The following is a 72,089-nucleotide window of genomic DNA, read 5'->3' on the forward strand; positions in this document are numbered from 1 at the left end:
CCTCATTTTACAAAGGATGAAAGTTGAAACATAAAGATGTTAAGTTATTTGCATAAAGAAACTAAAAAGTGGCAGAGTTAGTTTTTTTTTATTTTATTTTATTTATGAGATGGTAGTCTTACTATGTTGCCCATATTGGCCTCAAACTCATCGGCTTAAGTGATCTTCCCACCTGAGCCTCCCAAGTAGTGGAGACTACAAGAGTGCACTGCCTAGCCAGGCTAGAACCAGAGTTTTTTGTTTTTGTTTTTGTGTGGGTTTTTTTTTTTTTTTTCAGACGGAGTCTCACTTTGTTGCCCAGGCTGGAGTGCAGTGGCGTGATCTCGGCTCACTATAAGCTCTGCCTCCCCAGCTCAAGTGATTCTCATGCCTCAGCCTTCCAAGTAGCTGGGACTACTGGCGTGCGCCACCACGCCTGGCTAATTTTTTGTATTTTTAGTAGAGACAGGTTTTGCCATTTTGGTGAGGCTGGTCTTGAACTCCTGGCCTCAAATGATCTGCCCACCTTGGTCTCCCAAAGTGCTGGGATTCCAGGCATGAGCCACCATGCCGGCCTTAGAACCAGGTTTTAAAATGGAGTCATCCTCCTCCAGGTCCAATGCTCTTTTTGATACACAGGTGGAAGTTGGCTTGAGATTGTGGGGTTGCTAAACAAAAGGTTGAGGAAAAAAGGCAAAATTTCCAAAAAGGCTTTTAAATGACCCCAAAAAGATACTCACCCTCTTTCCACTACTCATACATCACAATAACCAACATTAAGTTTACTGTGTAACTCTCTCATTCTTTTAAAAGAGCTAATACAAACATACGCATTTATATTCTTTTTAAATTTTCATTGTTCTAAAACACTAGAGATGCTACTTGCAATTAGATTTCCTTTCATCATTCCAGGTAAATCACAAGGATCTAATTAATTTTAAAGATACGAAAGAATTTACATATGGACATGATTAAGACCACAACCATAAGTCAATTCAACAACGATTTCTGGAGCACCTACTATGTGTCAGGCACTGTTTTGGCATGCTGGGGAAACAGCAACAAACAAAACAGACAAAATCCTCGCCCTCAGGCTTTGTTTCCCAGCCACCCCACTTTTATCATTAACAGTTTTTGCCTATGTGTTTGCCAATGCAACCTGTATTTCATTATTTTGATAGCTGTGTAACGTTCTACAGTATGGGTATATAAGAACTTATTCAGCCATTTATTTATTGGTTAACATTTCATTTAGGTTTTATTATTTTTGCAACCAATGTTGCAATAAACACCCATATTACATATATATTATATGTATAGCTTATTATTTCTTAAAAAAAAAAAAGCAGTCTAACTTGGGTTAAACAAAAACTGCCAAGCAAACGCATCCCTACCCATTTGTTCTCACTAGCCAGGTGTGCTCCCTGGTTCTGGTACTATCCACCTGGGTGGTGCTGAAGCAGGTGCTCTCTCTGCTCTGGGAAGCCATTCTCAGTACAGTCCTCACCCCGAGTCTCCCCTCGCTTCCAAAAGTCAGCTGTCAACCGACCTCTGCCGCGAAAACTGTCTAATCACGCTTAATATGCGAATCTAAACTCTGCGGTGTCGCATAGGGCGCCCTGCCAATAATCCTTTGACCCATCCCACCTCTTGGCCATTTTGCCACCAGAATGCCTTAGGCTCATGTCAGTTGCCTTTTACAGGGTTAACAGATCACCCTTCAAAATCTGTGTAAATATATGTGATTCATTACATATATTTATGTATGTGTCATTTTTGAGACGAGCATATGTATAATGGAAACGTACACCCACAAGAAGATGTAGCTCCTTGAATATGGTTATTTTCTTTCTCTTGCATCCATTCCTAATTCAGTGTGGCTCCATCACGTGGAATTGCGCCTTTCCTCGGCCATTTCCCCTAAGCTTTGGAAAGACTCATATTTCCTGAAATTTAAATCACCGGCTAGCGGTTTCCTGTCCCCCCCTTCCCGCCTCCCTTTCCCCCCACCCTCAGCCTCCTCCCGCCTGGCTGGCGCCGTATCCGCCAGCAGCAGTGTCCACCTCACGTAGTTGGCCGAGGCGGTATCCAGATTCTGGGGGTCTCGCTCCTTGGCATAGTGGTCGCTTAACTCCAGCGCCTTCCCAGTGCCTCCCAAGCCTCTCCTCCTCCTGCCCGGGGCTGTTCTAGGAGGAGCCTAAATGTCTGCTTCCCCAGCTGAAGGGGATTGTGGTGCGTAAACAGGATTAACTCCCCCGCCCCCAGCTGCGCGGATGTGCGCGGCGGCCTGCGGGCCAGAGCGAGCCTTCGGGTGCGCGGAGGGCGCCGCACTGGAGCGGGGGATGGGGAAGCGCGAGGCCTTGGAGCCGTTTCTTGGGCCCACTTCCTCGCCGAGTGGGGAGGGGGGCCACAGCCTAAGGAGCTGCTCCTCAAAAGCCCGGGCGGACGGCGGCGACAGCGCGGGTTCCTAGCGGCAGCCTCAGCTCCACCACCTCCCTCACCCTCCCCGCGCTTCCTCTCCGCCCCTCGCGCTCCAGCCACTCGGCCGCAGCACGCGCTGTCCTCCGCCCCCCGGAGCCGCCGCGCCAGACCCTCGCCCAGACATGGGGGACCTGCCGGGCCTCGTGCGCCTCTCCATCGCGCTGCGCATCCAGCCCAATGACGGCCCGGTCTTTTACAAGGTGGACGGGCAGCGCTTCGGCCAGAACCGCACCATCAAGCTGCTCACCGGCTCCTCCTACAAGGTTGAGGTGAAGATTAAGCCCAGCACGCTGCAGGTCGAGTGAGTGCGGGGCGCCTGGTGGCAGCAGGGTCCCCCATGGGGTACAGGCAGAGGACTGAGGCCCCCAGGACAGCCCGAGCCTCCCAGGGGCCTCTGGCCTCGCGCCGCTCCCAGCGGGCCCGGGGGTTGGAGGAAGAGGTCACTCCCTGTCCGCCTTCGTCCCCTTCCTTCCCTTTGGCTTGTATTCCTCCATTCTCGCTTCCCTCCACCCATCGCAGTGACCTCAGTGGGTACTTTAAAATCAGTGACAAGAAGCCAGGGTTTTTGCTTGTCTGTTTCTTATAAATTTCTCCTGCCTTCTGTCCAGCCTTGGGTGCGAAACCGCAGGCGGTCGGGGTGGAGCAGATGGGAGAGGTCCGCAGGGTTCACACACCGCAATCCCAGCCCTCCTGCGCGCGGTCCAGACGGCCCACCGGGTCTGCCCGCAAGGCTGAAGAAGGGAGAAAGGAGGAATGAGGTGGAAAGGCAGGGGAGGGGTGGTTACTGGGGCTCCCTGAGGGATGCTCCCCGCTCCCTTCGCCATTCCGTGTCTGGGACCCTGGGATGGAGCAGCAGACACTAGTAAGAGAATGGCCGCCCCTTCTCTGGCCTAGTTTCACGGTTTTCCATGCCGTATGCTTTTCTTTTTCTCCTGAGTTGTCTGTTCAGGCTGCTGATGGTGCCTGGGATTAGCAACATTCTCACAGCAAGAGGATGTTTTTTGGTTTATCCATGGCAGGGACGATTTCTTCCCAGCGACCGCTGGATGATGCACCCAGTAGACCTCTGGCGGGAAAGTTGTGTGGGAGCATGCAGTAGCCTACCGGGAAGAACTGCGGGTGGAGCTCTTTACCTCTCGCTTCTACCTAAGCTTCTACCTACCAAAGTCTAGTCTGCAGAGAGAAAATAAACCAGCATTTATTGTATCTACTACATGGTGGGCATTATTGCGGGGGTGGAAGGACTTTGAATTCATCAGATACTACTTATAGCTTACGTTTTAATTCAATAAACTTGTATTAGTTTTCCAAGGTGCAAGGACCTAAAACCAAATTTGGATGGTTTCTGGTACTCCTGGTTCATCTATTTGTCAGCATCCCCCACAGCTCCATGCATCCTTTATTCTCACATTTCCCAGTGTTCTGTGCACCTGGATATAATCCAGGCTTTTCCTTTCCTTTCTTTCCTGCCAACCTTATCCCCGGAGTTATCTGTTAATATATTCCTTTTTTTTTTTTTAGAGTATTCCTCTAGTGTTCAAACTAATCTAAAAGTTAATTTGTTAGGAATAAAACTATTTTTTCTGGTTACATTTTAATGCTATCAAGGATTTCTCAACTCTAACCCTGTGGTTCTCAAACCTGAGTATACATCAGAATCACCTGGAGGGCTTGTTAAAACACAGATGCTGGAGCTGTCCCTAGAGTTTCTAGTTTAGTCTATGGTAGGGCCTAAGAATTTGTTTTCTAAGGTCTGCAGGTGATGCTGATACTGCTGGTCCAGGGAGTTGGTTTTGAGAACCATTATCCTAACACAAAAGAATGATGCCAGTGAGATGATGGTGTAGAAGGCTTGAGGTACTCCACATCATAGGACCCCTGATTGTTGCAACAGGAGAAAAAAAATAATAGAGGACGAGATCAGTATTCTCAATCCTACCTGCATGTTAAGATCACCTAGATAACCTTAAAATAAACGTACCAGTGTCCAAACTACATCCCAGGCCAACTGAATCCTAACGTCTGGGGCTGGGGATAGGTAGGTTTTTAATCCATAAATAGGAGAAGCACTGCCTCCTGAACTTGCAGAACTTTCTCCCACACCACAGTGCCCCCCTTAGCGAAACCCTGTAAGTTTCCTGCCTAGAGTTTTGGTCCAAAACAGGACAGGGTGCCTAGGCTAATTTCAACCGTATGTGGTCAACTCAAGTCTATTGCAGGAATATTTCCATTGGCGGTGTTCTTGTCCCACTGGAACTGAAGTCTAAAGAGCCTGATGGGGACAGAGTTGTTTATACGGGTACATATGACACAGAAGGTGTGACCCCAACCAAGAGTGGAGAACGGCAACCCATCCAGATCACCATGCCGGTAAGGCCTGCTTGGGGGTATAGGAGTATGGTGCCATGGAAAATGGAAACCACAGAAAAGAAAACAATCACTAGCTCTCTCTAAGAAAAGGTGTGTTGGGAGCCAATTACTGTGGAAATTGAGTTGTGGATTTCCTTCAAGTATCTGCTGGAGAGAGAACTACTTAATTAATGCTCTTTTGCATGACAGACGACCCCGTAGATGCTGAAAAGACACCATAAGTAGAAGCAGATGGTTCTGGAAGAAACAGTACCTATATTGCCATTTTCCCAGTTTAGTCTGCATCAGAACTGGTTTAGATAATTGGCCGTGAAAAGTTTCTGATTCCAAGTAGGCCACAATTTTCTGGTTAAGAGAAAGCTGATTTGAATGACACTTTGCTACTTAAAGCTAAATGGAGGAGCCAAAAAACGTGTCATGGGAAATAATACACCTCTTATATATAATAGCCTATAATACACCTATTATATATAATATACACCTATTATATATACGCCTATATAATATATAATATATATACACCTATATTATATATAATATACCTATTATATATGATATCTGGTAATCCTATCAGATATCATATATAATAAAATGATATACTCTGGTAATATGGCCCCAAGTAAGAAAAAACAAATTGGTAGAAAGGATAGAGTCAAGACATAGATTTAACTGTATGTGCAAACCTAATAAATAGGTGATGAAGCAAGCTTGCTAAAGCACAGGAAAAGGAAAGTTCACCTAAACTGCTGCTTGCAAACTGGTCAGCCTTTTCCCTCTGCAAGAACAACCTTCAACTGTCTGCCCTCTAGCTTTATAGGAAGTATCACAGGGGTTTTCAAATGTCAGTATGCAGGAGAATCTCCTTGGGAGTTTGTTTAAAATTCCAGTCCTAGGTTCCCTCTCCAGTGATCTTAGCTCAGTAGAGCTAGGGTGGGGACAGAGAAACTCTTAGCAAGCATACCAGATCCTGAAGAGGATGGTGTGGGAATGCACTTTGAGAAATGCCTATCTAACCTTTAGAACCTTAAAGTGTTCCCAGTCCCCAATATACTTTTAAAAACCACAACAGTCACATAAGGAAATAATCTAGCAGTTCATCCCTTTGTCTCCGATGTTTGAACTATTTTTAGAAAGTGCCCTGTTGTTCTATCAACCTTCAACAGGGAAAAATACAAAAATGAGGGAAATGTATAATTCCCGCAAGAGAGAAGTGTTAACATGTCAATAAATGTTCTTAGAAAGTTGTTTCTATGTCTTTGAATATATATGTGTGAGTCTGGGCAACATAGTGGGACCCTATCTCTAAAAAAATTTTTTTAATTAACTGGGTGTGGTGATACCACATCTGTAATGCCAGCAACTTGGGAGGCTGAGGCAGGAGGATCACTTGAATCCAGGAGGTTGAGGCTGCAGTGAGCTATGATCACACCACTGCACTCCAGCCTGGGTGACAAGAGTAAGACCCTGTCACTAAATATATATATTTGAGTATCATTCCATATATGTACTTTTTTTCTACTTGTATACATCTTTCAATGTCAAATATATGCCCATATATATATGGAATGTCATTTTAAAGTCTGGGTATTGTATTTTATGAATGTATCAAATTATCCTCAGCCACTTATTGCTGATTATTTCTGGTTTTTGGTATTATAAAGAAAACCACATTACAAATCACTGAGCACTGTACAATTGTCTAATGTTTTCTTGATTCCTAGAAGAAATGTGCATGTTAAGGCATTTTATAAGACTGCCTCACTGACCTCCAGAAAAGCTAGGCAATTTACACTCCTATCATCTGTATTTTAGTATCCATTTCTCTCTGCACTAGGTATAGTTTGTCATGTTTACATATTTTTAATCTGATTGAAATACTTCAATTTTTACTTACTGTTAATTTGAAATCCTGACGTTCATTTACTATTTGTATTTCCTTCATGGATTATATGTTCATAGTTTTCACCCATTTTTCTGCTTAAGTGTATCTTATTGATTTTTTGAAAAATCTTTATAAATTTAAAATCGTCATTTTTATCAGATCTTGAGTGTTCATTTAATATTTGCATTTTTACTTTGTTTACGATATAAACTATAAATTTTGTAGTCAAACATGTTAGCCTTTTCCTTTATTATTTTGCAGTTAAGATCCAGTTTAGAAAGTCTTCCTTGACTCCCAGATTAATTAATTATATATAGACATACACACAGTGGCATTTGTGTATTTTCATGTGAACTCTTATGGTCTCATTTGTTAAATTTTAGATGAATTACAGATTTAGATATTATTTCAGTTCATACTTTTATATTGGAAAATATTTGCCCACAATATCCTAATACAATTATTTAAATCTATACTTCTCCAAAGGTCAGTTTCATAGAAATTTCTTATATTGCAAAAATTTGATCTCCTCCTATACTCCCTAATCTATTCCATTGATCTATTGTTATGCCAATACTGCATTGTTTTAAATACACTGTTTTCATAATATGTATTCATATACTTTGTAACTGACCACCTTACTGAACTTGCTTACTAAAATTTTTCAGCTAATCATCTTGGGTTTTTCATATAGATGGTCAGAATCTGAATATAATTGTCTCTTTTTTTTTTCCTGGTTGTATTGCATTGTCTAATGTTTCTAGAATAATGTTGACTGCTACTAGCAGTCAATTACAGCTAGTAGCAGTAGTTGGAGATAATTTATCTTATTTGATATATTTGATGAATTACATAAAGTAATACACTTCCAAATACTAAACCTTATTTCTTACAATAAGCCCTACTTAAACATGTGTTATTAATATGTTGCTAAATTCTATAGGTTCTTTTATTTAGAATTTTTAGATTTTTAAAATTTGCTTGCTTTATCAGCAAATATTTGAGGATTTCCTGTATATCAGGGACACGGGGAAGAGTGGTGAACAAAATAGATAATCCGGGTTTCATAAAACTTCTGATCTCAAGGGTGGAAACATACTTTATACATGATTATCAATAATCTAAATAATTGCTAATATGAAAAGTATAGCAAAAAAGTAATGCTGTTAGAGTATATACCAAGGGTCTTATCCTAGTCCGAGATTTGCGGGATGGTTTTCTTGAGGAAAAAATGAAGGATGAATAAGAGTTGGGGAAAGAAAGAGCATTTGAGAAACAAGTAGTTGCAAAAGTCAAGAGCTGGAGACAGCATATGTGTTCTAATGGATGAGAAGCCCAACATGGCGGGCATAGAGTGAGGCAAAGACGGTACAAGATAAAGCCAGAGAGGTAAGTAGGGATTAGATGATATAGAACCTTTTTGCCACTGGATTTATCCTAATGACTATAGGAATTCAATGAAGTTTTTGAAATCAACTTTGAGATATAATTAACATAAAATGCACCAACTTTACAGTTACGTAGGTTTTGACAAGTAGTTGCTACTATGTAATCACCACCCCAATAAAGATACAGAACACTTCTGTTACCCTGAAAATTATTTGCAGTTAATTCCTCCCAACCTAACCTATCCTGAGCTCGCCATCTCAATATGTTAGTTTTAACTATTTAAGAATTTCATGTAAACAGAACAGTGCTGTTTGACTTCTTTCACTTAGTATAATGTTGAGATTCACCTATGTTGCACATATCAGTAGTTGGTTCATTTTATTGCTGGGTAGTACATTACGTTGTGTGGATATACCATAATTTCTCTCTTTACCAATAAATGGACATCTGGGTTATTTTCAGCTTTTGCTATTATGAGTAAAGCTGCTGTGAACATTTGAGCATAAGTCTCAGTGTGAACACATTTTCATTTCTCTTGAGTAAATACCTAAGAGGACAATTGCTAAATCACATGGTAAGTATGTGTTTATCTATGTAAGAAATATCCAGACTGTTGTACCATTTTGTATATCCACTAGCAGTGTATGAGAATTCTAGTTGCTTTACATACTCAATGTATGTCTTTTTAATTTGGAAATGCCAAAGGCATAGAAGACCCAAAACACTCTTGTTTGATCTATATTGTAGTCCTTAAAACAGGTAGCATAAATCTTCCAGCTTTGTTTATTCAAAGTTATTTTGTTTATTCTAGGTCCTTTGTGTTTTATATAGATTTTAGAATGAGCTTGTCAGTTCCTCCAAAAATTGGGATATAGAGTTTCCATTAAATCTATAGGTCAACTTAAAGATATTTGACATCTTTAATATAGAGTTTTCTATACCATGAACATGAAATATCACTTAGGTCATCTTTAATTTTCTCCACAATATATTACAGTATTTCCTCTACAGACTTTATACATATTTTGTTAAATTTATTATTTCATATTTTTTAAATTCTATAAATGGAATCTTTGCTGATATATGGAAATAACATCGATTTTTTGTATATTGGTGTTGAATCCTGAGACTTAGCTAATCTCACTAATCTCACTAATCCTAATAGCTGTTTTTGGAGGATCCCTAGGATTTTCTAAATATGCTATCATGTCATCTGTAAATAGTTTCTCTTTTCTTTCCAATCTGTATTCCTTTTATTTATGGCCTAATTGCAGTGGCTAGGACCTTCGCAGTATGCTGCTAAATAGAAATGGTGAGAGTGGACATTCTTGTCCCTCAGTCTAAGGGAGAAAGCATTCTGTTTTTTAATACAAAATATAGTAGCTGTAAGGTTCTTTACTGTAAATCTTTTTATCAGGTTAAGGAAGTTCTATTCCTGGTTTACTGAGTGTTTTTTATCATGAACGTATTATAACATGTTTTCAAATAGTTTTTCTGTATCTTTTGAAATGATCATAAGGTATTTTATTCTGTTTATGGTAGATTACATTGCTTTTTCAATGTTAAAATAACCTGGAATTCCCAGGTAAAATAACACTGGTCATGGTTTATTCTCGGTATGTATAACTGGATTTGATTCATTAATATTTTGTTAAGGATTTTTGACATCTGTGTTCTGAGGGGATATTGGTCCATGGTTTTCTTTTCTTATAATGTCTTTGTCTAGTTTTGGGTATCAGAGTAATGGGGCTACATAAAATGATTTGGAAAGTGTTCATTTATTTTCTGGAAGAGTTTATATGGAAATGATATTTTTCTTAATGTCAGAATTCACCAATGAAGGCATAGATTATACTTTATTTGAAGATTTTTTATTACAAATTCAATTTCCTTAATAGATATTGGGCTATTCAGGTTTTATTTCCTGAGTTTTTGTAATTTATCTGTGAAGTCATTTATTTCAATTAAATTGTCAACTTCATTGCCATAAAGTTGTTTATAATCTCCACCATTCTTCAATGTCTTAGAATCTCTAATAATGTCTACTCTTTGATCCTTTTTCTTTTTTTTTTTTTTTTTTCCGGAGATGGAGTCTCACTCTGTCTCCCAGGCTGGAGTGCAGTGGCGCAATCTTGGCTTACTACAACCTCTGCCTCCCAGATTCAAGCGATTCTCCTGCCTCAGCCTTCCAAGTAGCTGGGATTACAGGTGTGCACCACCACACCCGGCTAATTTTTTGTATTTTTAGTAGAGACGGGCTTTTGCCACGTTGGCCAGGCTGGTCTCAAACTGCTGACCTCACGTGATCCACCCACCTTGCCCTCTCAAAGGGCTCAGATTACAGGCATGAGCCGCCATGCCCGACCTACTCTTTCACTCTTGATATTCAAAATTTGTATTTTTTTCCCCTCTGATTAGTCTAGCTAGAGATTTCAGTTTTACTGGCCTTTTCACAATCCTAGCTTTTTTTTTTTCACATGCTTCACTGTTTTTCTACTTCATTGTTGTCTAATCCTATACTTATTCCCTTTCCTTGTTTGCTTTGAAATATTTTAATTTAAGTATAATACATATACAGTAAAATGATCCCTTTATAGAGTTCTGCTTGTCTGTAGTTTCGTTATGATGCATCTTAACTGGTTTTTTTCCCCCTTGGGGATCACTGAATTTCTTGAATCTAGAGGTTAATGTTTTCACCAAAATTGGAGTATTATTAACCATTGTTTTGTTAAACACTTTTTTAATATTTCATTCTCTCCTTTCTTTGTAGGACCCCAACTAAACATATGTTGAAAAGCTTGGTATTATCCCATAAGTCTTTGAGGACATGTTCAATTTTCTTTCTTTTTTTAGTGTATCTTCAGATTAGATCATTTCTACTGATATATCCTTAAGTTCACTGATTCTATTTCTAGTCTTGTGCTTATCTTCTAAATTCTATAATATTTTTTAGCTCTAGAATTTTCATTTGTCTTTTTTATAGTTTCAGTTTCTCAAGATTCCTTATCTTGGCTAATTGAGACCATGTTTTCCTTAATTTATCTGAGCACATTTGTAATTGCTGGTTCGAAGTATTTAATCCAACACCTGGCTGTAGTTAAGAGTAAATTACTATAGCCTGACTTTTTTTCTTGAATATGGGTCACACTTTCATGTTTCATTACATGTCTAGTAATTTTTGGCTACAAACTTAACATTGTGGATAGTTTATTACCAACTCTAGTTTCTGCTTTATTCTCCTGGATATTACTGGTTTTTTGTATTCTAGCTGGCAGTGAACATTCCTGTACTCAAACTTCAAGTTCTGTCTTCCAGCAGTATGCAGCAGCTGATCTCTTTGCTCAGTTTTTATAACTTCCAGTTGCTGCTTTTCTAGCCTGGTCTGTTTTATGCCCATGGAGCTTAGCAATCAGCCAAGGAACTGGACAGCTTATACTGAGATTTTTGGATATAACCACCCTGAGGTGTTCCCCATTCCCCTATTTCTCCAGCTGCTCCGTCAATCCAAAACTGTTTTGTTTTATTTGAGATTGAGTTTCACTTTTGTCGCCCAGGCTAGAATGCAGTGGCGCGATCTCAGCTCACTGCAGCCTCCACCTCCCAGGTTCAAGCGATTCTCCTGCCTCAGCCACCAGAGTAGCTGGGACTACAGTCGCGTGCCACCACGCCTGGCTAATTTTTGTATTTTTAGTAGAGACGGGGTTTCACCATGTTGGCCACACTCGTCTCGAACTCCTGACCTCAAGTGATCCACCTGCCTCGGCCTCCCAAAGTGCCGGGATTACAGGAGTGAGCCACCATGCCTGGCCAATCCAAAACTCTTTACTCTGACACCTACTTCTGAGGTTAGGGAGTGTACTCAAAATACATACATACATACATACGTAAATATAAAGCAACTATTAATCTTAGCACAACTTTATCTTTCAAGGATTGACTTTTTGCTGGTTTGTCTGCTGTTTCAGTGGCCCCTGGAGGGTGTCCCTGTCCCACTATCCTTCATATGCAGTTAGCTAGGGATTACAGCAGAGTTTATAGTCAGATTTGGGGTTCTGTTCCTTCTGCAGATCTTTCTTCCGGGATTTTCTAGGTTATTTCCAGCTTCTCTGCCAGTCCTGATGCTGTCTTCTGCCGCTTCCAACAGATAGGGCTGTTATTTTCTCCTGTCAGGCTTTCAAGGGGTTGAGTAGTACCCCTTTCTGGTAATGTGAGAAGATAGGCACCTTAAAAGCACTCTAGTACCAGTGCTTAGATTAGAAGGGGAGACAGAAAAGCAAAGAACAATTAGAAGGCCTTTGCAGTCTTAAATTTTGGTATTAGGGTTAATAGCTTTGCGAAGTGAATTAGGAACATTTTTTATAGTTTATGCTGTGAAACAGTTTACACACCACAGGACTTAACTGTTACTTGAAAGTCTGACAGAAATTTCCCATAAAAGTCAGGACCAAAAATAAAGATATTTAGAAGGAATGTCTTGAACTCTCAATTTAGCCCATGACTTTTGCCTTTTGGGGGTTTTATTGAGTGACTATTAGTTTTTCTGAAGAAAACATCCATTTCTACGGAATTTTTAAATGTATTTTCAGACCTCTAGAAATATTAAATGCTACTGATAGACCAGTTAAGCCATCAAAAACAACACCCTTAAACAAGTTTAGAAGCACTTTAACTGAGTTGCACATTGACACTGGGCTTTCAAAAGTTATGAAAGTTTGCTCTAAGACCTGCACACTGTGCACATGTACCCTAAAACCTAAAGTATAATAATAAAATAAACAGCTGTGTGTAAAAACAGCTCACAGCTAAATGCCCTAAATGTTTCATGTAGAGTGTTTTCATTTTTTGTTTTGTTTTGTTTTGTTACAAATTAGAGCTTGAAAGGCTTTTTAACTTTTTTTTCTTCTGGGAAACTGAGAGTATTTCTCTCCCTTCTAATGATGAGATGATTTAACTCCTTCTTTTTCGGACTGTTTTCTGAAGTGTGGGTGCACCTGAGATATTTCAGTGCTCACTGAAAGGGGTGGGGAGAGGGCAGGCATCTCTCTTGTTCATCTAGTCATGTGCTGCCTTATTGGGTAGAAAAAAAAGGTTCTGCAAAAACTTTCAAATCACTGATAATTGACAATCTGTGTTTATTTTTGCACCAGCAAGCAGACAGCCCAGCATCAAATCTAAGCTCAAACCAAGCATTATGTTTAATATGCTTATATTTCAGACCATCATTATGTGTATTTTTTCATTTTCTATAAAATGCTTAACACTTTCTTAAATTCTTTGTAAGATGATATAGGTATAAATATATAAATTAAGGTTAAATAAGGTGGGAAAGTTAAATTATAAAATCTAAAATTATGGAAAAATCAAAATAGACTAGAAAAATTAACTTGATTTTTAAATAGAAATCATAAAAATAAGAAACTATGTCTCTATACAGTATAAAGTGAGAATAAAACAATAGAAATATGACACTTCTTTAAGAGTCTGTGATATTTTAAAAATACCAATCTTCAACAAAAATATTGACAAAACATTTTCCAGAAGAAGAAACTAAATTAAAATGTAGAAATGTGCATTCTTGTAAATGGTAGTGAAAAGTAAACTAGGAAATCTATTTTTTAAAAGTAATTCCCAATGACATCGGTTTTTTTTTTTTTTTTTTTTTTTTTTAAATAGAATCTCACTCTGTAACCCAGGCTAGAGTGCAGTGGCATGATCATAGCTCACTGTAACCTCAAACTCCTGGGCTCAAGAGACCTTCCTGCCTCAGACTCCTGAATAGCTGGGACTACAGCCACATGCCACCATGCCAAGCCAATTTTTAAATTTTTTGTGGAGATGGAGTCTCACTATGTTGCCCAGGCTCATCTCAAACTCCTCGGCTCAAGCAATCCTCTCACCTCGGCCTCCCAAAGTGCTGGGATTACAGGGGTGAGCCACCACACCTGGCCCAATGATAATCATTTTTCTAAACAATGCCTTCTTTGCTGTTAACATTGTAAAATGGTTTGTGTACTTTAAAAGGACCAAAATGGCCATATGTGGGAACAGCCATAAAGATTCATTTCTTTTGAGCAAATAGTTCCACCCCTATTAAAGTAGACATATATGCAAAATTATTTATTAAAGCACTTTTTGTTAGAGGGCAACTGACATAGCTAATATCGGGGGAGTAGTCTAATTGTCATGATACATCATGATAGAGTCCTATGTCATCATTAAAATTGGAACAATGAGGCCAGGCACGGTGGCTCACACCTATAATTCCAGCACTTTGGGAGGACAAGGCAAGAGGATCGCAGGTGGCCAGGAGTTCAAGACTAGCCTGAGCAATATAGCAAAATCCTATTTCTACAAAATAAAAAATAAGAAATGAGCCAGGCGTGGTGACATATGCCTGTAGTCTCAGCTACTCCAGAGACTGAGGTGGGAGGGTTACTCTAGCCCAGGCATTCAAGGCTGCAGTGAGCTATGATCAAACCACTATATTCCAGCCTGGGCCACAGAGTGATCCTGCCTCAACAAACAAGGACAAAATTGTAATGATATGTAGTTAGACAATATATGCAATCATATAACATTTTGACAAAATTGTAGCAGTGAATAGTTTGACAGTATATACAATTGTATAACATTTAATGTTAAATAATTGCAACTATAAAATATGTATATGTGAAGGGGATCTGAAAATCAACTGAATCAAAATGTGAGGATTACTACCACTTTAAAAATTCGCTCAAATTTATGAATCTTATTTCACTTTTTAAAATCACGCAAATCATCTTAAGATGCTGGGGCACATTCCTAGCCTTCCCCTCTGTGTCCAACCAAAAAAGAATTCTACAAGGACTTGAATGGCCTTCTATCCTGTTTGGTGTGATTGTAAATGACAGTATTGGAGAATCTGACTTTCTTCAAAAAATAACTAATGCAACACCCTTAAGGGTAAGTTCGTAATCTTTTTTTTTTTTTTTTTTGAGATGGAGTCTTGCTCTGTCACCCATGCTGTGGTGCAATGGTGCAATCTCGGCTCACTGCAACCTCCACTTCCCAGGTTCAAGTGATTCTCCTGCCTCAGCCTCCCGAGTAGCTGGGATTACAGGCACCCGCCACCACGCGCAGCTAAGTTTTGTATTTTCAGTAGAGACGGGGTTTCACCATGTTGGCCAAGCTGGTCTCAAACTCCTGACCTCAGGTGATCCTCCCACCTCGGCCTCCCAAATTGCTGGGATTACAGGCGTGAGCCACTGCGCCCGGCCTACTTCCAGTTTTAATTCTGACATTTCTGACTCTTCTTAGGCACCCACACTGATGACATTTCCCTTGACAAACTCTGAATAATCCAGGGATGTGCTACTTAATTGATTGGATTTACTTGGACATGTCAGGTTTTCACAATTGTCCATGAGAGTGTGGTGTCTATATATATTTAAATATATATTAAATATATATTATATATGTTATATATATATATACACACACACACATATATATACATATATATATATATTTTTTTTTTTTTTGAGATGGAGTTTCACTCGTTGCCCAGGCTGGAGTACAATGGCATGATCTCGGCTCACCGCAACCTCTGCCTCCTGGGTTCAAGCAATTCTCCTGCCTCAGCCTCCCAAGTAGCTGCGATTGCAGGCATGCGCCACCATGCCCGGCTGATTTTGTATTTTTAATAGAAACAGGATTTCTCCGTGTTTGTCAGGCTGGTCTCAAACTCTGAACCTCAGGTGATCCACACCCCTCGGCTTCCCAAAGTGGTGGGATTATAGGCGTGAGCCGCCACACCCGGCCCAGTATCTATATTTTTTAATACATAAGTTTGAAATGTTTGTGACTTTAAAACGTCATTGGATTGTGTTGGCTATCTGAAAGCTTCAAGACTAGAATAAAAATTTGAACTTAATATAGGAGCTGGTGACTTGATCAGAAAACCTATATTTTCAATCATTTTCTTTATTATCAGCCTATTAGAAATAAGACACAAACACGCCTGTAGTCCCAGCTACTCGGGAGGCTGAGGCAGGAGAACGGCATGAACCCAGGAGGCAGAGCTTGCAGTGAGCCGAGATCACGCCACTGCTCCAACCTGGGCAACAGAGCGAGACTCTTGTCTCAAAAAAAAAAAAAAAAGATACAAACAGATGACCAGTGCTCAAACCAAAACCTGTGTGATCATGGTGGGGAACAATCAACTGTCCATCAGCTGCTGCTTCTAGATGTGAAAATTCACATATAGAAACCTAGCCTTTACTGCTGGATTCACGAGTTACAGTTAGGGACCACAGACCTTTTTCTTAAAACATACCCTCAAATCATCTAGTAATTAAGCTAAGACTCTCCAACTTTTTTTTTTTTTTGAGATGGAGTCTCACTCTGTCACCCAGACCAGAGTGCAGTGGCATGATCCTGGCTCACTGCAAACCCCGCCTCCCAGGTTCAAGCAATTCTCCCTGCCTCAGCCTCCTGAGTAGCTGGCATTACAGGCACCCACCACCACACCCATCTAATTTTTGTATTTTTTTTTTTTTTTTTAGTAGAGACGGGGTTTTCACCATGTTGGCCAGGCTGGTCTTGAACTCCTGACCTCAGGTTATCTGCCTGCCTCAGCCTCCCAAAGTGCTGGGATTACAGGCATGCACCCCCTGCACCCGGCTGGCTTTTTTGTTTTGAGACAGTCTCGCTCTGTTGCCCGGTCTGGAGTGCAGTGGTGCGATCTTGGCTCACTGCAGTCTCTGCCTCCCAGGTTCAAGCAATTATCATGCCTCAGCCTCCAAGTAGCTGGAATTACAGGCATGCACCACCATACCCAGCTAATTTTTTGTATTTTTAGTAGAGACAGGGTTTCACCATGTTTGCCAAGCTGGTCTCGAACTCCTGACCTCAGGTGATCTGCCTGCCTTGGCTTCCCAAAATCCTGGGATTACAGGCGTGAGCAACTGCGTCTGGACTCTGCAACCTTTTAATGGATGCCTGGACAGGCAAATAAGACTTATGGTAAGTAATAATATCTTTGTTTTAACGACTAAGTCTGAATCATTTTCACATTAAAACAAAAGAAGACCCTGTGCTTCAGCTATTCAAAAAGATATAGAAATTCTCGCTTTACAGATCCAAATAGGAAGAAGTTTTGAATCGAGTGCTTTTGAAACTGTTTGAATTAATCTTCTTTCCTAGTGTTCTGTTTACATCTAGAGCAAAAGAAGTGTGAATCCAACCTGCTAAGACCAGAGGCCCAGAGGGAGCAGTAGTAGCATGAGGAGGTGAACAGGAAATTACAGCTCAGGTCTCCCCAAGCCAGGTCAGCTCCAGAGAGGAGTTGGGGAGGTCTCCTCTCTGCCCTCTGAGTACTTGGAAGAGAGGGAAGAGTCTCATTTATGATGACCTTCTCCACACTTACCCAGTGCTCAGGACATTTTAAGTGAAAGGTAGCTTAATTGGCCCTCTAAGACCTCATTAAGATTCTGGCAATTTTAGTATTTGCAGTTCTGCTTTAAGTTAATATTTCCTTTCAACTCTGACGACATATCCTAGCTATTATTGTCTTTTGAGTCTTGCTTAAGAGTCCAGAGTTGATACCAAGTAGTTTAAAGTGTTTTTCAAATCATTGAATACATGATTCTGGGATAACTGGCTATTTGGGGGAAATGTTACTGTTCTTTTCTGATATCACACTTCAAAGTGAACTGGTGAAAAAATCATTGGTAACATGTATAGTCTCCTAAGCTGTGTTGCCTTGATTTGCCACTGCCCATAGTGACACTGCAGCTACTGTCAATGACATTTCACAGCCTTTTACTGCCTGCTGAAGCTGTGAGTGGCCACTGAAGTCAGGAAATAGTCAAATGCCATCTGACTTAGATTAATGGCAGTGATCTTCAGATAATTCTAGAGGCCCTGGTACTGGGAGCTAATAAAGTGATACCCAACTTTATGCCTCTCAAACTCCATCTCACAGAGCAGTGTGACTAATTCCCAATCAGTCCCTCCAAGGAGAAAGGCCAGGTAGAGAGTCTATCTGCACGAATCACCATCATAATCCCTTTTGTTGGCCCTCTTCACTGGGAGACTGGTGAGAGTTTGGAGGAAGAAGGCAGGGAGGTATATGAGGTGGTAATGAGGCTGAGTATATGTGAGTGGAGGGAAATAGCCTTCCAAATATAGAAGTTGGTCCTCGTGACAGCTGTCTGGTCTAGTACTTGGTGAAAGCTATGACTTTATACAACAAATTATTAGAAATGAGTAAGAGATAATCATAAGATGTAGGAAATTAAGAATAAGCAAAAGATATAAATAGGCAATTAAAGAAATACAAGTGGCCAATAAATATATGAAAAATGGTTTTATCTCACTATTGGTAAGTAATACAATGTCAACTTGCATGTAAAATTGGTGAAATAATATAATTGTTCAGGGCTGGCATATTTCTCTATGCAATATGAATTTTATAAGTTAATATTGTATCCTGAAGCCTTGCGAAATTCACTTATTCTACTGGCTGTTTGTTAAGATTGCTTAGTATTTTTAGTGGACACAGTTGTTCACTAGATAGACCATTTTACTCTCCCCACCGCCCTCTTCTTCCTCTTGCCTTAAGGTACTGGCTAAGACCTGGAATGCAATGCTGAATAGGGGCAGTAAGAACACATATTCTTGCCTTGTTTCCCATCTGACAGGGAAACCACTTGGTCTCTTGCCATTAAGGATCAAGTTAGCTATAGGTTTTTTGTCAATGCCCCTTAATGAAGTTGAAAAACTTTCCTTTGCTGAGAATAGAATCAATGATGCACTGTCAGGTGCTCTTTCTCCATCTATGGATATGATTATATGGTTTTTCTCCTTTATTCTGTTAATATGGTAGATTTTCAAATGTTGAACCACCCATGAATTCAGAAGATAAATCCCTGTTGGTTTTGATGTATTATTCTCAGTATATATTGCTAGATTTGATTTACCAATACTTCAAGCAAATAAAAACTATAAACAAATTTTACATATATGCCCATGAGGAATCTGTCTGTAATTTCTCTTGTAATATTTTTGTCAGGAATTAGGGCAATATTGGCTTCATAAAATTATTTGGGAACTGTTCTGTCTGCTGTCTGAAAGAATTTATGTGGAATTGGTGGCTTTTTCCCCTTATATGTCTGAATTTATCAATGCAGCCATTTGGGCCTGAGAGATTTTTAACTACAAATTCAGTTTCCTCATTAGGTAGATGTCAACTCATAGTTTGTGTCTTTCAAGGAAGAACTTGTCCATTTTGTTGAAATCATTAGTATAAGGTTTTCCTAATTTAAGGTCTATAGGATCCATGGTGATGTCCTCTTTTTCATTCCTAATATTCGTATTTTTTTCTTGCTCAGTTTTGTTAGGGGTTTATCAATTTTAAAGATATTTTCAAAAAAGCTAGATTTTAGTTTCATTGTTTTCCCTATAGTCTTTCTTAATTCATTGATTTCTGCTACTTCTTTTTTCTTTCTTTTTTTTTTTTTTTTTTTTTTTGAGGCAGAGTCTTGCTCTGATGCCCAGGCTGGAGTGCAGTGGTGTGATCTCAGCTCACTGCAACCTCCGTCTTCCAGGTTCAAGCAATTCTCCTGCCTCAGCCTCCAGAGTAGCTGGGATTACAGGCAACTACCACCACGCCTGGCTAATTTTTGTATTTTTAGTAGAGATGGGGTTTCACCATCTCGGCCAGGCTGGTCTTGAACTCCTGACCTTGTGATCCACCTGCCTTGGCCTCCCAAAATGCTGGGATTGCCGGCATGAGCCACTGCACCCGGCCTCTTTATTTTCTTTCTTTGTCTTATCACTATATAGTCACCAGACTGGCTAAAATTGAAAGGACTGGCAATGCCAAGTGTTGGAGAGGATATAGAGCAATTGAAATTCTCATTGCTGGTGAGAATATAAAGTGGGCACAATCACTTAGGAAAAGTTTAACAGTTTCTTATAAAGACAAATGTACTTTATAAGGCCTAGAACTTTTAATCCTATTTAGTGAAGAGAAATGGGAAATATTTACTAATAAAACCTCAAACAATTCAGGAATAGAAAGGCTTGAAATTCAGTGGAAATTGATAGGTCACACCACACTAAAAGTCACAGATGCATATTTATACTGAATTTGTTTACTAATAAAGTAACGTCATGTTTCTATGAATAAGATTGTTCTGTCCTCCCAAGTCAATGGATTTCTAAGTGATCTTGATTAATTTCATGTCTGCAGTAGAAGTAGGTGGCATGGTGAATAGAAAGAAGTACACTGGAGATTCTATGCCAATGGGTTGTAAGACCACCAAAATTGTTTAAAACAAGCTCTTCAGATTCCTCATTTGTTATTGAGGACAAGAGATGAGTCTCCTTTCCTTGGAATCAGATGTGTTCTCTTCCACATTACTTGTGAAGTAAAAAGTGGACCAGGCTTGCAACTCGTAAGAAGACTACAGCAAATAAAATGTCCAGGTAGAGTGTCTGCCTCTGCTGGGGCTGCTAAAACAAAATACCACAGATTGGATGGCTGAAACAACAAACATCTATTTCTCAGAACTCTGGAAGGTGGGAAGTCCAAAAATCAAGGCATTAGTCTGGTGAGGACCCTCTTTTTGGTCCATAGACACTTTCTTGATGTATCCTCATATAGCAGAGAAAGAGATCATCTTTCTCATGTCCCTTATGACGGCACTGAACCCATTCATGTGGGCTCTACCCTCATACTTCCCAAAGGCCCTACCTCCAAATACCATTACAGTTAGGATTTAGCCTTCACCATGTGAATTGGGGTTGAAGGAGGGCATAAACATTCAGTCCATAGCAATGCCCTAAAGCATTGCTTTGTGACAATTCATGTAATTTCTCATTCAGGGAGAAAAAAAAAACTGTCCACTATAACCATTTATATCAGCAGTTTTGTACAGTGATAAATAGCTCCTAGCTAGGAATTAGGAGACCTAGGTTCTTGTCCTGCTCCTATCATTGGCTGGCTTTGGAGTCTAGACTGAGGGCAAATCATCTAACCTCTCTGAATCTTAGGTTTTTTGTCCATAAAATGGAGATAAAACCAGGCACAAGATTAAAGTGGAATGATGTATGTGAAAGTATCACATAAAATAGAGTGTTACGCAAATATACAGAATTATACCTGTGCATAAATTGTACTACCCAGGAGCCTGCCTGGGTAGATTCTCCTTAGAAGGGACAGATGGGCGGGGAGGGAGTGAAGAACCTGTATAGTTGTTCCTGTTCTTTAAGAAGAATGTCAGCTTTCAAGACCCCATCTGTTCCTAGCCAGACAAGAAGAAATTCTAGCTAGGTAGTTAGAGGCCCAAGAAATAGAGCTCCAAAAGAAAGAATAGGAAGACGGCTAATGAGAAGTATAAACAGCTAGGGCATGGGGGAGAGGAAGACATATGCATAGTTAGCAGCAGTTACATTTACTTCAATGTGACCTTAGGTCCAACATTAATAAACCAAATTTGAAATATTAATACTAACACTTAAATATATCTTTAGCTGTGACTGTTGCTGTCAGCAGATTTTAACTTTGGTCTCCTTTGTTACTGAGAATTCTTAGATTGAGACTTTTTTTAAATTTTTTTAGACATAAGCTTTATGTTTTTCTTGTCTGTGGTTGTAATCAGCTTGGTGAGCTTTTTATTTTTATAACCAACTTTTATTTCAAAAAATAAAAATCTCAGTATTGTTTCTCTCACCTAGCATGATTTTAAGCTGCTTCCTTCAAACTATTAGCTGGTATTTGAAAAGTATTATAAAATATTTTTAGTATAAAGTTTATATTTCAGTGTATATTTTATTACAAAATATTTTTATAATTTGGAATTCAAATGTTAATTGTAAAATTCAGTTGCACTTAAAGTTGCAATGCCTTGTGCTGGTCAAAAATAATACTAAATCCTCTTTAAAAGTCTTGGTGAATTATAAAATGAGATTTTGATTTATACATACCACCACTAACCTATTGTGAACAAAGTCATAATTTCATTAGAATGTACATATTTTTAATAGAATTTATAAAATCCCTTGGGCTTGCAGGCTGTATATATTATTGTAAGATGATAAATCCATTTCACCATTTAAAAAATTTCTGATTTTAAAAGTAACACTTATTGTAGAAAAAAATCTGAGTAAAGATAGAAAAATTCAATTTCTTTACTTGGAAGGTAATATTTTTCATTTTTTCTATACATCTTATTTTACATATTTGAGCTCATAATGTATATAAACCATTCCAGTTCATCTTCCTTTTAACATTGTTCTAAGCATTTCCTTGAATCATCGACAACCCTAAATTCCTAATGGCTGTGTAAGTTTATCATATGGATATGCCACCATTTTCATATTTTCCTAATGTTGAATGCTTAGATTGTTTCTGGTATTCAGAAATTGTCACTAAGTTGTTAGAGGAATAGTATCTCTTTTAAAGTTTATATTTCTTTAATTACTAATTACATTTGAATGTTTTTGCAGGTGTTAGTCATTTTTTCCTTTTTTTTTTTTTTTGAGACAGGGTCTTGCCCTGTTGCCCAGACTAAAATGCAGTAGCAAGATCTCAGCTCACTGCAACCTCTGCCTCCTGAGCTCAAGCGATCCTTTCACCTCAGCCTCCTGAGTATCTGGGACTACAGACACACACTCCCATGCCCAGCTAATGTTTTTAATTTTTTATAGCGACAGAGTTTCACCATGTTGTCTAAGCTGGTTTTAAACTCCTGGGTTCAAGTGGTACTCCCATGTTGGCCTCCCAAAGTGCTGGCATTACAGGCATGAGCCACTGCGCCCAGCCTATGGTTTTTGTTTTGTTTTGTTTTGTTTTTAATGAACCATTCCAATTTTTTATTCCAATGTTCCTAGTAGTACTTACTAATAATGCATATAGTCCTTTAGATTAAGGATAATGACTATTTGGTAATATTTTTGGGAAATACAGTTTTGGTTTAATGTTTTTTTTCTGGTAAAGTAATCATTAAATTTTGAAAATACAAATAAGAATATAGAAGAAAATCAGCTGGGTGCAGTGGTTCATGCCTGTAATCCCAGCACTTTGAGAGGCCGAGGCTGGTGGATCACTTGAGGTCAGGAGTTCGAGACTAGCCTGGGCAACATGGTTAAACCCCGTCTCTGCTAAAAAAAAATATATATATAAAAATCGGGCCGGGTGTGGTGGCTCACACCTGTAATCCCAGCACTTTGGGAGGCCGAGGTGGATGGATCACGAGGTCGGGAGTTCAAGACCAGCCTGGCCAATATGGTGAAACCCCATCTCTACTAAAAATACAAAAAAAAATTAGCCAGGTGTGGTGGCAGGTGCCTGTAATCCCAGCTACTCGGGAGGCTGAGGCAGGAGAATCACTTGAAACTGAAAGGCAGAGGTTGCAGTGAGCTGAGATCGTGCCACTGCACTCCAGCCTGGGCAACAAGAGCAAAACTCCATCTCAAAATAAAATAAAAAATACAGAAATTAGCCGGGCGTAGTGGCACACGCCTGTAATCCCAGCTACTCGGGAGGCTGAGGCAGAAGAATTGCTTGAACCCGGGCAGCAGAGGTTGCAGTGAGCCGAGATCGTGCCGCTGCACTCCAACCCTGGGCAACAGAGCTAGACTCCATCTCAAAAATATAATAAAAATTAAAAAAAGAACATAGGAGAAAATAAAACAGTCCATCAGGATTTCTAACATTAAATACACACACACACACACACACACACACACACACACACACACACACACAACACACACACACACACACACACACACACACACACACACACACACACACACACATATATACTTTTTTTTTTTTTGAGACAGGGTCTTTCTTTATTGCCCAGGCTGGAATGCAGTAGCATGATTATAGCTCACTGCAGCCTCAAACTCCTGGGCTCAAGCAATCCTCCCATCTCAGTCTCACAGGATGTGCCACCACACCCAGCTAATTTTCAAACATTTTTTGTAGAGGCAGGGTCTCACTATGTTGCCCAGGCTATTCTCAAACTCCTGGTCTCAAGCGATCCTCTCATCTTGGCCTTCCAAAGTGCTGGAATTACAGGTGTGAGCTGCTGCACCCAGCCAAGTATAATTTTAACTGAATTAATACTTCATGTTCTTCATGGTATTCTGCTTAGTTCATGTAACAATATAAAATAAAAACTGTATTAAATACTTTACATTTAAAAATACTACATAGTATTCCATTATATAGATATGCCACAAATAGTGCCTTAAAGATGGACCTTTAGTGTTGCATTGTTTACTACTATAAACTTTGTGATGTTCTTAAGATAAATTATAAATGGAATTGCTGGGCCTGAATGTACTCACACCTTTAACTTCATACAAAGGATCCTTCCAAAAGGCGAATTCAAATCCCATTAGTAGCATTTAGAATGCCTGTTTTCTTATAGCTCACTAAAAATGGATATTTCTATTTTTCTTAACTTTGAGGTATAGTTTACATGTAATAAATGGACTCATTTTAAGCATACAGTTCAATTAGTTTTGACCAACATATATGTACAGCCGTGTAACCACCATCCCAATCAAGATAGAGAATGCTTCCATCACCCCTAAAAAGTTCCCTCTTGCACATTTGCATCAGTTCCCCTTCTCACCCCAGGCCCTAGATAACTACAGATGTTTCCTGTCAGTGTAGGTTACATTCTGTCACTATGTAGATGGATTCATACAGTATGTATTTTGGAGGCCTAGATTCTTTTGCTTAGCATGTCTTTGAGATCCATCCCTGTTGCTGCTTGAATCAGCATGTCTTCCTTTATTGTTCAGCAAAAGGCCATTTTATAAATATACCAAAATTTGCCTATCAACAGGTGAATAAACATTTGGGTCAATTCCAACCTGGGGCTATTGTGAATAAAGCTGCTGTATGCTTATATAGGTCTTTAAGCCATGACTCTCTAAAAAGAGTTAATTCACTTTCATACCTGGGAGGTCTGTGGACTCCACGTATGTCATCCACTATTTCAAATCAAGCGAATTTCCCAAAGGAAAGCCTAGATCTTGTTTTGGGATCAAATTAGCAGGATGAGGCAATGGTGCAAGATATAATTTTGAGAGCATCTTGGAAAGCTATCTGGGAAGCACCTGATCACCCTCCTCCTGTATCAGCAAGAAGCATAAGACTCCTAATGCTCACTGCCTTCCTCTGTCCACGTCTTCTGGCTCCAGACAAGTCTAAGAATCCTGCCAAGTCAGTTCCTGTCCCCTCCCATGACAGGGGAGGGTCAGAGGAGAAAATAACGACAGGCATCATGTGGTTTAATGCCAGATCCCCTAAATAGCTCCAGAAGGCAGTAGCAGGGTCAGGCTACCCCGCAGGCCACTTGAGCATCTGCCCAGTGGCCTCCAGGGTATTCCATGTACTCTTCTCAGCTGCAAGAGAAATGTGTACTTTATACCTCAGGAGAGTTCTGTGCAGTGATTTACAGGGCCTACCTTCTGGAAGTAGAATGCAAACTTCTTAAGAACAACAATCCTGCCTCATACAAATTTTTATACATGCAAGGTACATAGTAGATACTCAAATATGGTTCTGGATAACGTATAATCTAAGCCCAAGATGTAGGCATGGACTCCTGACTTATAAGTATTCAATGTTTAATAGTCAAAGGATTATAAATCATGCTGCTATAAAGACACATGCACATGTATGTTTATTGCGGCACTGTTCACAATAGCAAAGACTTGGAACCAACCCAAATGTCCAACAACGATAGACTGGATTAAGAAAATGTGGCACATATACACCATGGAATACTATGCAGCCATAAAAAATGATGAGTTCATGTCCTTTATAGGGACATGGATGAAACTGGAAACCATCATTCTCAGCAAACTATCTCAAGGACAAAAAACCAAACACTGCATGTTCTCACTCATAGGTGGGAATTGAACAATGAGAACTCATGGACACAGGAAGGGGAACATCACACTCCGGGGACTGTTGTGGGGAGGGGGGATGGGGGAGGGATAGCATTTGGAGATACACCTAATGCTAAATGACGAGTTAATGGGTGCAGCACACCAACATGGCATATGTATACATATGTAACAAACCTGCACATTGTGCACATGTACCCTAAAACTTAAAGTATAATAATAAAATAAAATTTAAAAATAGTTAAAATAGGGCCTTTAACAAACACTTCCAATGAAATATTTTTGGTTATCACTTTGGAATATTTTTCTTTGGAATTGAAACTAATGATGGAAATTATATCTCATGTAGATGTATTGTAGATAGGTTGTTTTGTACCATTGTATTTTGAGAAAAGCCAGTAAGCTTTATTCCTTCTCTTCCCTTGGCCATTCCCCTTCTGTAGCAGGGACCATTTCGGGGGTGAACATGGGGGTTTGTTTTAGAGACAGAATCTTGCTTTGTTGTTCAGGCTATTCTGGAACCCCTGGCTTCAAGCTAGCATCCTGCCTCAGCCTGGGATTACAGGCGTGAACCACTGCACCTGGCCAGCAGGGGCCATTTTAGAGTAAGCTTTAAAATTCTAAGTTTTCAAAAAATTAAACTTGAAAAACAAGATAAACTTTGGAGTTATTTTTATTAAAAGCAGTATGATAGCGAGTGGCACGTTTGCAAAGGGAATCAGATTTTATAGACAAGAATGGTTTGCAGACAGCTTTTTAGGAAAATATCTCCCATCATAAAGGAGGGAGCTAGACCTCTAAAGGAAAGGCTTCCGAGCCTTGCAGACCAAGAGAAACTGGACCGGGTCTGCTTGATTATCCAGGAGCTACGTCACTAATGTTAGCTCTCATCTATTCCTCGTGGCAGAATGAGGTTTTTTATCAGGCATCTTTCTCTTCCCTCAGTTCACAGACATTGGGACCTTCGAGACGGTGTGGCAAGTCAAGTTCTACAATTACCACAAGCGGGATCACTGCCAGTGGGGAAGCCCCTTCTCCGTCATTGAGTATGAATGCAAGCCCAACGAGACACGCAGTCTGATGTGGGTGAACAAGGAGTCCTTCCTCTGAAAGTGGCTCTTTCTGATGCTGCTGGACAATCTTTTCAGAAATCTACTTTTAGATAAACCAGCGCAGGCCTTAAACAAGGCATGCCACACCTTTGCTTTTCCCCATCTGGTACTAATGACCTACTAGCCCTGGTTATTTTGAAAGTGTAATTCCCCTCTGACACAATATCCCTCACATACAAGATGGTGATGTACCACCCCCGAGAATATTCCCATCTGTATTTTGTGCTGATGTTCCTGCATCCAGTTGTTCTCAGTCATACTTTTGACCACTCGTGACTGGAGTTCAGTGGCACCTGGCAGGCTTGTCCTGCTCTTGACCATTCCACTGACTATGGTGTTTTGTTTCCAAGTTAAGTGATTCCTCCTTTTTTTTTGTTCAATGTTAAATTTAAAAATAACAATGTGTATGGGTCCTCCCATGTGTAATATGGTAACATGTAACTTGCAGTGTTTGCCAGCTTTCAAAGCAGGCTTTGTGAAAATGTACAAACAGCAGTGAATGGGACTCAAATGTTGTGCTTTCTATAAACACCTCCGCTCTTTCAGGGAAGGATGATAACAAACTAGAAGGACAAATATGTACGTATTTATAACGTATTAAAACTCAAAATTTTAAGTAGCTTAAGGTATTGTGCAATGGCCTAGCCTAGTAGAAATGGGGGAAAAGCATTGCTGTGGACCATTGTTAAAGTGACAGGAGTTGTAGGGTTACCCCTTTGACAAGCTTCCATAGTCTTCAGACATGCACATTGATGGCATCCCTACAGTCTTCTTGAACTTTGTAAAACTCCATATGGACCTGTAATCAACTTTTGATATTTCTTAATAAAGGCATTGAAAATCATGCCCTGACTTGCATTATTAATTTGGGCAATAAATATCTAGCAGGTGAATCCCTGCTCTAGGCCAGCTTCACTCAGGCCTCTATGCTACAGGATGAGGGGGATGTATCCGGAGAATTAACACACCTATTCATGAATCAAGCCTGACCTTTTAGCAGGATTGCTCCAGCCAAGTTTAACGGGGCTAGCACAGGCCCAGGTGCTTGGTGGGCAATCAAAAAATGCTTGTTCCTATCTCGCTCCATTACTCTTTCTGTGGTGACCCCTCCCCAGTTGGTGAGCTATGTGGCTCAGTAGCAGGAGAGCAATGGTGCTATTAATAGTGTGTGTACATCACAGTTGAGGCCTCCTTGCCTACTTCCAGCACCTTGCACAAAGCCCATATACCATACAGTTTAAGGATAAATTCCGTAAGAAGGAAATAAACTTCCTCATGAAAAGTAACATGCTATTTTCCAATAATGTAATATTTACTTGGGCAGCACAAATCCTATTGTGTCGGAAAAAGTTGGTTGGGGATTGTTTGTTTTTGCTACCTGTAAACCCTTCTTATAAGAAAATGCAAGCTACTGGGAGTATTTTAAAAAGTTGATTCATTGTAGAACAATTTGAAAGGCTGGCACTCAACACCTTTTCTACCTCCAAATAGCTTACCTGCAGTGATGCTGTACAGCCACCAGGGAACAGCAATGCCTTGCCTTTGGGGATCATAAATGATGTTAAAGGAGTGTAACATGTTTCTCGATAAGCTTGTTTTTTTTTTTTGAAGTCTTCATTACAATTGCTAAAACATAAGTACTAACCCATTCCTAATCACCATTTTTTAAAACCAACACTCAATTATTTGAACAGACATTGAGATATTTAAAACAATGGATTTACTACAGAGGCTTTTCTTCCAGAATATCCAATAGAAATGCAGAGTGAATAAAAGGTTTAAAATAAAAAGTGGGAACTACACATTTTAACTTAATATTTACTAATTTGATTAGTAAATATTTTCACTGGTGAAACAGGTTTTCAGGCCAGTGACTAGAGCTTGAGTATTTGTGTCGAGGGTGGAGACATTATCATGACTTTTGCAATAATCCACACTTTGTTTTTTTTCTTTTTTTTGAGACGGAGTCTCACTCAGTCACCCAGACTGGAGTGCAGTGGCATGATCTCATCTCCCTGCAACCTCCACTTCCTAGATTCAAGCAATTCTCCTGCCTCAGCCTCCTGAGTAGCTGGGATTACAGGCGTGCACCACCACGCTCGGCTAATTTTTATATTTTTAGAAGAGATGGGGTTTCACCATGTTGGTCAAGCTGTTCTCGAACTCCTGACCTCGTGATCTACCTGCCTTGGCCTCCCAAAGGGCTGGGATTACAGGCGTGAGCCACTGAGCTGGGCCCATGCTTTTTCTTTTTAACTAAAGCCTTTATTTAGAGTTTGAAATGAGTCAAGGCAGACTCGGAGGAAACATGTCCTGGGATAGCTGAGCTGTTATCACTGTCCCACAAACGAGCCAGAAGATGAGCCCTGGCAGAGCACCTGGAGTGTGGGAGTCCTGCTCACATCCTGGATGGTCACCACACCTTTCTCTGCCTCAGTTTGCTTATCTCTAAAACAAAGGGTTAGACTAGTAGAATTCTGAAGCCTTTTAAGAGTTATGGTTTGTTCCTCTTTTATACTCCTTTAAAAAAAGGGGGCGGGGGGGAGTGTGTGTGCATATCTGTGTATGTTGTATGTGTATGTGTTCCCTTAGGGCCAGAAGTAAGGTTGAATCAAGGGAGGTGGGGAGGAGATGGAGATGAAGTAACAGAAAAACTTAACAGCTAATCTGCACGTTAAGTGATCTCTCCTGGCATATACTGTTCTACTTATGATTGGGCTCCAGCCCAGTCTCTCTGGCTACTTCTCACATAGCTCTCCTCCTACTCCAAAATTTGAGTGCTCAGCTATATCGAGCTGCTGAGTTGTAACTTTGCCCCTCAGCCATCTGGAAGGGCTATTTTTATACAAGTTGTAGCCATGTCTCTCTACCTCCAAGCATCAGATGGCTACCCAGAAGCTTGAGGAACTAGGCCATCCTTCCAATTATGATGATGACTAAAACACTTTTGAACAGGTGGAAGAATAGAAATGCCTTGAGTTTATATTTTGTGACACCTCACTTACTGAGAAGTCACTTATCCAGCCATCTAAACTATCTGGATCACAGTTAAGAACAGAAAACATGCCAAAAAATAAAGATCCCTGTCACAGATGTCACAAAGTCCATTCACTAAAGGCTTGGGTCTTCTCTCAAGGCCTCTTGACTCCTATTTTAGACACAATTCTAACATGTGGAGTGATCTGGCTTCTGACTCTTATGAAATTGGAAGTAGAACATTAGAGGGAAGAAGACAATTTGTAGAGGTAGATATACTGAAAATATTATTTTTTTCAGAGAGGACAGAGAAAACTATAAAAAGCAGACAAAGTAAGTCAAAAGAATAGTAGATGGGGACATCTCTATCCTGTAGGTACATAATCCTGTATTAAACCACAGTAGTTTCTGTATATATCAAATAAAAATTGATAAGCATAATGATATTCCTGATTCATTTAGAAAGAGGGCCCATTATCATCAGTAATGTATCATGGTTCAGTGTTTAAAAGCTCAGATTCTCCGCCAAGCACAGTGGCTCACGCCTGTAATCCCAGCACTTTGGGAAGCTGAGGCGGGTAGATCACTTGAGGTCAGGAGTTCAAGACCAGCCTGGCCAACATGGCAAAACCCCATCTCTACTAAAAATGTAAAATTTACCCAGCATGGTGGTGCACGCCGTAATCCCAGCTACTTAGGAGGCTGAGGAAGGAGAATCACTTGAACCCAGGAGGAGGAGGTTGCCGTGAGCCGGGATCACGCCACTGCACTCCAGCCTGGGCTTCAGAGGAGACTCCTTCTCAAAAAAAAAAAAAAAAGTTCAGATTCCGGGCGAAAATACTTCAATTTAAATCCTGGCTCAGCTGTTTATTAGCTGTGTGGTCTTAGGCAAGTCACTTAATACCTCTGTGCCTCAATTTTCTCATTTGGAAAATGGAGATAATAGTATTTACCTTGCAGAATGGTTATGAGGATTGAATAAATTAACGTACATTAAACCTTTAGAACAGTTCCTGGCACATAACATCATTATTTTGGTATATTTCATTAAAAAAGAAAGGGAGCCCGGACACGGTGGCTCATGCCTGTAATCCCAGCACTTTGGGGGGCCAATGCAGGTGGCTCGCTTAAGCCCAGGAGTTTGAGACCAGCCTAGGCAACATGGCCGAATCATGTCTCTATGAAAAACACAAAAATTAGCTGGGCGTGGTGGTGTGCAACTGTGATCCCAGCTACTCAGGAGACTGAGGTGGAAGGATCTCTTGAGCCCTGGAAGTGGAGGTTGCAGTCAGCTGAGATCCTGCCACTACACTCCAGCCTGGGTGACACAGCAAGACTCTGTCTCAAAAAAAAAAAAAAGAAAAAGAAAAGGAGCGATACGTTTTCAAACAAAATTATTTAAAATGCCAAGAAAAAAACTAAAGGAGTTTAAAAAATAAACCTTATTTTCCTAAAATATTCCATGAATGGATTTCAGATAATGGCCAAAGTTTATACTCCATTTTGATGCTTGGAAAGGTAACATTTTCAACTATTTAAAAATAGTTTAAAATAGTATATTTTAAGATATGCTAGAAAGACTTTTTCCACAAACAGGCATCTTAAGTCTCCTATATAAACACATAGTTTTGAAGAATATACAAACATCAAGACAGAATCAGAAAACTTAAGATTTTCTGATTAAAAAGGTCAAGGTCAAGAATGATGTCAATTTCTTTTGTTATTTCTTTTAATCCTCTTAACAGCCCTGTGAGGTAGGCAAGATGTGTCATGTCTCCATTTTACAGAGGAAAAATGTCTCAAAGAGTCAAAAATAAGGCTCAAATTTAAACAGCTCATTTTATAAGAAGCTACTTTACTTGATCTTTAGTTTTCGCATTTATGAAATGGTGGTAATAACATTCACTTCACAACATGTGTTAGGATTAAATGATATATCACACGTAAAGCTCCTTTTCTTCTCCCCATCACTGTTCTCTTGACGAATGTATTTCATTTAAAATCACCTCATTACCTGCCCACTCTCCTGCAGTGTTTGTTTTTATAACCTTGTAGTTTTGCCTTAATTTATTTGCAGCCTAGTAGGTAACTTGTTTTCCCAAAGAAAGTTACTGTGGATATATTAATTGTTGCCAACAATTGTTGCCAACAAACAGAAGTATTCAGTTGCTAGAAACGCATTTGCCTATAGTTCTCTTTATAGCAAATTACTTGCATATAATCTTTTCTCTTTGAAGCCATGTTAACTACTGTTAGAGCACTAGGTAAGACTAAAATTTTTCCTTAACAAGTAGGGTATTTCATTTCCCACTTGCTAACAAATGAAAAATACAGTATTTTTGGCCCTACACTAGTACTTTAACAGTAATCCTGACAGGCATTCTAGTCTCTGGTCACATTGAATTTCTTATTCTCCTGCAGATCTACCAAGTCCAAAGTAGTTTCCTTGCCACTGCATGGCCTGTTCCCTCTGCTTGGAACGCCCTACTCCATTTCCTACCTTGCAAACGCCTTCGAGTGCCAGCTTAAATGTCACTATGAAGTCTTTCCTGACTCCTCTAAAACGTTGAGTCAAGAAAAATATTGAAATATTGTTTACTCAGATATTTTATTATCCTATTTCTGAAAAGCTTTACCACCCTCAACCTAACTTCTGCTTTTCTTAAGATCTCTGGACGGCTTCCACATCTTCTTACTGACTCAGGGAAAATGAGCTGACTCAACAAAAAGGTGATGAGATTCTAGAAAGAGCTGGCTGGCTGGCTGGCTGGCTGGCCGGCCGGCTGCAAACCAACCAGCAAGAAGTTTGCAATCTGTTAGCCTTTATGGGGTTAGTTCTCCCGCTCCCTTTAAAGGAGACTAAAAGAAGGAAAGTGGATAAGAAAGAAAAAAGTTTCTGAATTCTTTTACTGACGTTGCTTCCCGTGAATTTGCCTTGTCACGTTTGTATTATTAATGATAGTCCTAAAGTATGTTATTCTTTGAAGTTTATGAAGTTGTTTATTTTCATCAGGGTAATCACTTGTGCTGCTTACCAAATGTTTCCAGCCCTCCCCCATTGAAGCACATGATAGCATCTGACCTCCATGGCCTGGGCTAAGGCCATGTGCTGGTAGCTCTGGCCAATGAGTTGTAAGCAGAAGTGACACATGTCATTTCAGGATGAAATTATCCAACAGTCTGTGCAATGCCAACAGAACTTTCTTACCCTTTGCCATAGCAAATAGCCACTTTCAAGATGATTGATCACCTTAGGCCCTGGAGTGAGAAGATACGGCATGGAACCCTAGCCACCTTTTGTTGGACCCATAGCATAAGTGAGAAATAAACTTTTCTCCCAATATTTTATTGTGAAAAATGTTGAAATGTATAGAAAAGTTGAAAGACTTGCATAACACACATTCCCATATCTATCACCTGGATTTCACAGTTAACATTTTGCTATATTTGCTTTATCCCTTATCTGTCCTTTATGTTGTATCAATCTGCTTTTTTAGGGTGGAGAGATGAACAAGAAACTATTCTATAAACCATCACTGAGATTCTGGGGTTGTTCATAACTTCAGCGTAACCTTGCCTTTCCTGATCCACATCTGGGGAATCCAGATCACCTACTCTCCTTTTCTGCTGAAGACAGTAAAGTAAAACTTCTCCAAAAAGAAAAAAAGTAATGGTTTGAAGTTGGTTCTAAGAAATCATTTCCTGCCAGGGAAAGTTAGAAGTCACAAAGTGGATTAGGAGAAGGATTAAACCATCTTTTTTTCCTTCCATGGTCTTAAAAAATAAGATAAATTATGACTGACCTAGTTTCGATGAGGCTGTATTTGGAGGTAGAGAGATGAATTAAATGGGGAAAGGAAAGACAAAATTAGCATTCATTGACTATCTTTTGTATGGCAGACATTTTATATATATGATCTCATTTAATTTTCAAAATCACCCTGAAAAGTACATATGATTTCCGTTTTTTAAAATGAGGCTATTAAGCTCAGAGAGGTTAGGCTACCTGCTCAAGGTCACAAAGCTAGTGTGAGTAGAGGAGACAGAATGAAAATCCAAATCGGTATGACTTCAACACACTTACCCTCATCTAGAAGTTTACAGACCTTTGGCCTCTGACAGCCAAGGGTATTTCCTCCCACTGAAATGACCATCCCAAGGGGGACCATGGCCCAAAAGGTAACAATGGTGTTAGCGGCAACCTCCCTCCGTGCTTGAAGCAGAATTTGAAATGTTGAAATTATTTGACAAAAATATTTTTTGAATGTTCAGAAAAGTTCAACAAGCCCACTAAACATAGGAGCATTGTGAATTTCCCAAAACTGAAACAGCTGATTTTTCCTTTACCTTTATCAGATAGTCACTTTCTTTGACAAAACATATATTTTAAAATACTAATGTTGTTTTTTCCAACTCAAAACCCAGTTGGAATCTTTATCTTTTCCAAGTTGATTTTTTATGCTTGTGTTTGGTGTGAAGTAGATCTAGATAATGTGTATATGAGTGTGTGTGTGTGTGTGTGTGTGTGTGTGTAAGGTCCTTAATTTCCCCAAATCTAGATGGTTACATTTTGAAATATAATTCATATGGCCACATTGAGAGTCTATTTTCAGAATTTTCATGGCTACAAGCTAATGATTTTGGATTCCTATTGTTAGTCTAAAAATAATGGGTATGGTAGACATAACTTTAAATCATCAGGCTTCCACTCAGGGAGTCTATCCTGGGCTAGATAGCTCCTGCTTGACAGGGTTGGAGGGGATAGCTAACCAAATTTGCCTGAAAAGACAACCTAAGTACCTATATAGGTAATGGGAATTTGTCCTCACCCTATAGAAATAATCTAACCCTGAATGACAAGTTTCTTCAAATAATGAACACAGACTATCTTTAATTTTCTATAGCATTTCACCTTTCCCTGGAGATTTTTATAAGATTAAAGCCTTAAAATAAAGCTTGGATACACTCAAAAAGGTAGCAGGAGGGAGCTTTCTGGGGTGATGGAACTGTTCTGTATCCTGATAGCGGCAGTGGTTGAATGAATCTATACATGTATTAAAATTCATATGGCTGTACACACACGTGCACACATACCTCTGGTGGACATCTGCTGCTAAAGGTTCTGCCTTTCTTTCTTTCTTTTCTTTTCTTTTCTTTTTTCTTTTTCTTTTTTTTTTTTTTTTTGAGACAGGGTCTTGCTCTGTAGCAGCCCAGGCTGAAGTGCAGTGGTGCAATGTTGGCTCACTGCAGCCTTGACCTCCCAGTCTCAAGTGATCCTCTCACCTCAGCCTCCCAAGTAGTTGGGACCACAGGCGACCACCACCACGTCCAGCTAATTTTTGTAGAGATGGGTTTCACCATGTTGCCCAGGCTCGTCATGAATATTCTGCCTTCTGATCAAAAGCCTAATCCACGTTTACCATTGTCTCTGCAAAATCCCTGAAGATTGATTGTATGAAGGCATTGCTTTGGCCAATGTGGTCCTTGGCAGTTCTGCATTGTGTAGAACCTGTGAATCTTTTTGGAGCTTATCTATCTTGGGAGGGAGATTTTCTGAGCAGACTTGAAAGCAGGGGTGGAAGCCACCTGCTGAAGACAATAATGAGCATTTGGGAGGGTGGGTGGGGAAAATGAGACAGCGCAGAGGGGAGGGGGCTGGAAGGGATCCCACTCCCTCGCTCCTGCCTGTATCTGGTGCCCCAGGAGCTGCTCTTGAGCAATGCCTCTCTAATGAGTTGGCGTGAACTTGTGCTTGTTCCTCCCTCAGGGAACAAGGGAAGACAGGCTTAAAGCTGCTAAAATGCTGGGAGAACATCCAAAGAGAAGCTTGACACAAATGCAATGTATTAGTGAAAACAGCTTGGGCCTGGCTAAATAGTGGCTATTTTAACAAAACAAACATATGGGAGTTGACGACAATTGTCCTTACAAAGAAACAACCTAACCCTCTACACAGAGCTTGATGCTTCTCTATAGTCTTCATGGAATTCGCTTCACTGTGGTTTTCTTTTTTTTTTTTTTTTTTTTTTTTTTTGAGACAGAGTCTCGCTCTGTCACTCAGGCTGGAGTGCAGTGGCACAATCTTGGCTCACTGCAACCTCCACCTCCCAGCTTCAAGTGATTCTCCCGCCTCAGCCTCCCAAGTAGCTGGGACTACAGGTGCACCACTACCACAGCCGGCTAATTTTTGTATTTTTAGTAGAGATGGGGCTTCACATGTTGGTCAGCTGGTCTCGAACTCCTGACCTCAAGAGATCTGCCTGCCTTGGCCTCCCAAAGTGCTGGGATTACAGGTGTGAGTCACTGCACCCAGGCAACTATGGTTTTCTCAAACTTATTCTGGTATCTATTTATTTTCAGGAGTGCCTGGAACAACAACCCCAAGAGATCTCTCTTACATGTGAATGTGAAGAATAAGCACATTCTTCAATGTGTGCCATCATGAGGAACAAATGTTCTTTTTTTTTTTTTTCCAAATTATTTGCTTTGGATTCTAGGGGAGGGCTTCTCAAAGGCCATCAGAATTATTGGGGATGCTTGTTAAAATGTAGATTCCTAAACTCTACCTTTTTAGACCTGTTAAATTGAGCAGACTCTCTGAGAGTAAATCCAAAGCATCTCCATTTTATTAAGCACTTTAGGTGATTCTTATCATATTAAAGTTTGGAAAACACTACCCTAGGGTTTACTCACTGTACCCCTTCTTATTAAAGTTCAGTTATTCATTCAATAAGCATTCATATGCCAGGTCCCCTGGGGGCAGGAGATGGCAATAGGAGTGTGATAAGTAATCAAGTTGCTTACAGCCAAATAATTACAATAAAATGAGGCAAGTGCTATACTAGAAAAAATACAAAATACATTAAAGCATAGAGGAGGAGTCTGTGGGAATTGGAGGCAGCTTCATAGATGATATTTGAGCTGCTTTCAGGCACAGAGAAGGTACTGCAGGGTATTGGCATGTGAAAATAGATGATCCGCTCTGGAAGAAGAAACTCTGTGTGGCTGGAGCATAGGGAAGAGAGAGGCATGGGCTGGGGCGAGGCTATGAGGAGCCTTCTACACAGGCTGAGCAGTTTAAGTTTAGTTCTACAGAAAGTGGGAACCAGAGGAAGTTTTTAAATATTAAATGATAGAATGATACTTGAGTTATGAAGCAATATTCCTGGAGGCAGTTTGGAGGCAGGAGATAAGAACAGAGTCTTCTGCAGTGGTGAGGGGTGAGGAAGCTAAATGAGGATGATGGCAGCTGGGGTCTCTGAGGTGGAGTAACAGACGATGAGATTACAGGAGGGAAGGAGGAGGTGGGAAGCCGACCATGTCTGATAAAGGCTAGTCTGAGTCAAGAACCTCATCCAGGGAAGGCATTTTCAATAGCCAGATAACTCTTCCAGCTCAGAATCTGAAAGCAGACCTGATACTTGAGCTTATGAGCAAATCCTAGTGTCTGGGCCCATTAGCAATAGTTTCTACTGTGCTAGAGAATAAGTTTAAAGATATTTGTTAAGTGAAAAACATCACCCATAAGTATATGATTAAATGATTCCATTTATGTTTTCAAAATGTTAAGCACATAGAGAGAGAGAGAGAGAAAATGGAGGAGAGAGGCTGAAATTTGAGGAAATGCATAGGAAAGGCACTATTAATAAGGAAGAAGAGTGGGGTTGGGAGATATTGGAATTGAAGGACCCTTGACAATTTACTCTGAATTCTTGTGCATGCTTCAATTGTTTTAAACAATGAGTTTTATTGATGTATTGCTTTTAAAATTTTTTAAAGCAATTTTTTAAAAGATGCTTACACATCTTCTTGGCTACCACTAGGTGGTACTAGTGGCAGGACAGATTGGACAGCTTTTAAGCTTCCTGTGTTCATCCATGACACCTGCATATCCATCAAATTTTAGACACCTGCATGTGGGTTTAACTGCTTAACTTTATAGAGTAAAACAAATTACCTTTGCCAATTATTATTAGCATGTGTCTTCAGAGCTCAGGGGTCAAGGTCCACAGACTATTTTTCTTTCTCCTTCAATATAACATGTAGTATTTTCTATACTTAATTTGTATCAAAACATTTACAAGTGTAAAAAAGTGTTCTTTCTGCATCAATCTAAGCTGCACACAGTTTGGTTCACATATATCTAGATATTTCTCAAGCTCTCCACTTTACAATGATATTCCCAATCCAAATTTTAATCACATGCACAAAAAGAATGAAACTGTGCTGGCACCATTTACCTGTTCTCCCTAATTCCAAGACTGGCTTTTCTTTCCAACCACTTACTTTTAATTATTTTAGGCTGTCATGTTTTCCATCACCTCGGTTGACATGGCAGGAGACAAAAGTGTTGCCACATCCTCTTTCTACACACATCCACGTTTATTGCAACCCATGATAATGCAGCATTTGTGATTTCACTTCTGGGGGCTTTTTTCCTTTTAAGCACAGTTTATTGCCTCTTATATCATGGAATAGTCTGAACTAGCTACTGTATTTTCCTTTGTATGAAAACAACACTTCATTCCAAAACGAGATTCCCAATACTGGAGTTTCCATAGTTTAGAAGGGACACAGTGAAAACACTCACGTGATTTACTAAGGATACGCGCGGGGCCAGCCTGGTACACACAACGCTACTCAGTCCTAATAGGTGCAAAGCCAAGAGGTGCCTGCGGTGGCTCTGACTTGGCTAAGACATGGTCCTGGTTGTAATCCTCGCTAAGTATAGCATGATTCTTCACCCCCTGACCCCACCCCACCCCCAAACCCCGTCACCTCCAGCAGGGGCAGTTTGCAGAGATAGTCTTTGGATGGAACCCAAGAAGAAATTGACCAAGGTTATACAGTTGTATTTGACACTCCCTGAGTAGTCAGTTGAGCCACCAATAAATACTAGAGAAGAAAATCAGGAACATTCCATTCATAGGATATTAGCTATTAAATGGATATTAGCCACTATCCGTCATTAATAATAAGAAAGACTATTTTTTGTTTGTTTGTCTTTTGAGACAGAGTCTTGTGCTGTTGCCCAGGCTGGAGTGCAGTCGTGCCATCTCAGCTCACTGCAACCTCCGCTTCCTGGGTTCAAGAGATTCTCATGCCTCAGCCTCCTGAGTAGCTGAGATTACAGACGCCCACCACCACGCCTGGCTAATTTTTGCATTTTTAAGTAGAGATGGGTTTTCACCATGTTGGCCAGGCTATTTCAAACTTGCAACCTCAGGTGATCTGCCCACCTCAGCCTCCCAAAGTGCTGGGATTACAGGCATGAGCCACTGCACCTGGCCATGAAGACTACTGTTTACTTGAACTGTTCCTATTTGCCAAGCCCTGTGCTAAATTCTTCATATATTTTCTCTTACTCAATTTCTTCAACCGCCCTAAAAAGTAGCATTGTTGCTACCATTTTACAAATGTGAAAACAGGGACTTGGAAAGCTTCAAGCGACAGGTTCACACTTATCTATTTTCAAACCTTGTCTTCTTAATTCCTATCCTATTCTGAAGACAGTTAAGGGCTCTAATTGTTCAGAGATTTTTGCATATTCCCATTTAATAGACTGCTGAAGACCTTACTTTTTCCCCCCTTATCCCCTAGTTCACTACGCTTTTCAAAGGAGAGAGACAAGTTCAAAGCAAAAAAGTAAATGTAAACCTATCCATATGCTTTGTATTGACATTCAGCCTTAGTTATACATTTATTTGAATACAAGAACTATACTTTTCTATTACATTTGTCTCCCTTCAGCACCTCCCATAATGTTCCGCCCACAGCAGTTTCTCAACACTCTGTTACTTCAGTAACTGGCTGGCCCCTTGTTCACATTTGGGGTCGAGAAGGTTAGTGATGGGATATAAATCAAAATTTGTGTTTTTCTGTAGGTCAGATTATTTTGACCATCTGATTTCCCTTACCATGAATCCCTGAAAATTAAAAGTAAATTGATCTCCAAATTTAAATATTATTTTATTAGATGAGTCTAATTTTATTAGCTGAGTCTCATTTTATTGTTTTCAGAAAAATTAATCAAGAGTGCTTGGGGTTGGCCGGGCACAGTGGCTCACGCCTGTAATCCCAACACTTTGGGAGGCCGAGGCAGGCGGATCATGAGGTCAGGAGATCGAGACCATCCTGGTTAACACGATGAAACCCTGTCTCTACTAAAAATACAAAAAAATTAGCCGGGCATGATGGTGGACGCCTGTAGTCCCAGCTACTCAGGAGGCTGAGGCAGGAGACTAGCGTGAACCGGGGAGGCGGAGCTTGCAGTGAGCCGAGATCACGCCACGGCACTCCAGCCTGGGTGACAGAGCAAGACTCTGTCTCAAAAAAAAAAAAAAAAGAGTGCTTGGGGTTGAAAGCAGTAAACAAGAATAAATCTGTCACAACCTTCTCTTTTCTAAGAACTATGAGCTGGAACTTGTTTTCATGATATAATTAGGTAGGGATTTCTGTGACTTAATTTAAAAGCCCGATTTATCATCACTTTTATTTTCAAAACAGTTTTTTTTTCCACTTTCTCTCTCTCTGCCACCCCTGAATGAACCTGGCTCTGCTTCTCCAAATTCGATGATGTCAGGTTAGCAGGGAGCAAATTTGAGACTGCACAATTCCCATCAGCTATTAGCTAGGGAGATCTTTTGATCCCCAAGGTCTAAGTTCAATTCTAAAGGATATGTTTTCTTTTGGACCTATGTGGTAACTCCTATTAACAGTAATGGGTGTTACACATGAACATACAGAAGACTGTATACCCCTAAGATTCGCCCAAGCATGAATTTCATGAGGCCAAAGTAAACACATTTTTTTACTTTGGCACCCTTCCCTTCCAGGTTAGGATAAATGTTGGCACTTGGATAAGATTCTAAATGATGAAATGCCAATGCATGTTGCTTCTGCATATGTCATCTAAAGTATGTGGCTTCTCAAAATGGATGCCCTTCTTCTCTGCTCAATGCTTGGCCTGGCAAGCCATTGTAACCCTGACAAAGAGGTGAAAAGACATTTCTAAACAAATATTTTCCCTCTCAGATATCATACAGCTTGTGTCAGTGAGTGAGATAAACCCAGTCCTAATGTGCTAGTCTGAAATGCTTGTATCCCAGTCTGCTTTCCATTGATTTGATCAATATCAGATACTCTGATATCCTGAAATGAAAAACAGGTGTGAAAAAAAGAGGACTGAAATATGAATAACAAACTGTTCAAGATGAGACAGCCAGTTCTAGAGAGCTGGCCCCACTTGCCTAAGAGGTGTATACCAACGCCAAATAAGCCAAAGTAAGAGGCAGACTTGTTTGTATAGTATTTAATAGGCCCCAGAGGGAAAGGGAAGCGTGCTGAAACAATCTTTTTTTTTTTTTACTTTAAAAAAATACCTGGCACATAATATGTACAAATGAAACGATCTTGCCTAATTTGTTTTAGGTTCTTTATTTCACGTAACTCATGATTTAGAAAGGTCTCTAAAATGTGATGATTATAAGAACACTCATATGCCAAGACTCTTAAAATATATTCTAACAGCTTTAATCCTGTTGCAGATACAGCTATCAGTAGCAGTAATTAGCATGTATTTAAATTCAATAATTTCTGCATAAAAAGGACTTTACTGACATTTATAAATTCTTCCTCTGACAAAGGAGTGAGAAAGAATGTGATTAATAGTACAAGGAAGACTCTTTAATTTCTTCTGAAATTATTTTTAAGGACATAAACAACTTGCCCTTTTCTTTGCTAGTATTAACCTACAAAACACAAAAAGTCAACTCATGGTTACCTTTTCAATACTGTTGGCCTCAATTCCTGACTCAGGAAATAATATAAAGCAGTTCAACTGGTTTTGTCCTGTTTGAGAAACTAAAATTAAAATCTCAGGAGTTATTTAACTTTAAACAGGAAAGAATGTGGTCTTTCAGAAATAGTCATACAGACAGTTTTCCAAATGTGTAAACCTCTTAAACTTAGTACCAATCTAAAAAAGAAAAGAAAAGGAAAAAAAGGTCCTTAAAAAAAGTGCATGTGTTTTGGGTTTTTTGTTTTTGTTTTTACATCTTTCTCTAGTTGCAACTGGAAAATGTAGGTTTTATTCTCATCTTTCAGCTACTGGCATGTCATAATCTCCTCTAGTGAACGACTACCTAAATTACTATATCCATAAATATTCTAGTGGAAAAACACTTGCGAGGCTTATTTTCAGAAGTGCACTGCAGTACCTCGATGTTGACCAAATTCAATTTTATTTTTCTGTATTATAACTAACAATTTCAAGGTGTTATTTTATACATCAAAACTCCAAAAGTATGACAGAAAGGAGCTTATACGTATGCTAAATAAACCAGTATTGCAGTGTAGTATGGAAAAAAAAAAACTACCCAATGATGGTGAATTCTGTTTCTTTATGCTACCTAATAGTGGTAGTCAGGCAGCCTCTAGCATTTATTCTTGGCTAGGAAAAGTGATGTTTTGGAAAATAAAATTTGGGCAAATGTATGTCATACTGGCTCTCGACACATTCAATGTCTTTTTGTTTTTTAAAAATCATAAGTCATAGTCCAGTTATCAAATTATCAAATTTTTAGCTTCTAAAGAATTGCACTGGGTGTTTGTCAAAGTTAACTGAGTTGAAATCAACATGGCTAGTTCTGGTTTATTTCTTGGATTCTTCTAATCACAAATTATCTGATCAAATGAGTAAATACACAATATTAACTGAATGCTAGAATGAGTAAATTGCTCAAACATTGTATTAACCATTATACAACATTCTATATTAGTCACTGATGAATGTATGACTGGGAGGAGTATTACGTTTCAGCCAATAAGTCCTTATTGAGTGCCCTCTATAAACTGAGGAGGTAGGACAGGAGAGGAGATCACAAAATAATTCCTAGACTACCTTACCAGTAACAACTATTGAAAAAAATTATAAAAGTAAAATCACAATAAAAAAGCAAATCTATTATCTGCATGGCCAGGCGTGATGGCTCACACCTGTAATCCTAACACTTTGGGAGGCCAAGGCAAGGGAATTGCTTGAGTCCAGGAGTTCGAGACCGGCCTGGGCAACCTGGGAAAACCTCATCTCTACTAAAAACACAAAAAATTAGCCCAGTATTGTGGCACACCCCTGTAGTCCCAGTTTCCTAGGAGGCTGAGGTGGGAGGATCACTCAAGCCTAGGAGGTCAAGGCTGCAGGGAACCATGACTCTGCCACTGCACTCCAGGCTGGGCAACACAGTGAGACCCTGTCTCAAAAAATAAAATATAAAAAAATTACCCGCTTAATGGAGAAATCTGTTTTATTTTCCTTGTTGCTTTCAGTCTTCACTGTTCTTATTAAATTCCATTTTCTAATCCATCTATAGGAACAATTTGAAGCTTACTAAGTAAGTGTAGATTTAACTAATTGAAGTGTTAGCATTACCAACAAACAATTTGTTGGTCATTGCACATCCTGGAAACAAAGAGCTAACATTTGGGAAGGGTGGGTGTCTCAGTAATATACACAATCCACTCTATCCTCACACATATATCAACCTAAAGGGAAGCAGAAATGTTTTTATCCGTAAGGAATGAGACTCTTTTTTTTTTTTTTTTTTTGAGACAGAGCCTTGCTCTGCCGCCCAGGCTGGAGTGCAGTGGCGCGATCTTGGCTCACTGCAAGCCTCGCCTCCCGGGTTCACGCCATTCTCCTGCCTCAGCCTCCCGAGTAGCTGGGACTACAGGCGCCCGCCACCATGCCCAGCTGATTTTTTGTATTTTTTTTAGTAGAGACGGGGTTTCACTGTGTTAGCCAGGATGGTCTTGATCTCCTGACCTCATGATCCGCCCGCCTCAGCCTCCCAAAGTGCTGGGATTACAGGCGTGAGCCACCGCGCCCGGCCGAGACTCTTCTTAAGTTGTAAATACATAGGGTTCAGATTCCAACCTTTTGGGTTCCTTTTTCTGGCTCAGCAACTTCTTCCACACATCCCCAGGGTGAGTTGCTTGGTCGCATGGAATCAGTCTCCCTGCCTGTTTAAAGGGGAGTAGGGGTAATAATGCGTTTACCACAGGGGTGTTGGTTAAATTAATTAGTATTTAGTATGTGCTCCATTAAGGTCCTCAGGTGATATATAACTTGACAGTTATATGGCACCTGATCATTGCTTTAAGATTTGAAAACAGTCCTTGGTTTTTAAACCCATGCAAGAAATATAACAAATCTTTATGCTTCCAACAGTAGGATTAAGCACAGGAATATTTTAACTTTTCTTTCTATTTTTCTTTTTGAGATGGAATTTCCCTCTTGTTGCCCAGGCTGGAGTGCAATGGCACGATCTCAGCTCACTGCAACCTCCGCCTCCCGGGTTTAAGCAATTCTCCTGACTCAGCCTCCTGAGTAGCTGAGATTACAGGCACCTGCCACCACACCTGGCTAATTTTTGTATTTTTAGTAGAGATGGGGTTTCACCATATGGCCAGGCTGGTCTCAAACTCCTGACCTCAGGTGATCCACCTGCCTCCACCTCCCAAAGTGCTAGGATTACAGGCGACAGCCATGGTGCCTAGCCCATTTTAGCTTTTCTAAGAACAATTATTTTCCCGGGGTGAAAATATTAGCAGGTTACAAAAGCTTATTTCCTCAGCTTTAGACTATGAATAGAATAGCTTTAATTTATAGTTGATAAAAGCAGAAGGAAGAAAGTTTTATAAAAGCCATTTTAATGGCTTATTCTGCCATCTTCGGTGGCATTTTAAACTACTCACAATTGAAGGGAAATTGGTTCATCTATTTTACAATTATTTAATTCTGGCATTTAAAAGAAACCCAACAAGTCATTTAGTTGAACTCCTTTGCTTACTATAATAGTACTAAGCACCTGCTCTTCAAGACAACATTCTCGTTTTATAGATGACGAAACCCAGGTTCAGTGAACTTAAATCACAGTGCAGAGAATCAAATCCCAGACGCCATTCTCTTTCTGCCACTTCAGACACTGCCAAGAAGTTATACTTAAAGCTGCCCTGTACAGAAAGGAATTTCTTTTCTTCTTTATCCCTATTCTCTCTCTCTCTCTCTTTGAACTTAAAAACTACACCAATTTTTTTTTTTTAAGAGAAGAGATCTCACCATGTTTCCCTGGCTGGTCTCGAACTTCTGGGCTCAAGCGATACTCCTGCCTTGGCCTCTCAAAGTGCTGAGATTACAGGCAAGAGCCACTGTCCCCAACCTAAACAAAGATATTCTAATGGAATCTCAGTTTTATCCCCAGAGAGCTTATGAGTGCCCCCAAGTCATCAGTTAAAAGTTATCTTGAAAGACAAGTAGTTTAAAATCACTCTTAAAAGACACTTCTACACATTGTTATTGAAGAAACAAAAGCTACACATATCCTTTTTTTGAGAATTAGTTCACTCAGTTTTAGTGATGTTTTAATATCAAATTAACATGAATACTATATGGTCAGAGCCTTTTCAACTTTGTATTGAAGTATGTGGTTCCCCCTTACCCATGGGGGATATATTCCGAGATCCCCACTGGGTGCCTGAAACGGCAAATAGTACAGAACTCTATAGATACTGTTTTCTCCTATACATGCATAACTTTTTGATAAAGTTTAATTTATAAACTAGGCATAGTAAGAAGTTAACAATAACAATAACAAAATAGAACAATTATAACAATATGCTGTAATAAAGGTTAATGTAGTCTCTCTCTCAAAATATCTTATTGTATTTTATGTTGGGCAACTGAAACCGTGAAAAGTGAAACCATGGATAAGTGGGGGACTACTGTACAAACAGAAATAAAGTACACTTATTTTTTTAAATATCCAAAATCTATCCCATCTTCACTTTGTAATAAGACGAGTACATATCATTGCCATTTCATATCTCAGAGGAATGTACTATGTGTCCTAAAGAACTCTAATAGGCCAGGCGCAGTGGCTCACGCTTGTAATCCCAGCACTTTGGGAGGCCGAGGCGGGCGGATCACGAGGTCAGGAGATCGAGACCACGGTGAAACCCCGTCTCTACTAAAAATACAAAAAATTAGCCGGGCGTGGTGGCGGGCACCTGTAGTCCCAGCTACTCAGAGAGGCTGAGGCAGGAGAATGGCGTGAACCCGGGAGGCGGAGCTTGCAGTGAGCCGAGATTGCACCATTGCACTCCAGCCTGGGCGACAGAGCGAGAATCTGTCTCAAAAAAAAAAAAAAAAAAAAAAAAGAACTCTAATAATGAATAAATTAGCCTACATATCTAAGAGTGCTTTGAAAGTTTAAGGTCCCTATTGAAATTAAAATATTATTAGTAAAGTATTATTACAACTATGATTTCATTTTAAATAATAATGATACATTTTCTTATGGCTTTGGGCAGCAGGCAAAAAAGATAAAGATAATGTTTAAAATTGAACATGGGCAACATGGTAAGACCCCATCTTGAAAAAAATAAAAAACAATTTATTGGTCATGTTGGCATGTGCATGTAGTCCCGCTACTTGGGAGGCTGAGGAGGGAGAATTGATTGAGCCCAGGAGTTCAAGGTTGCAGTGAGCCAGAATCACGCCACTGCACTCCGGCCTGGGTGACAAAGACCCTGACTCTTTAAATAAAAACTTTGTAGGCACCTCTGTATGCTATCATTGTTTCTTAAAACAATGATTATAACTCACATATTGTATGAATGTGTATAAAATTTTGTCCATAAAATTTACCTCTAAATAAACTGCATAAATCATCTTTCTTCCCCATTATAGAAAAAATATGGTCTTAAAGTCCAGAAGGACCCAAGAATTTGAATAATAATTCAGAGGAGTTCATATCAAGTTGATATCCATCTTTTCCTTTAATTTTGACTCATTTATTTCTATTTAGCATTCACTGACAACCAAATAAATGGAGAGACCTTGGCTAATTCATACCACTGTTCTAAGATAGTAAATATCAGACGCCCAACTGCAGAGGCTTTATGATACTGCTGGCCTGGGAACATATAAGTTATTGAAACGTTCTCCCTGAGCAAAGGTTTTTATTATTATTTTTGTTTAATTGTAGTTCATTGCACTACTCATCTCTAGACAGTGAATCAGGTCAGCCCTACCTTTAAATTAGACAGAAGGACATAGGCCACTAAATGTCCTGCTCTATACGAAGACCCTAATTAAACAAAAACAAAACAGCCATTCCTCACATACCTCGAAAGACTAATGAGGCTTCAGTGTCTATTTTAGCAGGAACAAGAGCTGAGCAGCCTTCTGGGTATTGAGTCTCAGTGGCTCAGTTCCCTCCTGGAACTGCATAGAGCTCTAGCACCATAGGGCCATAGGGCTCTGGTACTGCTAGCAGAAAACACCCTGAGTAGATTCCTGAGGGACCAAATTCAGGGCTTTTTTCTGCCTGGTGAAAAACGTAATTCTTCTCCATTAATCCCCTTAGGATTTTTCCCCATGGAGTAACATATGACACCAAATTGACCCCACTGAAGAATGAGTTAGCTGAAAGAGAAAGAAAAACAATCTCTCATAAAGTTACTGACTTTGCAACCTCAATAGTTTGAGTTTAATTTGCTATCAGAAGTTGATTAATTATAATCTTTCAGAGTCGATTCCCATTTTTACCAACATAGCACTGAAATGTGGCTGTAAGTTTTCAGGAAAAAAATCACATTTTTAAAGAGTATTAAATATAAATGCAGACATTAACTAAAGAGATCATAAAAACTTTCTTAAGACATTTGTTGAGAATAACTTATTTATGAAATTTACTATAACCCAATATGATGATTTAGTTAAATCATTTGATTTTCTAATTTTTTTCTTTAGAGTTGAAATTTTTACACTGTCTCAGATCTAAAAAAAAAAATGTATTTACAAGGAAATACATTTTATATTTTTAAAGATGAGGTCTTGCTATGTTGCCCAGGCTGATCTCAAATTCCTGGCCTCAAGTGATCCTCCTGCCTCAGCCTCCCAAATTGTTGGGATTACAAGGGCAAGCGACTGTTCCTGGCTTACATGGAAATATTTTTAAAGGTCTGCATCTTATAAACACTTTATGTTCCCAGAACTTCAACAAACAAACAAACGAACAAACAAGCAAACAAAAAATCATCAATTAAAAAAAGAATATCACCTCCTTTGAGAATAAAAGTGAAAACAATTTTTTTTTTAAAGAAGAAGTAATGGAGTGAAGGGTGGACAGAAATTGGAACTGATCTATTGGTCATGTAATACATTTTTCCTGCTAAATCAGACAGGAATTCTATTAGGTTGGTACAAAAGTAATTGCGGTTTTGACCTTACTTTCAATGGCAAAAACCGCAATTACTATTTTACCAACATAATACGTCAGAAGATAAAAAGCTATTCCAATTTCCCTGAAAAATATGTGCTGATAGTTTAGCAACTCCCATGGTAAGAAAGTGTTTTAGTGTATCTAATAATAATAATGAAGAATAAAGGGTCATTATCTACACAGAAAACTCAAAAACTAAATTTATAGAGCAACTAAAAATAAGAAAACAGAACATCTGTATGAATCTATTTCAGAGATGAAGTCTCTTGACTATTTCAAAGAATCAGTCTCTCACACACTCATTAGGTTTCTTTAACTTCCCTAGTTACATAACTGATTCTGTGACTTGTAAACAAACAGCCCCATTGCTTGACAATTCTGGATCTGTGGGTTTGTACTGCTGTTTCCCTGTGGAGGCTGAGAGCTGCATAATGATTTATTCTTTCCCCACTCCCTGCCTTCTTTTCCTATTTTGCACTCTCTTTTTCTTTTTTTCCTTTTTGTCAAAGTCAGTTTAAAAAAATCCCAGGGAACTAAATGTGAAAACAAACCCTGGTGTTATAAAATTGAGGCCACCAATTTAAACACCGTAGGCATAAAAAGTGCAAAACTTGAGGGTTTCATAGTCAGATGGGCTTCTCATAGGGACACTGTAAGTATGTATGCAGTGTTTTTCAGCACCCCCTGGCCTCCTAACCATATGCTTTTGTATAAGGTAGCTTTGATTCTCCTGATTTCCCACGCATGAAACACTTGCTGGCTTCAAAGAGAGCTCTGTATGCAAAAGACACATGGGGGTGTAGTTCAGGAGGAGAATGGGGATAGTAGGCAGAATGTGGGTGAACTAACATTTGAGTCTGTGTGTTAATTCCAGTGCTACCTTTTGCTGGTATGCCCCAGTTATAACTTTGACTGCTGGCAAACTGGAAGCTTTCTATATTTGTTATCAAACCTCATCAATTACCTATAATTAAAATACATCTCATTCCTCCAACGAGAAGTTAGATTTCAGATTGGTTGTTAGGTTGTGAATTTATTTTTGATACTGTACATTAAGTATGATTTATAATATGAGGTCTTGTACCATGCATTTACTGTTACTGTGTTGCTGATGGAATCTTCAAGAAAATTATTACATAATAATTTAATGCATGTAAAGTACATATAGGATAAATTAAGTATTTTGAGTTTTAACAGTCTAGAGAATAATTTGGTCATAAGTGAAGACAACAAAGCCTTTAAACATCTTCAACAACTACACAAAATTTACCATTAGTTCTCCTTTCGTGTTTGCTATTTTAGGAGATCTTTATTTCTAAATATATCCAAACCATTTTCTCTCCCATTTATCTTCTATTCCTCCATCATTCTGGGCATTGAAAATAATTTCCATGCCAAGGAATCTCTTGAAACATTAGAGTCTAATCTACTAGTGACCTTTCTTCTTCAAAGACCGAAAGAAAGGAAGAAAGAAAGAAAGGAAGACAGAAAAGAAAGAAAGAAAGGAAGAAAAAAAGAAAGAAGAAAGAAAGAAAGAAAGAAAGAAAGAAAGAAAGAAAGAAAGAAAGAAGAAAGAAAGAAAGAAAGAAAGAAAGAAAGAAAGAAAGAAAGAAAGAAAGAAAAGAAAGAAAGAGAAAGCAAGCAAGCAAGCAGGCAGGCCCGTGTACATATTCTATTAGCTGCATCATGGCAGAAATAAGGATCTTTTGAAATTGCAAAAGGCATCTTTGAATGCTGTCTTTGGAGGTTTGGTGGTTTTGTCTTATTCCCAGGAATAAGAGCAATTTGTGATTCAGAGATATCTGATGATCCTTTTTACAAAATTTTAGTTTTTATTTTTTTTTAGAGACAAGGTCTTGCTCTGTCACCCAGGCTGCAGTGCAGTGGCGCAGTCAGAGCTCACTGCAGACTTGAACTACTGGGCTCAAATGATTCTCCTGTCTCAGCCTTCCAAGTAAATGGTGATTACAGACACACATGATGATCCACTTACCTGTCTTCCCTTTTAAAAATCATTTTGTGGCCGGGCACCGTGGTTCACGCCTGTAATCCCAGCACTTTGGGAGGCCAAGGCGGGTGGATCACAAGGTCAAGAGATCGAGACCATCGTGGCCAACATGGTGAAACCCTGTCTCTACTAAAAAAATACAAAAATTAGCTGGGCTTGGTGGCATTTGCCTGTAGTCCCAGCTACGCGGGAGGCTGAGGCAGGAGAATCACTTGAACCTGAGACGTGGAGCCGAGATTGTGCCACTGCACTCCAGCCTGGTGACAGAGCGAAATTCCATCTCAAAAAAAAAAAAGAAAAATGTTTTTTTGTTGTTCCGGGAACATTTTTATATTGGTATATTATTTAGATTTATTTTTAAAATATATGTTCACATGTATATTTTGAATAAGAATGCCTGATTCACTCTGACATTGATCCATGCGATTCAGGTTGGAAATTCAGTTCTGTAGCCAGAAGACTAAAATAATATTCTGAACTAAAACGGTTGCTGAGCCCGAGAAATTAAGAGGGTCTTCTGTGTTCCTCTTAGAGGCTGCAGTTGGACCTTGCCTGGTTTTGCCCTGCTAGGTTTCAAAAGGTCTGCTGGAAACAACAGAAGCATAGACCTTTAGAAGTGGAAGGGATGAAACTTAGCCTTCATCTCTTCTAAGCTTCTCAGTTTAGAGATGAGAAAAATGCATCTCAGACAGGGACTGTGATTTTGAGAGGAGTGTTTTCTATTTTTTTCCCTTTTAGAAAAATTTTTTGGGCTGGGCGTGGTGGCTCATGCCTGTAATCCCAGCACTTTGGGAGGCTGAGGTGGGTGGATTGCTTGAGGTCACGAGTTCGAGACCAGTCTGGGCAACATGGTGAAACCCTGTCTCTACAAAAAAAAACATAAATTAGCTGGGCATGGTGACACACGCTGTAATCCCAACTACTTGGGAGGCTGAGGCATGAGAATCGCTTGAGCCTGGGAAGCGGAGGGTGCAGTGAGCCAAGATCATGCCACTGCACTCTAGCCTGGGCAGCAGAGTGAGACCCTGTCTCAAAAACAAAAGAAAAATGTTTTGTTAGAGTGGAGGACTGGCTCTGTTGCCCAGGCTAAAGTGCAGTGGCACGATTGTGGCTCACTGCAGCCTCAAACTTCTGGACTCAAGAGATCCTCCAGCCTCAGCCTCTAGAGTCACTGGGATTATAGGCATGAGCCACTGCGCTGGACTTTTTGCTCATTTTAAAAAGCCATTTTTAATTCAAGTTCACATTAACAATATTTATATCCGGCCAGGCGCAGTGGCTCACGCCTGTAATCCCAGCACTTTGGGAGGTCAAGGCAGGTGGATCATGAGGTCAGGAGATCGAGACCATCCTGGCTAAAATGGTGAAACCCCGTCTCTACTAAAAATACAAAAAAATTATACAAAAAAATTAGCCAGGCATGGTGGCGGGTGCCTGTAGTCCCAGCTACTCAGGAGGCTGAGGCAGGAGAATGGCGTGAACCCGGGAGGCGGAGCTTGCAGTGAGTCGCGATCGGGCCACTGCACTCCAGCCTGGGCAACAGAGCGAGACTCCGTCTTGAAAAAAAAAAAAAAAATTTATATCCTACCAATGGACTGGGACCCCAAAATGTGCTGTGATTGCTCTATCCACATGGTGGAGAAACTGGGGCAAAGTTTTAGTTTGTTCCCCTGAAAGGACTAAGAAAATGCAGAGCAAAATACAGAACAAAACTTAAAGACCTGGATTTGATTCACCAACCTCTGTATTTATAAAACACATTATCTGATTTTAAGAATGCATTGATTACTTCCTTCCATAAGAAGTCTCTTATTTTTAAGAGACCAGATCTCACCATGTTGCCCATGTTCAAGTGCAGTGGCTATTCACATGCACCATCATGGCACACTGCAGCCTTGAACTCCTGGGCTCAAGCATTCTTCCTGCCTTAGCCTCCCAGTTAACTGAGACTACACATCTTCACCACAGCACCCACCTTGGGACCCCCTTTCTCATTTTATAAGTCTGATGAACCAATGAGTGATCTTAATTCAAACACATTTGAAAAAACTGAAGAGAAGGCCGGGCGCAGTGGCTCACGCCTGTAATCCCAGCACTTTGGGAGGCCAAGGCGGGCGGATCATGAGGTCAGGAGATCGAGACCATCCTGGCTAACACAGTGAAACCCCGTCTCTACTAAAAATACAAAAAAAAAAAAAATTAGCCAGGCAAGGTGGCGGGCGCCTGTAGTCCCAGCTGCTCGGGAGGCTGAGGCAGGAGAATGGCATGAACCCCGGGTGGTGGAGCCTGCAGTGAGCCGAGATCGTGCCACTGCACTCCAGCCTGGGCAACAGTGAGACTCTGTCTCAAAAAAAAAAAAAAAAAAAACCGAAGAGGAGAAATCAGATTCAAATAATGAATGTTAAAATGCCAAAACAAGATTTAATGATGTTTAGGACTGATCTTCATCCAGCCTCTGCGAGCATTTCTGAGGGATTTGTCCTTCAAGTAAACATCCTATATTAACTGATGTTTGATACATTTTAGGACGATGAAATAAGCTAACTGCTTTGAATTCAGTTTTATACATCACTCCTCCTTAATTACAGGCCTGCCATCCTCCAACTGTGTTACTGTGAGAAGGACATCTATATGATGTTCTACTCAATCCATATATAGAAGCCACAACACAAGCACAAAGTGTTTCTTTTGAAAACTGTAAGCGACTTAAAATATATACACTTGATAATTTTGAAATATACACATCAAAATAGAGATATATTCTTAGGATATCAAAGTCTGGCGTTCCAAATTCAGAGGCCCATTTTTTTATTCGTATAAATTTGGGGATACAAGTGTAGTTTTGATACACAGATATATTACACAGTAATGAAGTCTGGGCTTTTAGTGTAACCATCATCCAAATAGTGTATGTTGTACTCATTAAGTAATTTCTCATCCCTCACTCCCTTCCCAACCCTCCCGTCCTCCCAAGTGTCCAGTTTCTGTTCTTCTACACTCTACGTCAATGTATACACATTTTTTAGCTCTCACAAATGAGAACATGTGGTATTTGACTTTCAGAGTTATTTCACTTAAGATAATGGCTTCCAGTTCCATCCATGTTGCTGCAAAAAACATGATTTCATTCTTTTTTACGGCTAAGTATATATGGTATAGATATACACATTTTCTTTATCCAATCATCCATTGATGGAAACTTAGGTCTATATCTTTGCAATTGTGAATAGTGCCATAGATACCTACAAGTGCAGGTATCTTTTTGATATAATGATTTATTTTCCTTTGGGTGGAATTGCTGGATCAAATGATAGATTTTAGCTTTCTGAGAAATCTGCATACCGTTTTCCATAGAGGTTGTACTAATTTACATTCCCAACAACAGTGTATAAGTGTTCCCCTTTCTTGCCAACATGTTTTTTTTTAAATAATAGCCATTCTGACTTACATATCTCATTGTGGTTTTAATTTGCATTTCTCTGATGATTAGTGATGCTGACCATTTATATGTCTCTTTTTGAAAAATGTCTGCTCATGTCTTTTGCCCCCTTTTTAATGTGGTTACTTGGTTTTCGTTGTTGTTGAGTTGTTTGAGTTCCTTGCAGATTCTGGATATTAGTCCCTTGTCTGGTGCATGGTTTGCAAATATTTTCTCCCATTGTTCAGGATGCCTGTTCACTCTGTTATTTATTTTGCAGTGCAATAGTTTTTAGTTTAATCAAGTCCCATTTGTTTATTTTTGGTTTTGTAGCATTTGCTTTTGAGGTCTTAGTCATGAATTCTTTGCCAAGGCCAATGTCTGGCAAAGTTTTTGGTTAGGTTTTCTTCTAGTATTTTTATATTTTCAGGTCTTACATTCAAGTATTTAATCAATCTTAATTTTTGTATATGGTGAGAGATAGGGGTCCACTTTCATTCTGCATATGGCAGTCCACATTTTCCCAGCACCATTTATTGAATAGCATGTCCTTTTCCCAATGTATGCTTTTGTCAATCTTGTCAAAGACCAGTTGGCTGTAGGTAATTGGCTTTATTTCCAAATTCTCTACACTGTTACCTTGATCTATGTGTCTATACTAGTACCATCCTGTTTCGGTTACTCTTGCCTTGTAGTATAATTTGAAGTCCAGTAATGTGATGCCTCCAGATTTGTTCTTTGTGCTCAGGATTACTTTGGCTATTTGGGATCTTTTTTGGTTAATACGAATCTTAGAATTGTTTTTTTCTAATTTTGTGAAAAATGAAGTTGGTATTTTGATAGGAATTGCATTGAATCTGTAGATTGCCTTGCTTTAGGCAATATGGCCATTTTAACAATATTGATTCTTCCAATCCATAAGCATGGGATGTTTCCATTTGTTTGTGTCATTTACAATTTCTTTCATCAATGTTTTATAGTTTTCCTTACAGAGATCTTCCACCTTCTTGGTTAAATACATTCCTAGGCATCTTGTGTGTGTTTTTTTGTTTTGTTTTTTGTAGCTATCCTAAATGGAATTGACTTCTTGATTTGGTTCTCAGCTTGATTGTTATTGGTGTATAAAAATGCAAGTGTTTTGTGTACACTGATCTTATATCTCGAAATGTTACTAAATCACTTATTAAATCTAGTAGTCTTTGGAGGAGTCTTTAAAGTTTTCTAGGTATAAGATCGTACTGCTAGTAAATAATTTGACTTCCTCTTTTCAAATTTGGATGCCTTTTATTTTTTCTCTTGCCTGATTGATCTGGCTAGGATGTCACATGTATGTTTTTTTTAAAAAAATTATGTCACAATTTAAGGGTGATTATAAATACCTACATTGTCATTGTAAATAAATGAAAGCTTGCCATGCTAAGATTTTGATAATCAACTTCAGTCTGTTTCTATTTAGGAGCAAACTGTTTACTTTGATTTAAAAACTTCCCTTACCACTATAAATTAAGAACAACTTCAAAATGTGGATAGCACCTCAAGTAACAGAACCAACCTGATAAAAAGTTCCAAATATGAAATCTAAGTTTTAAATGAAATTTGTGTCTAAAACCAACATATCACCATGGTACAACTTATTATCATCTAGCCTTTAAAGAAAGACTTTCAAAAAAAATTAAAATGGAGTTTTTGAATAGTTACCAGGTAAGGATAATGTTGTTTTGAGGAAGGAGGTATGTCTTTTAGCTTTCTGCATTGGAAAGAGTGAAATACAAATGATAATGCTAAATAGAAAGTAATGAAAAGTTTTCACGTTTCAAAAATCACTAAGATCTCTGGCTTTTGTTCAATAATGACCTTATTAATAATAAATAGTAAGTAAATCATTCCTTTAAAAATAAAGGCTTTAACTTATAACATGACCTCACCCACATCCCAAATGCTCTAGTAGCCTTTCCAGATAAGAGAAAAAGAGGTCTGTACAAAGGCCATTAAAAAAAAAAAACAAAACCTCTCCCTATTCTGTTTTCTTATAATACGTTTCCTTTTTTAGCTCTTTCATTTATGAGCTGCTTATTGCCTCTTTTGATCTCTATAATGAGCTTCATGGATTTTATTAAAAGAGTACCAGTTAAACTTGTGAAACTGGAGACATGAGTAATAAAAATGGATTTTTAAAGACTTTTTCTTCTCAGATTTTCATTTCACTACCTTATTCTCAGATTTTCATTTCAATTACTTCTCAGATTTTTATTTCAATATCATATTTTATATCTACAACCGCCAACTTTGAAATAACGAAACAATATTAGGCAGGATTACATGTTCAAGCAATGGGACCAAAGCATGATTGTGGTTTAAACAAAAAAAAAATTATAGTTTAAAAAATCATTTTCTTACTCCACATATCTGCTTCCCATATATCTTGGAAATACACTTATTTATTTATTGTATAAGCAATACTGTAACTCTTAAAAAATTTACTGTTGCATATTACCATCTAATGAGTAGAAACTTATTTGGAAACAATAGAGAAGATTGTATTTCTGCCATTCCTACATAATAGCCCAAAATGTTCTAAATGAGAAAATGTTGGTGAATTTTTGGTCATGAATGTCTTAAAATGTCTCCATGATTTGACTGTTTTGACAAAGTCAAAGAAATTGGACCATTATCTCTCTTCTCATGGCAACTTCTGGGCTTATTGGATGACAGACAAATTGCCCAAGTCACTGGTAGCTTTAGTATGTCCTTCTGGGACTGTTCTTTATGGAGGGAATTGGCTTTTATTTATACATGGTTCTTAGGCTTAGGTTCAGGTACCTTGAACCACTGTTACCAAAGCTCTCCAAAACTTAATGCGTTATGTGAACACAAGATGTGATGAGAGAAACAGTTACAAAACAGCATGATCCTATTTAAAAAAGAAAATGAAATATATAATGAAATCTATAATGCATGTGTACACACACCTGCACCCCCCTGCCCCATCGTTATGCACCAAATGGCAGTATAACATAGTGGTGAAAAGGTTGGGTTTTGGAGTCACACAGATCTAGGTTAAACTTCCAGCCCCAGCACTTAATTTCTACTCTTCTCAGACTCAATCAACTGAGAAGACTTAAAAATAGCACATGGTAGAGGCTTCAAAGTGCTTAAAATTGTGTCTTTATAAACTACAAATACTCATTCCCATGCTCTTCCAGCCATACCTGTGATTCTTCGTTCCACACTAACCAGCCAGGCTCAGATCTCTCAATGCTTCTCCACCAATGCTGGGTCCCGGAGTACACTGTTGTGGTTCAAAGTTCTTAAACTCAGTATTCACAGTGTCTAACCTGCCTACCCATCACTATCTAAACATCCTGTAGATCTTTTTTAGCCAATGCCTATGTTACTCTATTATAAGAACATGACCACCTCTACCACTCCTTGATTTGAGTCTTCTGAGACTCCTCTCATGACCTCAACTTCATAAATCCTTATTCTTAAACACATATCCTTTGAACACCAGGATCTTTTTGTTTGAGTCTCCAAAGACCAATCTTTTTCTCAAAGCATCTTCTAAGGGCAAATGATTCAACATTTTTGGTGTCCAGATGAAGGCAGTTTTATTGTACACTAAGAATATCCATAACTAATTAGACCTTGGATATTTACATATTTAGGTTTAATTTAAAATGAATGCCATTATGCAATGTTTCATTTTATGCCATCTCTCTTTATGATATATCATTAAGAAGAGTTTCTTGTGTTGCTGTGTAACTTAGATAAAAATAAGCTGGGTGTGGTGGCTCATGCCTGTAATCCCAGCACTTTGGGAGGCTGAGGCGGGCAGATCACTTGAGATCAGAAGTTCGAGACCAGCCTGGCCAACATGGTGAAACCCTGTCTCTATTAAAAATTAGCCAGGTGTGGTGGCATGTGCCTGTAATCCTACCTACTGGAGAGGCTGAGGCACGAGAATCACTTGAACCCAGGAGGTGGAGGTTGCAGTGAGCTGAAATAGCACCACTGACAGAGCGAGACCCTGTCTCAAAAAAAGAAAGAAAAATAGATTAAAAATAGGAAATGTAGTCACATTTAAAGAAGGACCATAGGGTCTAATGCTTCTAAGTTAGAAGAAAGGTCTTTTTTCTATAACATCAGTTTTTGTGATGAAAAGCAGATTACAAACTATCACGGTGGGCAGTACTCTTACTTTGCAATTTATCCAATTACATGACAGGGGGAGGTTCTGTTCAGTCATGCCAAATGTTTACACAGCATTGTCGACAGCACAATCAATTTTAAAGTGCTTTCTGTTACCTGCTTTCTGCAAATAAAACCATCCTCTGGTTCTTGGGTAGATCCACTATAATTGCTAATTTCAGTGCTTTATAGGATCTCATAAAAAGAATCAAGGATAGAAGACTGGGTTGGAAACAGGTGTAGGTTGGGGATTTCAAAGCTCAGGATTTGAGATTAGTGTAGGCAAGAAAGAAGGGATGACAGCCAGAAAGTATATAGCTCGAGCATGAGTTTCTGGAAGAACCTGATTGCAATTGTTATGCTGGAGGCTCTACTGCTTCTTCACTCTTCACCCTTCACTATTTCCCACTGTTTTTTGCAAAGTCTTTTTTTTTCTTGGCAAACCATGCTTATACAGATGCTGACAATCGGAAAGGACACAAGTCCCTGCTAATTGTAAATACACTGATTTATAGTAAAAGTAAGAACCTTTTCTTCTTAGACAGGGTAACTAATGACTATAGTGATGTCTTGGAACTAAAATGAGCAGCAATTTTGATATATAATGAGAAAAACAAATTGAAACTACGCAAAATCACCATAGACAAAATTTGTGCCTAAAGTGGAATGGGCTCTGAAACTCTATTGCTTTTGAATATAGGTAATTTGTTTACATGTTAATGCCTCTCTTCCTTCAGATTTGTCACTTGAGTGGTTAACAGAACTCTTTTTGATTTTGTGAGGAATTGAACATGCTCTTTAAAATCAAAGAACGTGTGGAATTCACTGAAAAAAAAACTTATTTACCAAACATTTCATTTTTATTCAAAAATATACAATTTTAAATATTTTCTTAGAACTGCAACCAACTTCCCCATTCTGATAAAATGCACAAAATGTATTTACAGTGCAATTTTCAGCTCTGACCTTGAGAATTTTAGCACTAGTGCAATTTGCCATTTATGCAAAAATAAATTCTTACAGTATTATAAATGTTATATATCTTATACAAATTTATAAATTATTTTCAAAAGAGTAGACTGTTTTTTAAAGCACACTGATTAAGTTTAGTGATATAATTTCGAACAAGGAGGCATGGCTCATTTACTATATCTTAACAATTTACAATATCATATATACATAAATTATATCATATGTATTTATTTCTACAAGTATATTTCTTTGAAATATACCTTTTTGATTACCTTCATTTTCCTGGAAGAACAGCATTATAGATAATGTGCTAGTGAATATTTTGAGTTTGGTTCCAACAAGTTTGCCCTAAAATAAAAAACAAATGTATATGACAAGTTTAATTATTACAAAGAGAACCGATATAAGCAGTCAATTCTTTTTTATAAAAGGTATTTCTAATTTAGAATATGCACAAGGAATAATCTATTCTACCAGGAAAACAGAAGGAATTAACTACCTAAAATTTAAATCAGACTTGTATCTGTATCTAGTTATGATGCTACTTTTGTTGAAGCAAATCCTTCTATTACATTCATAGAACATAGAGGAACAACGTTGCAGTTACCTTTAGGTACAAATAAGTGACTGGTTTTATTTTCTTTCAATTACTTTACTTAGGGTGCCACGGAGAGAAAGAACAATATGATATAAAATTTTGAATAATTTTTTTTTTCAGACGGAGTCTTGCTCCATCCCCTAGGCTAGAGTGCAGTGGCGCGACCTCGGCTCACTGCAAGCTCCGCCTCCTGGGTTCACACCATTCTCCTGCCTCAGCCTCCCGAGTAGCTGGGACTACACGCACCCACCACCATGCCCGGCTAATTTTTTGTATTTTTAGTAGAGATGGGGTTTCACCGTGTTAGGCAGGATGGTCTCGATCTCCTGACGTCGTGATCCACTGGCCTCGGCCTCCCAAAAATATTTTGCATAATTTTTAGAATGGTGTATGTGCTTGGATAGAGAAATGCTATACAGCAATGTATATGACATATAGAACGTTTTATAACCAGATGCATATGTGGTTTATGTGTGCAATTGGTACAAATTATAACAAAATAACACATGCAGTTGACCCTATATCATATGACATTTTCAGACCATATTATCTTCAGCAGTTTTTTAAAAAAATCTCTGAAGACTTCATTTGTCAGTTGTGTGGGTAGCTCCTTATGTGGCCTTAATGTAGTATTTGCATACATTACTTGACCCTTCATTGAAAAAATGATGGATACATTAGTTATATATATATATATACTACATTATATATATAGTATCTGATACATTTATATTATAATGTATATATAATACTGTATTATATATAGTATATAATACATTAGTTTTATATACTATATGTATATAATACATTAGTTTTATATACTATATGTATATATAGTAATATATATATATGATTGGCTATACATCCAAACATAAATAATGATTACAGTGTTATGATTACAGATGGTTTTCCTTTCTTTACCCTTTTCCATATTTAAAACATCTTCTATAATAACCATGTTAATGATCCAATACTGTTTCCCCTAAGGATCTTTTAGAATTAAGCTATTCCATTTATGCCACTAAACAATTATACAGTGTCCAGAGTCAGGCAAAAGAGAGAACAGGCCTGCTCAAAAACAATAGCGCAATGTTCAGAGTATTTTCTTCTCGTGGAAACAACAGAAGTAAAGGACATGCAAACACAGGTTATAATGCCCAATACATGGCCTCAGTGTCCCCTGCTCTGTATATATCCCCACCTAGAAAATGCCACCCTAAGTTGTGTTCTCGTCATTGTTTACTCACAATGAATGGCATTGCAGTGGCATTGGCTCCTTATTCCCAAGAGGAGTCAGTGGGGACTTCTGAGGTCTGCCATCTAAAACCAATTAATCCCTACTACATGTGAGTTATAGTTTGAAAATAACGTTCCCTTTTCTAGTGGTCAGCCTGATCCTGGAGTATATACCTTTTCAAGTATCAGATGAGTTAAGTTAATGGATGAATATTCTATGCCAAACCAATCTTCTTTGACTAGTTTACTCATTTTCTTTTCTTCCAAAAATAGCTTGTACTCTTATTTTTTCTTTGGAAGCCACAGTCTACCATCAAAGTTCCCTGAGAAAAATTTTGACAATTGAAAGAACTGGATTCAGTATGTTCATGCACAAAGTCCTGATTCAGTACTATGAAATGTTATTTTTATATTTTTAGATAGAATATACAACTGAAATCCTAATCCTTTGTTAAAGAATCTTAAGAATTTTTGTGAGATGACCCAAATATCCCTTACCACATGCCCTCTGCATTTAAAAATTTTTCTTTTTTCTTTTTCTTTTTTTTCTGAGATGGAGTCTTGCTCTGTCACCAGGCTGGAGTGCAGTGGCACGATCTTAGCTCACTGCAACCTCCGCCTCCTGGGTTCAAGCAATTCCCTTGCCTCAGCCTCCCAAATAGCTGGGACTACAGGCGTGCGCCACCACGCCGGGCTAAGTTTTTGTATTTTAGTAGAGACAGGGTTTCACCATGTTGGCCAGGATGGTCTCAATCTCCTGACCTCATGATCTATTCACCTCGGCCTCCCAAAGTGCTGGGATTACAGGCATGTGCCACCGTGTCCAGCCATTAAAAATTTTTCTATAGTGTTCTGATTGCTACTTGAAATCTATCTTAAGGCTTTGGGTAAAATGTGAAAACTGTATTATAGGGAAAAATAAAAATCTTTCATGAAAACAAAGTACAATTTCTGAAGTAAATTAACTATTAATTTTATGCAGTTGCTAAAATATTTTTACAAATTAAAAATTTTCTATTGCATTTGTTGTGAAATATCTTTTTACATTGTAATATATTGTTTGACTGACACATTTTAATAAAGAATATATGAATTTTGGTAAAAGTACTGACAATATTCTTTAACATTTATTTGTCTTCAGTCTCTCATATATATAAAATCTAATATATATATTCTGATATTAGTATGTTTTAATTTGCTTGAATATATATATATATATATATATATATATATATATTTTTTTTTTTTTTTTTTTCGAGGAGTCTTGCTGTTGCCCAGGTTGGAGTGCAGTGGTGTGATATCAGCTCACTGCAACCTCTGCCTCCCAGGTTCAAGCAATTCTCCTGCCTCAGCCTCCTGAGTAGCTGGGATTACAGGCACGCGCCACCATGCCCGGATAATTTTTGTATTTTCAGTAGAGATGGGGTTTCACCATGTTGGTCAGGCTGGTCTTGAACTCCTGACCTCGTGATCAGCCCACCTCAGCCTCCCAAAGTGTTGGGATTACAGGCGTGAGCCATCACGCCCGGTCTTTTTTTTTTTTAAAAGGGGTTTTAATTGCATGTTTGTTCAAATTGTTAAGAGCACTTAAGGTAGTTTAAATTAACTCATTATATTTGAAATGTGCCTACCTTTATAATAAACAAGCATTGTATCAGTGGTTGGTGATGAACACTTTGAGGCAAAGAACTTACATGAGTACTGCCTAATAGAACTTTCTTCAATGTCCAATACCATAGCCACTAGGTATGCAGCTACCGAGCACTTGAAATATAGTTAACAAGACAGAAGAACTGAATTTGTATTCATTTAAATTAATGTAAACCTAAATAGCTAAACGTGGCTATTGACTATCATATTAGGCAGCTTAGGCTAGATGACTACCCAAAATTCACACAGGAATGGCCTGGAACCAGAAGTGAGATGAGAACTAGGGTCTCACTCCAGTCTCACTGATTCATGTGTGGAGCTAAGCATGCAGATATTTTTGAGTGCATACATGCATTAGTGAGCCAACAAGTACAACAGATAGGTATTTTCTAGTGCCATAATAGTTTTGTTTTACATTTACATTGTATTTTCTGTTATGTTTAAGAAGACGGTATAAAGTACTCTTACTAAACTAGTAAAATGGAAATACTATCAAAGTCCAAATAACCAGGCTTTTTCTTGGTATTCACTTTTATGTGCAAAAGACCAAATAAATGAGACAGACTTTTAATTCAGATAAACAACATCATGACATAATCTAGGACACCTCAATGGACACCTCCATCTGTCTTGGTCCTCCCTGACCACACTGCTGGACCCCCCAGCCACTAGATGACGTTGATCAACCTTTGATCTTGAACTCCTCCCTTTCAGCTTCCAGGGTATCCTTACTGGGTCTTCTGCTCTTCTGGTTTGTTCATCATCTTTCCTATCACTTCTTTTTCCTTCTGCCACTCAAATGTAGATGCTCCCTTTAGTTCTGCCTTGGCCCGGGTCTATACTGTTTAAAATCTCTGATCTCTGTCCTCTCTTGATTTCAAGTCATTTTTATGTAGATAATTACCCAACTGTAATGTACTCATATATGAAAAAATAATTAGCATAGAAAAAGAATAAAGCTCATTATGTAAAGAGTGTTAACAAATTGTGTTTAAAAACACTGTGGGCTTTTCTTCTAACACACAAAATTAGATATGAATGCAAGAGGTTTAGGAATAAATCTTATGCAGTCTTTTTCTTTCCTTTTCTTTTTGTTCCAGTGCATAGTATAGAAACAACTTATGTAACTAATTTATCATATAATTTTTTTATTAGGAAACTCCTAATTTAAAAACTGTCCTAATTTGTATTTCATCTAAAAAGTAAGTGAAAGAAGGCTTAATTTTGAACAAATTCAATATTCTTATTTCTCTTGTGGGAATTGGAAAAGTTATACAAAGTCCATAATTTTAAAAGTAGTTATATGTACAATTAAAGAAAAAAACCATCTAGTACTTGGAATACATATTTTTCCCAAATGCATTAATTCAAAAAGATACATATATTTAAGAGTATTATTTTCTACTATTGAACTTTTAGTAGCAAATATACAGAATTTCAGCTACATTATAATTTAAGTAGGCTTTTTGCAGGAAGGCCATTGTTTATAGAACTCTTTGTGAAATGGTTTCTATGGAGAAACGAGTTTCCAAGATGGAATTTAGATCCTTGGCAAAAACCTCTGCTGCTTAGCAGGAAGGGAATGACCCACTTCTCTTGGCATCTCAGGTGCCTGGGAGCCCTTTCTCAACCACACCCTGGAGTAGGGGGCTAGCTTGCATCCCTGCGTTCTCCTCACTACAAAAAAGAATTCTGGGAAAGAAGGTGATCTATTCCCTATGCAACCTCAGTGTCCACTGAGAAGGGAATCTTGTGGTATGGAACTATGTGGCAAAAAGGTACAAAGTATTCTTACACCTGGAATTTTCAACGTGGGGCATGCATTTTATCTAAGAGGAGAGGCTGAAGTTTCCTCCAACTTTCCATTCTAAAAAGGAACAGACGTTGCTTTCAAGTGGTTTTAACTGACTTTCATTTTTAATTGGCATTTTCTTCCTATGTACAAGAAGAGTAGAAAAATCAAATATAGTTTCTAGTTGATGTTAGTAAATATAATCATTACTAAAAGTGGCCATTTGGGGAGTAATACTGTAAATACCTTAAACAACTACAGAAATGGTAATTTGTTTCTCCTGAAACCCTTAAATATTACATATAAATTAATGGCAGTGATCAGTCCTTTAAGAGTAAGGCAACTTTCTGGATGTCACTGTTATCTTAAAGGTCTACGGAGGAAATAATATCCTGTGTCATTTCTAACTTCCTAATGGTAATTGTGGAGACACAGAAGCCTGAGGTTGCCTATGGTCAAACATGACTGTAAACATTACCCTCTTTTTTTTTTTTTGAGACAGAGTCTTGCTCTGTTGCCCAGGCTGGAGTGCAATGGTGGTGCGATCTTGGCTCACTGCAACTGCCATCCCCCAGGTTCAAGCAATTCTCCTGCCTCAGCCTCCCAAGTAGCTGGGATTACAGGTACACGCTAAAACACCCAGCTAATTTTTGTATTTTTAGTAGAGACAGGGTTTCACCAGTTTGGCCAGGCTGATCTCGAACTCCTGACCTCAGGTGATCCACTCACCTTGGCCTCCCAAAGTGCTGGGATTACAGGCGTGAGCCACTTTGCCCGGTCTACTCTCTTTCTTAAAACTTTCTTTTCCTTTAATTTTCTTTCTACCTAGCAGCTTTATTATTATCTCTGGGTCTTTTCCTTCTCCTATCACTAATTAAATAAGGAAAAATTTGAATATTTCATTTTAATCTTTTTTAAAGTTGATTCCCATATCTCTATTCCTTTCTAACCTGCACTTTCGGCTTCTGTTTGGGTGCTTCCACTGGGATAGCTCATCAGCAACTAAAACTTTGCATCTTTAAATCTAAACTCATCTCTTCTCACTCAATAGCCAAACTTTGGACTTCTCCATTTCTCTTAATGTTAACACTATTTCCTGTCATCAAAACTGGTCACCTTTTATTTCTCTCTCTCTGTTCCACACATCCACTATGTTGCATAGTCACTAGTCCATTTTTGCTTCATGTTATTCAGACTCGCCTTTCCTTTCCTCTGCCATTGGTATCCCTTATCACCTCATGCCTACTGTTACTAATTCTTGTAACTGGCATCCCTGTCTTAAGTGTTTCTCCCTTCAATTTATCTGACATAATTCTTTCTGATAATCATCTAAGAGCTTGTTAAATTTTCTAGAAAAATAAGCCACAAAGATATGTCCATTACCTCTTATCTAGTTATTTAAAAACATGTATGCTTTTAGCAGGGCTATTTGGTACATACATATTTAAAAATACATATGCTTCTGCAGGACTATTTGGTACCTGTTCTCACTCACACTAAGCTTTACACCAAAATTTAATGGAAAGAGACAAAAAGGAGAATGACTACTTATCACACTTTTCCCCCCCAGCCTTTTGTGGAAAAACCTATTAAACGTGCATTTTGGATTTACTTATCTTACTGAATTCAGACTAGTATAAATTGCCACCAACACAACAAAATTATGGGTTTTTTTAAATCCACTGTATTCCAAATAGCTCGAATTCCTTCTTAGTACATACCCCTTAGTTAAAATGATAATTTGATTTTCACTGAAAATGTCCAAGGGACACAAACAAATGTAGTTAGCATGATTACCTCTGGTAAGTGGAGGGAGGAAGAATTTTGCATACAGTACTTTTTCTTAAAAAGCACGTCTTTTTATGATAAAAAAACTAATTTTAAATAGTATACCTAGAAAACGTTACACATATACCTTAGTGACTTTTTCTTGTTCTGTAATATGTTAGTATCAAATAGCAACATATTTAAATCAAGAAACTTGTGGAAGAAAGTGTCCCTTCTTGGCCTTTCCTTGATACATTCACTGTGTGACACAGCTTGTTATGTCTAAGTTCTTTTCCTTATTCATCCTGACACAGAAGCAAAGTAGGTCCTGAAGGAGGAAGGGGAGGGATGGAGAGGCGGGGAGTGGGGGGATTGAGAGAGAGAGAGAAAGACAGACAGAGAGAGGGAGACAGGAACCATTTACTCCTAGGGCAAATCGCTGAGCGTTTATTAGAAAAAAATGCATGCTCATCATATGGAAAAATAATTAGCACAGAAAAAGAATAAAGTTCTCATGTAAGGAGCATTAAGACTTTAAAAAAAAAAAACACAATGGTTTTTTATAAAACGACTCAAAGGCTTTATCAATAAGGAGTTTCCCATCAGAAAACATCCTCTCTCTCACACACACACACACACACACACACACACACACTCAAATACACACAAGCGCGGGCGATTATCAAGGTTTGTAAAGGAATAACTGGTTAAAATAGTTGCAAAATGTTTTCTTCGTTATCCTCATCACACCTCTCCTGACAGCTTTATTTCTTCTCTCGAACATAAATTTCCTTCTTATGCTTTTCTGGGTGCAATTTCCTATTATAATCTGAATTTTCTGGGAAGATAATTGCCACAAGAGTGGATATAACTCTACTAAAAGGATAAGCGGACAATCTACATTCGAGTTTTTTTTTCCTTTTTAAAACAAAGACTGATGGACTCCGCCAAAGGGGAGTCTGGACGGTTTACGGGAATGCAGAGCTGGGTGGAAAGTCTTTCTGCGAGTGGGAAGTATCCCTTCTCGTTTGTCCAGGTTCTCCCCACGCCTCGAGCAGAGGCCAGCTTTGGCTCGCTTCCCTGTCTTTGCAACCTGGTTCCTGACTCTGCCAATTCATATTACAGATGGGCCTGCGGGTGCTGCACCGGGGTGACAGTAGTCCTGACGGGCCGTGCAATTCTGTAGTGGATCCAAGTCGGTACACGGATGCACAGATACCTTTGACTGCCTCTCGCAGGACTTGGATTTTTCCTGTTCTTTTTTTGGGGCGGCATCCGGGTGGTTCTGACACCCTAAGACTGCTCCTCTGCTCCTGCTCTCCCGCAAGGCTTCCACTCCAGGGCCCATGTCCCCCTTACGCTAGCACTCGCGAACCCCTCGCGCTTCCTCCCTCCCGGGCACCCTCGCATTTCCTCCTTCCCCTCCCAGCCTTGCTTTCTTCCCCGCCCGCCTCCAGCCACATGACAGGAAGGGCTCCGCCACGCGACGTCACCGACGTCCGCGCCCCCGCCCCTGGCCTCCCCCCACCGTGCACGCAAGGGGCGGCCGGCTGAGGGGCGAACGTGGTCCGCGCGCTCAGCGTTCCCCAACCAGAGCTCGTCAGAGCGCCGCGGCACCCGCCGCCGAGCGGGGCGCGCGGGTTCCCGGATGTGCGGCGCTCGCGGAAGCCCCGCCCCGCCGCCGGCCCGCGCGCGCCCCCGCCTCCGCCCCGCGCGCTGCAGCGCTCCGCTCTCCCCTCCCTCTCCGCCCTCCCCCTTTTTCGTGCCTTGAGGTTGCGGGTCAGCGCGAGCCACTGCAGTGAGTCCGTCACGGCTCCGGCGCGAGAGCGAGGCTGCAGCCCCCGAGTCTCCCGGCCCTCTTCGCCCCCTCTCCCCGTCCTTTCTTCTTCTCTGCCTCTCGCCGCTGCTCCTCCCGCGCTCTCCGGCTCTGAATCTCGACCTTAATTTATTTCCCCCTACCCTGCCCGTTCCCTCGCGTGCCCAATCACCCGGCCGGCGCGGGCCCCGCGCGCCGCCTCCCCTCCCCCACGCGCGCCCCCTCCCCGCCGGCGACCCGAGGGCCGCAGCTGGGCCGCCGCCGCCGCTTCCTGCTAGCCCGCCTGAGCGCAACACTTCTCCGAGCCAGCAAGCCAGCGAGCCGCCGACCAATCGAGCAAAATGGTGAGACCTTGGCTTCCTTGATGCACCATCCTTCCCCCTACTGCCGCCGTCCGGGTCGAGTGCGGGGGCGAGCCCTGACGCCCCTGGTCGGCTGTGCCCCCTGGAAAATTCCAGAGACCCGGGCCCGGCGGGTCCCACGGCGGTTGCGGGCGAGCCCGCGAAGGCGGCGGGGCGGCTGATGACAGGACGGCGGCGGGGCCCCCGCGCCCGCCTCCGCCCCCGGCCTCTGCGGGGCGCCCCTCTGCCGCTCGGCCGCCGCCCCGCCGTCGCCCCACCCCCGCGCCGCCGGTCCCGCCCGGCATCGACCCCCGCGGGCACCCCTGGCCTTCAGCCCGGCGCGCTCCCCTTCTCGCGACCCTCCTCCACGTGGAGCCCCCCCCCCACACTCACTCTGTTTTTCAAGTTCGAGGGTATTCTGAAATCCTATGGAAATAACAATATGTGGCAAATGGCGCTTTACAAAAGAACCACTTTCTCTCCAGAGCTGCTGCTTCTGCCACTCACTCCCTATTTCCCAGCAGTGACTCTTGGTAGGGAACCCTGCCACTCACTTCCCTTCTCCTGCGAGCGTCGGTTTAGCTGCGGTGCGCAGCCTCGCGGGGTTTCCTTTCGCTGCTGCTTTGCACGCTGCCCAGGGGAACCGGAAAGATCCAAGGTGTTTGTTCACGAAAACATACGCGAACTTGATCTGGGAGAAATGGGGACGCTTAATTTTTCATGCTTCTCTTACTAGCAACGGTTTTTTCATTTTCTTTGCTACCTTCGTGTGTCTCTCTTGGAGTGGTTGTTTTTGAATCATGGCGATTTAAATTTGTCTTTCCTTACCCTCACATTAATCCCTAGGTAGAATTCGCTGCTGTAGTGTTTCAGACCGACGCTAGGGGTGTGTCTCCCGCCTCTGTCGCTGCAGCCAAGAAATCAACGACGCCCTTTTAGCCTTGTTACCTTACCGGTTCTCTCGCTCGGGGAAGCCCTTGTCGTTTGTTTCCTCTTTGTAAATCAAGAGTTGTATACACAGTAGAGAAAGTTCAGAGTGCTATTCCGCGTATATCAGATACTCCATCATGTGATTCAGTTGTTAGGCTTTCTCTAAAAGTCTTTGAACAGTTGTCAGAAGACTTAAAACTGGTTGACGGTGGGTAATTTCTCGCATCTTTTCACTGTATGGTGTCCCACCCTGTATGTAGAATTTAAGTGCTTCAGTATATGTGGTGGATTACTGAAGGGGGGAATGCTGTTGCTTACAACTTAAAATCGATTTGGTGAAATCGATCTTAAGGGAAGAACGTGAAATTAGAATGTTCAGGTAAGTCAGCTTTTATTTAAAATATAGGGGAAATGAGTAAGTGCTTACTGGTGCACTTAAAACCCAGATTAAGAGCAGAGTTAAGTGATTGCCGATTTTGATGTGTAGAGAAAGTTTTTCCTTGCCAACTTGCTAGGCAGCTCAGAGAGGCAACTTTGGCACCCGAAAGTCACAAAACAATTTAGGAAGATCATAGCCATTCATCATATAGTCTTTTTGTTGGCATAGTCTTTTGAAGTGAAGAATTGCATTTCAGTGCTTTAATAGAATTTCCTTATGCACATACTTTAGTTGAAGGGCAGGATCTTGAAGATCTTTGTTCATTGCAGGGAATGTTTTTACTTAGGTTTCTAAACAGCACATTTGAGGAACAATGATGTAGCCTTTTGTTGTTTATATATTATATAGCGAAGTGGTATCGTTTCCAAATAGTAACTCTCTTGCGGTGCACCCCCTCCTCTGTTTTTTGAACAACAGACTGAAATTGGGAAGTTCTCTTTTAGCTCTTAAATTTCTTATTTTCCTGTTACTCTGTTGTCTTGTCTTTTAAAATATTTTACGGTGTATCAAACGATGTTGTTTCCTGCCAGGTCATTATGTTCCTTTTCTTCCCAGCTCCCTTTTCATTATTTCTTAATTCAACTGTTGGGTTTTTTTTTTTCCTCTTTCATCCTCCCAATACCATTTCAGGACCTACGTAATGTTTGCAGTGGCTTTCCAACTTTAGGGTTATTTTGGTCTGCTGAATACAGTACTGGTTTGAAAGTATCAAGACCATACCCATAACTCAACTTTGCCATATGGGATGTCGATTAACCCAAATAAATCAGGCTTTGGAGTGATCTGGTTAATTATTCTGGTTAATTGAACATACAATTCTGAAAACTTTCACACCCTTTGGAAAATCTCTGTTAGAACTCTTATTATTTACATTCTGTCAACAGCATTTATAGTATTTATGAAATATCACTAGTTAATTCAAGTATGGAAAGTAAAAAGGCTTATAAGATTTAAATGAACTCTCAAGGATCTTTTCTGACAGGTATTAATTTTAGTTGGTGCCTTAAACGTAGTTTGTTTCTTTTTTTTCTGAAAGTTGAAGTCTTTCCCTCCCTTCACCCTTATTTGAGTTTTAAATTGTTAAGCGTCCAGGGAGAATGAAGGTTATATGTTAAAAAAAAAAATCTTGTAAATACTGAGCTCCTAGGAATTTCCCCTGAACGAGGTGTTTTATATACGTTTTTGTTGAAACAGATAATACGGATTTTGTCCTGGATACTTATATGAACATAATATAAAGGTAATTGTTTTACGTTTTGTTTCTTAAGGGAACTTTAAATTTTATAAAGGCCTTTTCATGTCTTTGTGCTTTTAAACTTTTAAATTTTTTTTTATCTCCGTGATCTGCACTTAGAACTTAAATTTATTGCCGTCTATAACTGTATGTAGAGTTTTACACGACATATTCTAGTTCAGATTCTGTGGCAAAGGCCACCTTTTAGAAAAAAAACAACCTGTCTTATGACCAGCGGAATTAAAATTCACATCTGTCCTGAGAAAATTTATCCACTCATTTTGTCCCATAGTGAATGAGAAAATTAAAATGGCTCAAGGTATAAAGTAAAGAAGCTGACTAAGGGTCAGTCAGCAATGAGAGGGACAGACAAGTATGGAAGGATCAGGCAACTGTTATAGGTAGTAAGGCAGTATAAGGCAGTCACCTAGGGCCAGGAGGATTAAGTAAGTCAAACGGTGGGCCTGGAGTCTGGGGCAAGCACCAGGAATTCATTCCTATCAACAAATACTTGTAGATTTTGTCTGCCGTTTACTGGTTGTTGTGCTCTCTGTTGTGGAGGATATTGCAATGATTAAGGCAGGTTTCCTACCTTCACTTAAGTAGAGAATGTAAGACAAATGCCAGTAACCGTGAAGTAAGTTAGCATATGATGAGTGTCATATGAATAGTACACACAAAGCATGATAGAAATTTAGGAAGGAGCAAGATCATTTTCACCTGGGATTAGGAAAAGTTTTATGAAGGAGGTGATAATTGAGCTAGCTGGGTCTAAAAAGATCAGGGTTGCAGTAGGCAGAGCTGGAGGCATCTAGAAGAAGGCACTTTAAATCCTAAAGGTAGGAAGAGATAATGTACATTTGGAGCACTGATGGTTCCCGAAACAACAGCAAAAGCATCATCTGGAAACTTGTCAGGCGCCACCCTGGAACAACTGAATCCAAAATTCTGGAGATGAGCCAAGCAGTCTTAAGTTTTATAGGTCTTCCAGGTGATTGTGATGTAGGCTGAACTTTGAGAACCGCTGTTTAGAGAATAGGAAGGAATGTGTTTATTTAAAGTTGTAGTCAAGTGTCTCTTAATATACCTAGCACTAACTATATGTACTTAAGACATGATTGTTATCTCCAAGGAAATTAATCAAGTAGGGTAAATAAGACAGTGATTATGCAGTGTGCTATGTGCTATTAACAGACTAAACATGGGATGCTGTAAGAGCACATGGCCGGGAAGAGGCTTAATCCACACTGGGGATGAATGTCACTTAAAGCTTCCTGGAAGAAATGGTGTCTGAACTGAGTCGTGAAA

The 72,089-nt window shown here is 39.5% G+C and overlaps 2 protein-coding genes across 5 annotated transcripts in view; both read left to right on the top strand.

Annotated features, from left to right (window-relative positions):
• Nucleotides 1-2,032: 2,032 nt before the first annotated feature.
• CNRIP1 (cannabinoid receptor interacting protein 1) lies at nt 2,033-36,540 on the top strand. Of its 3 annotated transcripts, none has more exons than XM_032177643.2 (4): nt 2,033-2,211; nt 2,517-2,761; nt 4,680-4,830; nt 26,966-27,976. In XM_032177643.2, exons 2-4 carry the CDS (start codon nt 2,583-2,585, stop codon nt 27,128-27,130), a joined length of 495 nt encoding a protein of 164 aa, XP_032033534.1. In that variant the 5' UTR covers nt 2,033-2,211; nt 2,517-2,582; the 3' UTR covers nt 27,131-27,976. The 3 variants fall into 3 exon arrangements, with proteins under 3 accessions (XP_032033534.1, XP_032033535.1, XP_032033536.1); XM_032177644.2 differs by having other exon boundaries at nt 2,517-2,729; XM_032177645.2 differs by lacking the exon at nt 26,966-27,976 and adding an exon at nt 36,469-36,540 and having other exon boundaries at nt 2,033-2,761.
• Nucleotides 36,541-64,071: 27,531 nt separating this feature from the next.
• The window catches only part of PPP3R1 (protein phosphatase 3 regulatory subunit B, alpha), a 76,691-nt gene continuing 68,673 nt past the window's right edge, over nt 64,072-72,089 (top strand). Inside the window, exon 1 of one of the 2 annotated variants that reach the window (XM_058428697.1) lies at nt 64,072-64,240. In XM_058428697.1, the coding sequence (XP_058284680.1) occupies nt 64,181-64,240 (60 nt within the window). In that variant the 5' untranslated portion in view covers nt 64,072-64,180. Of the gene's footprint in view, nt 64,241-67,654; nt 68,182-72,089 lie in introns of those variants that run through there. The other variant, XM_032177641.2, reaches the window with a different exon arrangement.

This window comes from Hylobates moloch, unplaced genomic scaffold, assembly GCF_009828535.3.
Source record: "Hylobates moloch isolate HMO894 unplaced genomic scaffold, HMol_V3 SCAFFOLD_15, whole genome shotgun sequence".
NCBI classification, from domain to species: Eukaryota; Metazoa; Chordata; class Mammalia; order Primates; family Hylobatidae; genus Hylobates; species Hylobates moloch.

Bases quoted from the DNA above. Each gene is read 5' to 3' on its own strand.
- CNRIP1 (XM_032177643.2), top strand. From the start codon at position 2,583: ATGGGGGACCTGCCGGGCCTCGTGCGCCTCTCCATCGCGCTGCGCATC. The intron at 2,762-4,679 runs GTGAGTGCGGGG...AGTCTATTGCAG, and splicing joins CCCAGCACGCTGCAGGTCGA to GAATATTTCCATTGGCGGTG. The intron at 4,831-26,965 runs GTAAGGCCTGCT...CTCTTCCCTCAG, and splicing joins CCATCCAGATCACCATGCCG to TTCACAGACATTGGGACCTT.